Raw genomic sequence first — 72,089 nt, 5'->3', positions numbered from 1 at the left:
TAACACAGCATCATTACCAACTTTTGAGTCATTTCAATTACAAAAGTGTTATGCCTTTAGCTACCAGAAATGATTTCAGGGAGAAGTTCAAAAATAAAAATCTGGAATTGACTCTCTATCCTGATTATATTTGAAGTTAGTAATGGCCTATTTGACATCGGAATGAGAGTTATGGACCCTCAATTTAATTCCCATACCTGAGCCAATTCAAAACCAGATCTCCCTGAAAGGGAGGCAAGAGCACCTTAAGCAATGCCCTTAAAATTCCGACACAATTAGCAAGTATAACACTTCCACCTAGTCTTCCCCAAGAGAATCTGAGACAATATACCAGAGCAAATTTGCTTTGGGAAAAGGAAAAAGCAAAAACTTTGTAGAGACTACTTGGCACTGCCTCTGAACTGATATTAATTCCTTGAGACCAGAAACACTACTCTGGCTCCTCAGTAAGAGTAAGAGCTATTGATAGTGAGGTGATGAATGGAGATTTTGTCTCAGTACATTTCATAGTGTGCTTGGTATGTCCCATCACTTACTTGAAACCCACTTCTTAGATACAGGATATGAACAGCTAAATTCCACAACTGTCAAAATCCCCACATTAGTTTATGATAAACGGAGTGAGGACTTATCAGGATGAAAAAGGCCAAACACAAATCCCTGGAACTCCCTTTCCCGATCAAAAGAATAAATCAAAAGTAATAACACATTGTGGAATACCTGAAGAGATTAGTGTCACTATCAAAGACATGAAAGGTACAAGGGTGGAGATTACATTCACCTTCTCATTCAAATTTATATTTGGCCTGTGCAGAAGAAATATTGATCTTGAAGAATTACAACTAGATTTTCAGATTTCAGCCTTAAAAGAAAACAAGAGCAAGTTAATATCTGTAATGGTACCTGGTATGCTTTTATTAATCTTGAGAATGCTGTTTATTTTTTAATCTTAGCATACAGCAGTATCAGCTCCCCACTTCTGTTATGATATACACATCCTAATTGTCTTTCCATTACTCAAAAAGTTCTCACTCTGCCTCACTGTATTGCTGACTTCATGCTGATTGGAGTTAGTGAGAAAGAAAAATAAAATATCTTAGAAACCTTAATAATATTTATCTATGCCAGAGGGTGGGCAACATAGTCTCCCAAGGTTAAAGGGCCTGTCACATCCGTGGAGTTTATAACAATCTAGTGGTTTGGGACATTTTAAGATATACATGACAGTGAAAGATAATATGTTAAAACTTGTGTCCTCTAACAATAAAAAGGAGGAGCCATACTTAATGGATCTCTTTGAGTTCTGGAAGTTACTTGTACTATGTATTTGAGTGAGTTACTTTAATTCAATAATATTTACTGAACCAACCATAAGGAGAAATAAAAGGCATTAATGAAAGTCTACCCTGCTAAGAAAGGCATTCTATCACTTGGTAATACGATCCCGCAGAGCCAATGGTCCTTGAAATTTCTACAACTGCTAGAGATGATGTATGGGAATTCAGGCATTCCCCAATGGGAAATTAATGTGCATCCCCTTAGGGTTTGGGGGAAAAGCAATGCCTTCTTCATCAGAGAACTCTTTTCTTTTCGTTAATACCCCAGACATAAACAAACATAAAGGTACCATGCATCCTCAGATACTGTTTATATCATTTGACCCATCAAATCATAAATTTGAGCATGCAAAAAAAGTATACAGCTATCACATTGAAGTGACTGAGATAGCTTTAGAATAGGTTCTAAAGTCACAAATAACTTACATGAAATAGAGCTCAGATTTCATTGACACCACTCCTGCTATATTGATAAAACATTCGCATCTCCCGCCTGTGGCCACATAGGCAATTACCTATGTCAAATGGATTAAAAAAAAAAAAAACTATCACATGATAGTTTGTCACCATTCAAGAGTTGGTGGCTGAAGCAGCATAGCTTGTCAGTAAAGAAAGGGTATAATCCCAGTGAAAACAACTTAAAGCAGTGCATTTGGTTGTTTGTTATGTCTGGAAGGAGAAATGATGAGATATATGGATCTACACTGATTTATAAGCAATTGATAGTGGTTTGGCTGATTAGTCAAAAACTTGAATAAACATACTTTAAAAGTTGGAAATCTGGGTTAAAAATATGTGTTTGGCCTCTCAAAAGACACAGAATATAATGATTTTGATGTCCCACGTGAACATTCTCCAGGGGAATTTCACTGCAGAGAAATCTCTCATTGATCAGGTGGAAACAATAACCTTTTCTATTGATGTCAGTCATTCTCCTTTACTATTCAGTTCTTGAATAACAAGCTTATGAATAAACTGTTATCGCACCAAAGGTGAATATGATTCATGATCACACCAGCATGCTTTAATTTTCACCAAGGATATCCTAGCAGCAACTACTACTGGGTTTTAACTACTGGGTTGTTAAAATACAACAAAGCAAAACAAAACAAAACCTGCCAACAGTAGAGATCAGTGCTGCACTTCTTGTATGACAAAATTATCCACAAAATTGTAGCTAGCTGGTTACTTTGAAGAACTGAGCCATACAAAGAGTTCAACTAGTAATAGCATGGATAGACTATTGGGTCTGCAGTTTTCTGCTAATTTTAATTTGATAAGAAAATAGTAAAAGGCACTTCAGAGGATACTCACCCAAATACCATTCAGAACCAACATTTGTATAGACACTTCCGGACCCAATAGAGACAGAAACTGTTGATTCAGATCCTCCTGATTATCCCACAAGTAAAGAATAATAGTAAGTGCAGACGCTCAAAGCAACAAAAACATGGAATTGATGGTGAAAAGGGGAAAATATAAATCCAAAAACAACTACATACTGCAGAATGTAGTATAACAGCCATGAATATTGTCTTCCTTACGTGACATGTATACATTTGTATATACACAAACAAATTTTTCCTTCCCCATTGCCCTTCTACCTAATATAAGGTAGTTTAAATCATGAATTGCAGTGTCTACACTATAATTCAGAACATGCTAAAATATGAAGAGAAACTGATATAAACCAGAAAATAAATGGCTTAGAAGTCAGAGATGCATAAAGATGCATTTTGAGGCAAAAGAAGGTAGGTCTTTGGCTGTACTAAGAATGGTTATATTGTATTAGGAATAAAGTTGCCTTTCCTGAATGCTTAAATATGATTTTAAGGGGCATGCATATGTATGCTAAATTGACAATTGGTGGACTATGCAGGCTTGAGTGATTTAAGTAACATACTCTATCACAGAGAAGGAGGCAGGATATTCAGAAATCCCTTCTGTCTATTATTTCCAGGTTGGACTTGGCAATGAGAAGCACTCCCACAGGTGACTACACTAATACAAGTGTTTTAATAATTTGTGCATATTATAAAATAAACACCGTTTAGTTTATAATGCTTTAAATTTACATAAACGCTATTTTTGCAAGGTATCTCATGTAGTTGTTTCTTTCAACGGTGCTTTTTGTATTTACCTTTCTTGACTTATTTATATACTATACATGTGTAGTGTGCTGCTTCTTTCTGCTACATAGTAGACTCTAGTATGTATCCACCATATGCTGCATTTCCTTTCCTCTACTGATGAGACCTAGATATGTTCCAACTCACTATCACAAATAATTCCATGGTAAACATCTCCACACATCTTACTCTGAGAAAATATAAGAACATTTCTCTGGAACGTTTACAAAAATTTCTGGGACATATGGCATAGCTCAAACTCCATTACACCCTCCTATTATGCTTCCTCCACTTCAGAGCCTGGAAGATACAGACTATGTTTCCTAGAATCCCATGCAGTAGAATTTTAGATACGTGTTAACTTTTGCCAGTTACAAGCACTGAAGTGAGATTTGGCAGGTGCAAATAAGTCAGAAGCCAACATCCTGCGTCTTCTGTTTTCTACTAACACACAATGCAAGGTCATTTTTTTAGTCCCAACTTTATTAATAAAATCATAAGCCAGACATTTTCTAATATTTTTCTGCTTCTAATTTTTCCTGCTTATAGTGAATGTGAAAGTGGACTTTTTTGCAGTGTGAAGGGAATTTTTACAGTGACCTTCAAATCTATCTGAGCATTTCTACGGGTCCCATAGTGTAGCACTGCCTTGACAAAATGAGGGCCTGGTTCTTAAATCTTGGATTTAGAAATTTCATTTATCATCATTTGTGCAGTGGATGGATAATTTGGAGAAAAATTACTTTAAACAAGCCCTGAGAGACTGATGTATTAAAATCAGAATACCAATGCATTAATTTAAAGTAGAACCTATAATGCCATACTTGAGTTCATAGTCACTCCCTGTAGGCAAAGTTATATGGGAAGTCAAATTAAAATCAGAATATTGCTTCATACTAGGTAATCATAAGAAGAAGCAAGTCGTATAGTCTTTATGATTAATTTCCTCAAGCCGTGAACATTGATGTATCCATCTTTATACTGGTGGGTCTGCTACATAGCCTAGAGACCCATTTCCATGAGGCTGGTCACTTTCTATCCTGAACAGTAATGGACACACACTGCCAAATGTAGTTTTATTAAATTACTAGCCTTTTATAATTCATGTGTAAATCACTTTCCTTTCATAACACTTTCTATCTTTTGACAGAATAGCTTTCATATACATTCCAAGATATAAGATGTTTTTAGTTAAAAACATGATTCAAACAGAAACCTCATGACTGAAAATATCTTGAAGAGTAGTCAGTTTACTCATAATGGATATTTAATGTTATTTCTGCTCTATGTTTGGAAATATGCCAGGAAAAGTGTAGGTATTTAGAAACCATTTGTTCAATTGCTGAACTTACTTGTAATTTTTTTGCCATTGTTAACCAGATAACCACCCATATCATAAATATATTAATATAAGCTAGTTACATTCTTTAAGAGTAGTTTTAACTTCAGCTGTCTAGATATTTTCTATTAGCTCTATGTACCACATTAAAATATTTTACTTTGTTGATATATAAGGTAATAGAATTAAATGGTGTGCAGCATTATTAAAATTAGCATTTATTAGGACTTTATAGTTTTAAGACTAATTATGCATACATAAGATGATTTGAAGTCACTTATATTTACATAATCAAATTAGCCCTGGTAATATAATTTTTAATAATTTTAATATGTCTCTTTTAATATTTAATATGATTAATATAAATGATTCTCCTGAAATTCTGGAATGGATATTTAAGCCATAATTTGAATAAAACACAATTGTAAATAAAATTAGAACTTTGAAGTCCTTAAAAACTAAATCGGTAATGATGCCCCATTTTTCTCTCACCATCTGTATATTACAAAATGGAAACCTTTGTTATATGTAGGCTTAAATTAAAATCACTTGCTTATAGATATTGTAATTGGAACAATGTGGATAATTTCTAAAAGCTGAATTTCTCTCAAATTTGGGTTCCCATGCTTTATTGATGTCATCAGCATGATTTTAATACTTCTGTGTTGGGGGAAATCTAGTAAAGAACATGGTTACAATTTAGTGATTCTTAATTTATGAAAAAGGTTGACTATATTAAATGTTGCTACGTGTTCTGATTCTGTGACACATCTAAGAGAAACTATTACATCTTTTCCTTATTTCCATGTCCCTTTTTGGTTTCAGGTTGTGTGTTTGTACATGTGTACCTGGGTGTGTGTGTGTATGTGTGTGTGTGTGTGTGTGTGTTAGTTTCCTCCTCTTTTATTTTAATTAAGAAATTTGAATTTGCCTATTTTTTGTAATCTCATTATCGACCAATCTTTATGGCAAAAATATCTATCAAAGACTCTTAAATGCCTGGTTTTCCTGAGATGAGGTCTATTAGGATTTCTAGAGGCAACATTTTTGGTAATTTTGTTTAAAAATATTTGGTCTTTTATAGTTTATAGATACCATCTACTGGATGTTGTAAACCAACTGATGAATTTGGATAACGTGATAGGACACTTGGATAGATAGGCATAGATTCCATCTTTAAAATTTGTATGCCACCAGTGTCAATTAGTGAACACTTTTGTGTGTATTATTTGACACTATAATATTACCTACATTCATATAAGAGAACAAGTTACTTATTTTTGTATTCCTTACTTACATAAATTTATTTTAAGAAGAAGTGTAACAATTCCTAAGAAGTTGTTGTTGGATCCTATTTGCCTTGTAAAAATTTACTTGCCAGGAAACAAGATAAAAAATCATCCTACTATTGAAAATTCAAAAAAGCAAAAATAGCAGATGAAACAGATGAAGTGATAAGATTATACTTCTGATTTCAGTACCTGTCATTCACCTTTAACCACATAAATTAGATCCTTAGAATGTATTTTTTAGGCTTAGAAACAATAGTCCTAGTGGTTATATTGAATTACAATGAAATTATATGACCTCTAGGAAAATAATAGCTTTAAATATGTATTATTTAATTCTATAATATCATTGAACATTTTTTCTTCAGTCAGTAATCATGTTTTTGTTCAATTGCCAATCATGCAAAACACCCTTTTAATTAAATAAATTTTAAATGTGATTTTTAGAGCCTCTTATCTTTTTCATTCTGTCTTCCATCTAAGCATTTATTGAAAAGAGGTAAGTTACATATAATGCAAATTAATCTCATACCTCACTAGAGCTCTTAAGCCATTTATTCAAATTCTTTTCCAATTCAAATGCAGCCTAAAGCTTAAAGTTATTAGTGGTAAGAGTAATTTATTTTTTTAATTTAATTAAACTGTATTTAATTCAGTTACACGAAGCCATTCTAGAAGTCTTTTAAAGTACATTCTAGAAGTCTTTGAAATAATAAAATTCTCTAAAAATGATGGCTAAAAACAAATCATACAAGGAACAATGAAGAGTAAAATTAACATAAAGTATGATTTTAGATTGAACAAGTAAACCTAGATGACCCTTAAAGCTCACTGCAAAACAAGATCAATAGAGCACAAAGAAGCATTTCTACTATCCAGTTCCAATGAATAAATTAAAAGTTTGAAAAAAAATTACAACAAAAACATAAGGAAGTCAATGTCTGCCTGCTTTCTTCTAGTTTCTTCTGTATGAGTTATGTATGGTGTAAACAATACCATGTGAAACTTCCTATTGGGTTCCACTATGTAATATGTGTGTGTGTGTGTGTATGTGTGTGTGTATAAACACACATTATTACGAAAGCTTATCCATATTCATGAAGAGAAAAACTTATAATGGCCTTTTTTCCCTAACTAAAGCTTACACGTTGTTCTCAGAGGCAAGGAACACTGGAGCCAGTTATGAATGGAGTTTGTGCAGTGGCTATGGGGGCCAAAAACATAGAGCACAGGCAACCCCTTCTCCAGACATTGAAATGTTTTATTTATAAACAAACATATATCTCTGGATATTTTGCCATAAGTTGCAGACTATAAAGTCTATTCCACTATGATACATTCTAGGATCACTATTTAGTAATAAAAATGGCTTCATATTATATAAATCTTTGTACATCATAAGCAGAGAGAAAATGGAGATTGTCTATACCTGTCTTAGTCTGTTTTGTGTTGTTATAACAGAATAACTGAGACTGCATAATTTATTTTTTTTTTCAGGGGTTTAGATAGCTCATGGTTCTGCTGGTTAGGAAGTTCAAGCGCAGGGCCCTGACTTCTGGTAAGAGCTTTCATGCTGCATCAACACGACTAAGAAGGTCAAAGAGGAAGTGGACATGTGAGTAAAGGCAAAACTGGAGGGGTATTCGTAAAGCCCTAGGGCGTGAACTCAATGCAACCACATTCTTTGCTGTGGTGTAACAGGAGGGAACTTTGTTCCAGTTTTCAAATCAATACTCCTTATTTCCATCACATATTTCATCAGAATGGCCTTTCCTATCAGCATATTGGTCACAATTATATAACAAATCTCTAAGAAGCTCCAAAGTTTTCTTCACCTTTGTACTTTCTTCTGAGTTCTTGCCAGAACCACCCTTAATTCTTCATTCATGGTAAGATAGTCTTTTTCTAGCCTGCTCCTCCTAACTCTTCTAATCTCTTTCTACTATCCAGTTCCAAAGCCACCCCCACATTTTTATATATCTGTATAACAATGATCAATTGTTAGTACCAATTTTCTATCTTAGTTTTCTGTTGCTATAACTGAATACTTGAGCCTGGGTAATTTATAAAGAAAGGAGATGTATTTAGCTCATGGTTCTGCAAGCTGGGAAATTCAAGGGCATGGATCTGGCTTCTGGGAAGGGCTTTCATGATGTGTTATAACATAACAAATAAGGTCAAAGAGGATGTGGACAAGTGTGAAAAGGCAAAATCTGAAGGGCATTCCAGCTTTTTTAGTCACTAACTCTCACAAGAACTAATCTATTTCCATGATAAGTAATCAAGTCTCACAAGAGCAAGAAATCACTCACTATGGTGAGAACAACACCAAGCTATTCATGAGGGATTTGCCATCGTGACACAAACAGCTTCTACTAGGCCCTACCTCTCAACACTCCCACATTGAGAATCAAATTTCTTTTTTAGTTGTGGCTTGTTATATTGCCCAGGCTGTGCTCTGACTCCTGGGTTCAAGGGATCCTCCTGCTTCAGCCTCCCAAGTGGCTGGGACTAGAGGCACATGCCACCATGCTTGGTGCAGATCAAATTTTAGCATGAGTTTTGGTGGGGATGAACAAACTATATCCAAACCACAGCAAGACGCTAAAAGACACTGAGATCCTCTGACGCTTAGAGAAAACAGAAAGATGATTGTTGGTACCAACATGTATCATAGGTAATTGAAACTTCTATGTAGGAAACAGAGTAACCACTCAAAATTGCATTTTATTTCTATTACTGACACCATTTCATTCATTGAAGAACTAATATAAACATATCAAGTTCTACACATAAAAGCCTACGTGTGGAAAATATGACAGTCACCACAGGAAACTAAAAATTTTGTTGGAGACCTATGATGTATCCTTCTCTGTTGTCCTATTGCTTTTTTGTTAAATTAGATTAAATAACACACTTGAATCCATATCTCTAAAGTTTTTGTCATATAATGCACAATTTATTCACTTAAGCTGATTATTTTTACATTTCTTCAGTTTTTTTTTTTTAAAAAAACTGCCTGCCATCTTTTTGGAAACAAATGACATGTTCCAGGACAGTCTCACACACACATAAAGATTAAATGTAGTAATCTAGAATTCTGAGTATCATGTGGCTTTGTGGTTGGTTTATTAAGGCTGCCAAAGCATTTTTGCCAGAATAAAAATTCATGGAGAAAATTGTGAGGAAAAACATTAGCTTTTCAAGAAATATCGAGGAATATAGTCCTTTATTCTTATGTATTAAAGGTACAATGCTTGAGATAAAAGTGCAGAGAAGAAAACATGAAAAGCCCTGATTTTTATAACCTTACAGTCTAGAGAAGGAGAAAGTTACATAAATAGATAATTTAGATTCAGTAGAAAAATTACTAGAATAGCAACATAGACAACATGCTGTAACAACAGAGAGTGGGGCTAGCTAACTCTAGTGATTTAAGTAATCTTTATAAAGAAAAGTATGTTACTATAAGTTTTTTATTTAAACAGCTTTATTGATGTATAATTAACATATCAAAAGTTAATCTATTTAAATATACGATTCAGTAGTTTTGGTATATTCACAGCTGTACAGCAATCAATGAAATCTAATTTTAGAAAGTTTCCATCAATCCAAAATGAAGCCCCACACATATTACAGGTCACTCTCCACCTACCCCACTCCCTTACCCTAGGCAAACACAAATCTGTTTTCTCCCTCTATAGATCTGCCTATTTGGGCTATTTTATGTGAATAGAAACATAAACAAGTGGCCTTTTGTGACTTACTTCTATCACTTCCCATAATATTTCTGAGATTTATCCATTTTGCACCATGTGTCAGTGGCCATTTTTGCCATGTGTCAGTGGATTGCTTTTTATGGCCAAATAATATTCCATTGTGTAAATATATTACATTTGTTGATTTAATTTGGTAGCTTCCACTATTTGGCTGTTGGGAATAGTGATGCTGTAAATATTTGTGTACAGGTTTTGTTTGAGCACTTATTTTCATTTCGTTTGGAGTTAAATTGCTGAGTCAAATAGTTCTGTGAGAAACAACAAAAATTGTTTCTCAAAACAGCCACACCATTTTACATTCTCATAATCAATGTATGAGTGCTCCAATTTCTCTTTATTACTTGTTAACTCTCGTTACTGTCTGCCTTTTTTATTATAGCCATCCTAGTGGGGATGAAGTGGTATCTGATAGTTTTAGTTTGTATTCACCCAATAATGTTGCATACCTCTTTATGTGTTTGTTAGTTATCTGTATATCTAATCTGAAAAAAAAGTTTATTCAAATTGAGATATTTACCTTTTAATTATGGACTTGTAAGAGTTTCTTATTTATTCTGGATACAAATGCTTTATCAGCTAAAGGATTCACAAATCTTTTCTCTCATTTTGTGGACTGGCTTTTCACTTTTTTGATGGTATGACTAGCAACAGGAAAGTTTTTTATATTAGTAAAGTTCAATGTATCTATGTTTTTCTTTCATCACTTGTATTTTGGTGTCATATCTAAGAAATCATTGCTTAATGAAAAGTCACAAAGTTATTCATATGTTTTCTTCCAAAAATGTTACAGATTTCACTTTTACATTTGGGACTACAATCTATTTTGGGTTAATTTTTTGTGTATGGTTTAAGGAAGAAGTCCAATTTCATTTATTCTCTTATATGAATATTCAATTATGTAGCCCGATTTGTTGAAAAGATTATTATGCCTCTATAATAATCTTGAAGACCTTGTCAAATCTCAATAATCCTATCGAGTTGACCTATATGTCTATTCTTATGCCAGTGCTATACAGTCTTTATTATTTTCTTTGAAATTAGTTTTAAAATTGAGAAATGTTAGTTCACCAGAAGTGTTCTTTTTCAAGATTGTTGTAAGTATCCTGGGACCTTGAATTTTGTAGAAATTTTAGGATCAACTTGTCAATTACTGTAAAAAAAAATGGCAGCTAAATTTTTATTATTATTATTATACTTTAAGTTTTCAGGTACATGTGCACAACGTTCAGGTTTGTTACATATGTATGCATGCGCCATGTTGGTGTGCTGCACCCATTAACTCGTCATTTAGCATTAGGTATATCTCCTAATGCTATCCCTCCCCCCTCCCCCCACCCCACAACAGTCCCCGGTGTGTGATGTTCCCCTTCCTTTGTCCATGTGTTCTCATTGTTCAATTCTCACCTATGAGTGAGAACATGCGGTGTTTGGTTTTTTGTCCTTGCGATAGTTTGCTGAGAATGATGGTTTCCAGTTTCCTCCATGTCCCTACAAAGGACATGAACTCATTATTTTTTATGGCTGCATAGTATTCCATGGTGTATATGTGCCACATTTTCTTAATCCAGTCTATCATTGTTGGACATTTGGGTTGGATCCAAGTCTTTGCTATTGTGAATAGTGCCGCAATAAACATATGTGTGCATGTGTCTTTATAGCAGCATGATTTATAATCCTTTAGGTATATACCCAGTAATGGGATGGCTGGGTCAAATGGTATTTCTAGTTCTAGATCCCTGAGGAATCGCCACACCGACTTCCACAATGGTTGAACTAGTTTACAGTCCCACCAACAGTGTAAAAGTGTTCCTATTTCTCCACATCCTCTCCAGCACCTGTTGTTTCCTGACTTTTTAATGATTGCCATTCTAACTGGTGTGAGATGGTATCTCATTGTGGTTTTGATTCACATTTCTCTGATGGCCAGTGATGATGAGCATTTTTTCATGTGTTTTTTGCTGCATAAATGTCTTCTTTTGAGAAGTGTCTGTTCATATCCTTTGCCCACTTTTTGATGGGGTTGTTTGTTTTTTTCTTGTAAATTTGAGTTCATTGTAGATTCTAGATATTAGCCCTTTGTCAGATGAGTAGGTTGCAAAAACTTTCGCCCATTCTGTAGGTTGCCTGTTCACTCTGATGGTAGTTTCCTTTGCTGTGCAGAAGCTCTTTAGTTTAAATAGATCCCATTTGTCAATTTTGGCTTTTGTTGCCATTGCTCAATGAAATAAGAGAGGATACAAACAAATGGAAGAACATTCCATGCTCATGGGTAGGAAGAATCAATATCGTGAAAATGGCCATAGTGCCCAAGGTAATTTATAGATTCACTGCCATCTCCATCAAGCTACCAATGACTTTCTTCACAGAATTGGAAAAAACTACTTTGAAGTTCATATGGAACCAAAAAAGAGCCCATATTTCCAAGTCAATCCTAAGCCAAAAGAACAAAGCTGGAGGCATCATGCTACCTGACTTCAAACTATACTACAAGGCTACAGTAACCAAAACAGCATGGTACTGGTACCAAAACAGAGATAAAGACCAATGGAACAGAACAGAGCCCTCAGAAATAATGCCGCATACCTACAACTATCTGATCTTTGACAAACCTGACAAAAACAAGCAATGGGGAAAGGATTCCCTATTGAATAAATGGTGCTGGGAAAACTGGCTAGCCATATGTAGAAAGCTGAAACTGGATCCCTTCCTTACACTTTATACAAAAATTAATTCTAGATGGATTAAAGACTTACATGTTAGACCTAAAACCATAAAAACCCTAGAAGAAAACCTAGGCAATACCATTCAGGACATAGGCATGGGCAAGGCAGCTAAATTTTTGATGGGGACTGCACTGAATCTGTAGATGAATTTGGAGAGTGTTGCCATCTTAACAATATTGTTTTCTGGTCCATAAATGTAGGATATCTGTATATTTACTTAGATCCTCTTTAATGTCTTTTAATAATTTTATGTAGTTCTCAATGGATAAGTCTTGCACTTATATTGTTAAATTTCTTCCTAAATACTTCATTTTTGTTTTTGCTGTTTTGAATAGAATTGTTTTCTAATCTCAATTTTTTTCATTGATAGTTTTTGGAAATTCAATTAATTTTAAATACTAATTATATATTTTGCCTTGTTGAATTCATGCATAAGGTCTAACAGATTTTAGTGTCCTGCATGGGAATTTCTATGTACAATATTAGGCTTTTCACAAATAGAAATGCATTTATTTTTTATTTTTTCCAATCTGGATAGCTTCTCTATGTTTTTGTTGAACTTAATTATCCTGATTAGAACCTCAAGAGATGTTGGACAGAAGTGGCAAGAGTGGTCATCTTTGTTTTCTTTTGACTCATAAAGAAAAAAAATTTTTTTTTTTGAGATGGAGTCTCACTCTGTTGCTCAGGCTGGAGTGCAGTGGTATGATCTCAGCTCACTGCAACCTCCGCCTCCTGGGGTCAAACAATTCTGCCTCAGCCTCCCAAGTAGCTGGAATTACAGGTGCCTACCACCACGCCTGGCTAATTTTTGTAAAGACAGGGTTTCAGCATGTTGGCCAGGCTGGTCTCGAACTCCTGACCTCAGGTGATCTGCCTGCCTCTGCCTCCTAAAGTGCTGGGATTACAGGCGTGAGCCACCACACCAGGCCAAGAGAAGTTTTTATACTTTTCCAGTTTAGCATGATGTTCACTGTAGGTTTTCAAGTACATGATGTTTTTTCAGTTTGAGGCATTTCCCTTATATTCCAAATGTGTTGAGTATTTTTTTGTCATGAATGATGTTGGCATTGTCCAATTTTTTTCACATCTATAGACATAATTGTGTAATTTTTGTCCTTTATTTTTAAAATATAGTTTACTATACGGGTGGATTTACAGACGTTAAACCAAGTTTGCATGCCTGGGATAAATTCCCCCTTTCATGGTGTATTTTTTTAATGTGTGTTACTGGCCTTGGTTTGATAATTTTTTCTGCAACTATATTCGTAAGGGATATTGCTTTGTCATTTTCTTGTGATGTTCTGATTTGGTTTTTGAATTAGGGTAATAATTGCCTTAAAGAGTAACTTGTAGGTATTCTCTAATCTTCTATTTTTAAATAAGTTTCTGAAAGATTGAAAATTATTATTTAAATATTTTGTATAAATTCAACAATGAAGCCATTTGAGTCTGGACTCCTGTGGAATGTTTCCTTATTACTAGATCAATCTTTTCACTTGTATAAATATATTTAGATTTTCCTTGTCTTGTTGAGTCACTATTGTAGTTTGCATTTGTTCTTAGAAATGTATCTATTTCATCTAAATTATCTAATTTTCGTTTATGCTATTCATGTATAATATTTTTATGTAAGTTTAGAAGTTATATTACCTCTTGAGTTCTTGATTTTGGCAATTGTAAGTATTCTCTTATTTTTTTCATGGTTAATGAAGCTAAAGTTTAAAAAAATTTTGTTTTTGTGATTTTCTCTGTTTTGTTACTTCCTATTTCATTAATTTCTGCTCTATTATTTACTATTTCTTTCCTTTTGCTAGCTTTGATTTAGTTTATTGTACTTTTCCTAGTGTCTTGTGGAGGTTAGTTTAGTGAGTTGTTAGACTGCTTTCTTCTTTTAAATATTAGTATTTATAGTTATAAATCTTCTTACACTGTTTTTTGTGTGTGTGTGTCTCACAAATGTTGATTTGTAGTGTTTTTATTTTCATTCATCTGAAAGCATTTTTAAATTTTTCTTGTACATTTTTACATTTGTTGGTTTTAAATGTGCTGTTTAATTTTCACATATTTATGAATTTCCCAAAGTTTCTTCTGTTTTTCATTTATTTTACTCCATTGTGATTAGAAAAATATACATTGAACAATTTTAATTACTTTTAATTTATTGATTTTTGTATTATGACCTAGCATATAGTATACCTTAGAGAATTTTTCATTTACACTTGAGAATAATTTGCATTTTGAAATTGTTGGGTAGCATATTATATGGATATCTATAAGAACTACTTTGGTTTGCAGTTTTGTTTACATCTTCTATTTGTTTTTCATCATCTGCCTAGTTGTTTTATCCATTATTGAAATTTAGCTATTGAAGTTTCCAATTATTATTGTTAAATTGTTTCTTTCTTCAATTTTCTCAATGACTCTGCGTGTACTTGAGTGCTCTGTTATTAGGTGCATACATCTTTATAGTTGTTATACTTTTCTGATACTTCAATGCTTTTGCTATAAAAACGTTACATTTTATCTCGATAACAATTTTTACACTAAAATGTACTTCATCTTATGTTAATATAGCCACTATAGTCTCATTTGATTACTGTTTGCATAACATATTTTTACTACCTTTTTACTTTTAAGCTCTTTGTGTCTAAAATGTTTCTGTTACAGATAGCATATAGATTATGGAGACTATTAATATTGCAAATGTCTGACTTTTTATTCACTAATTTAATCCATTTACATTTAATTAAATACTGATACTTGAGTTTACATCTGTTACTTTGCTATTTGTTTTCTATATTTATTATATTGTTTTTGTTCATGTTTCTCTGTTTTAGCCTGCTTTTATGTTAAATTGGGAGTTTTTTTGTACCCTTTTAACTACCTGCTTATTTTGCTTTATTTGGGATAATTTTTTTTCAGTTGTTGGCCTTGGATTCCAATTTGCATTCTAAAGTTAAGCAAGCTAGTTTATATTTATACTAAATTAATTCTGATAGTATACAAAAATTTCTTCCACTATAACTCACCCCTCTTCTTGTTTTTGCTGTTATACATATTGACTACATCTTTATACATCATAACCATATCAGTATAGATTTGTACTTACTGATTAACGTAGCCATCTTTTAAGTCAGAAAAAAATGCTGTTGAACCAAATATATTCATATTATCTTTTATAATTACCTATGTAGTTACCTTTACCAGTGCTCTTTATTTCTTTGTGCTGATTTAATTGCCTTTCGTTGTCCTTTCATTTCAGCTGGAATAGCTCTCTTTAGAATTTATTCTACACAATAAATTCTCTCATTTTTATTTTTATATGGGGATGGCTTTACTCTTATTTTTGACAGAGAGTTTTTTTAAATGTAGAATATTTAATTGATATTTTTTCCCTTTTAGCACTTTGAATATGTCATGCCACTACCTTGTCTATGTAGTTTTAATGCCAAATCAGTAGTTGGTGTTTGTGACAATACCAATGTAATAAGTTATTTTTCTTGTGTTGCTCTTCAGCGTCTCTTTGCATTGGCTTTTTGACAGTTTAGCCATGGTGGATATATTGTAGATTTCTTCTAATTAAAGTTTGGTGAGCTTCTTATATGTGGATCAATATTTCCATCAAGTTGAAAAGTTTCAGCTATTATTTCTGCAAATATTTTTTTCCTTTTCCTTTCACCTTATTTTCTGAAATTCCTGTTAGACATATGCTGGTGTATTTAATGGTACCCACAGCTCTCTAAATTTTTGTAAAATTTCCTTATTTTTTTTCATTCTGTTTCTCAAACTCGGTAGTCTGAATTGACCTATTTCTATGTACAAGGTTGCAGATTATCTTCTTCTGACACTCAGATCTACTGTTGAGCCACTCTAGTGACTTTTTTAAATTTTGGTTATTGTATTCTTCATCTACAAAATTTAAATTTAAATTAATTCATATCTCTTTCCTCATGTTCTTTTGTGAGATATTACCATACTTTAATTATTTGAATATATTTTCTTTTTGTTATTTGAAAATATTCTTATTAGCTGAGTTAAAGTTTCTGGGCCCTGAATAGATAGTTTCTATTTATTGGTTTTATTTATGTGTATGGGTCATAGTTTACTATTCCTTTCTGTTTTATAATTTCTTCTTAAAAACTAAACATTTTAGATGACAGAATATGACAATTTTAAAATAAGATATCCTTTTCTCTTCTGGTTAGATTTTGTTGATGTTTTTATTATTTCTTTAAATTATGGTTTTGGCTTTTTTTATTTAATAAATTTTCTGGACTAATTCTGTAAAATTTATTTCCTATAGTACATGGTCATTAAATGTTCTCCCCAAATGTCTTAGTAGTCAGCTAGTAATTAGTCAGAGATTTCCTGAAATGCCTTGAACTAATAAACCTTCAATCATTTGCTAAGGAACTTCATGTATATATGAAGGGATTCCTTCAATGCTTAAGATTACAACTCTACTTCAAGGTCTGTCAGAAGTGAGTGATTGAGGCTCTCTTATGTCATGTCTTTATTTTGGTAGGTACCTAATCATGTGCATGTGCATACTTTTCTAAATTTTTATGCATATTTCAGAGCAATTCCAAACTCATGATCAACACCTGATTATCCAGATATTTATTTTAAATTTTTGTCAAGGCACTTACGTGCCCCCACTGTATTGAAGCTTTAAGCAGCTGCAAGGTTAAACAATTCCTTCTAATTGTTGCAAACATAGCGAAGATAGGGAATTTTCTTGCAGAACAGAGCCTGTCTTTTCAAATAAAGACACTATTCTGAAAATGGGGCTTTGCCAGGGAGCTATGGCAGAGACAGAATAATAATAATGCTCTAAGGATGGAGATTTTCAAGGAACTCCAAACTCCTCCAGTTGTTGCATGGCTGCTGGTTTTAAAAGCTACCATGAAGCTGTGGAAAGAAGTTATAAGAAGCACAGAAGAGCATGGCAAGTTGAGCAAAGCTTCCTGTTTTAACAAATTTTAGCAGTCATTCCTGAATATACATGACTGAAATTATTACAAGACTTTAGTTATTTTTTGGAATTTTTTTAAAAGTCGGTTTGATAATTTTTGTTATTGTTTTTTATTACTTTTAATGAGCTTCCAATGTACAGGGGTCTACACTACACTATTGTTGAAGATCTATGCACTATAATTCTTTAAAGAGCAGATATTTCACAGGTTTACAAAGTATGCAAGTAATTTTTCAAAAAAAGTAGGTTTTACAAGGAAAAGTGATTCTATGAAGAATATAACCATGAATTAAAGCACCAAAAATATGAGATCGAAAGCATAAAATATTTGAGGACTTCATAATAGTTTGTTGAAGCTAGAAATTAGTATACATGTAAAGGACCAATAAATTCTAAAGCTAAAAAACATATACACCTCGCCCACGAATGTAGGCTATAATAGGTAGGTGATGAATTTTAACCATGGAAGTGTGAGAGTTTGGGGTGGAGTGTTTTTGTTGTTGTTGTTGTTGTTGTTGTTGTTTTTAGATGGAGTCTCACTCTGTCATCCAGGCTAGAGTGCAGTGGTGCAATCTCGGCTCACTGCAACCTCCGCCTTCTGGTTTCAAGTGATTCTCCTTAGACTCTTGAGTAGATGGGATTACAGGCATCTGCCACCATGCCTGGCTAATTTTTGTATTTTTAGTAGAGATGGGGTTTCACCATGTTGGCCAGGCTGGGCTCTAACTCCTGACCTCGTGATCCGCCCTCCTCAGTCTCCCAAAGTGCTGAGATTACAGGCGTGAGCCACCAGGCCTGGCCAGGTTGGAGTTTTATGGAATGGCTAGACATCATATTTCTATTCCTATCTGCTCCCCAAATGGAAATTCTTGTATTAATGATCAATTTTCTTCTTTCCAAGAAGAACCAACCTGTTAATATATTTGTAGTTTATTCCATAACAAAACATTTGATAAATGCAGCTTGGATCCTCATAATGATTTACACCTCAGCTATCTCAGGCAGTACTTAAATACTAGAGTCATTGGGAGATTATATTAGAAATTGCAAGGTTTAGAGGTCTGGTGTCTATTATCATGAAAAGCACAAATATTTATCCAACCTAACCTGGTAAATAATCTTCATGGGGCCAATTTCAATAACTTTTATGACATCTCCTCAGAGACTTTCCCAACCACTGTTTTTTAAATTTTACCTCTACCATTGTCTCGCATCTTCCCCTGCTGTATTTTTCTGCATAACATTTACTATTGCCCAATATTATGTTTATTACTTTATTGTTTGTATTTTAACCTAAGATGTGAACTCTAGAAGGGCAGTAATTGTGTCCCATTAATTGATTGGCACTTAGAAATGCTCAGGCATTTACATAGTAAGTGCTCATTAATATCTGCTTAATAAATAAAGTATTTCCCCAGTTAACATTACACAATATAGAAAACTGCTCACCCAGGGTATGTAAATATTTATGTAGGAATACACGATCATCTTTTAATTGTTCATTTTCTGCAAATTGTGAATGTATGATTAGTGGTTCTTCATTTTTACTCTAAAATTGTGGTAGGATATGTCCCATTCTGCAGAAAATTGACTACATAGCAAAACCTGAAATTTTGCTAATCCCTGTGTTTATGCTAATAATGAAAAATAGATACCTCTTGAAAGATTACCCGGACCCATCACTGTGCTCTAAATTTTTCCTGCATCCTTACTAAAAAAGTATGAAGGAGGTTCTAGAAGTGTGGCTTAGAGAGGCCAAATCACGCACTTAATTAGTAGCAAAAACATGACTCAAATTAGGTTGAATTTGAATCTCATTTGACCTTTGAAAAGTCTTGCTTGTATTAGTTTTCTATATCTGCTGTAACCAATTACCACAAACTTAGTAGCTTAAAACAACACATGTGCATTATCTTCCATTTCTGAAGGCCAGAATTCTAAAACGTCATTAAATCTAGAAGACCTGAGTGGAGTCTTTCTTAATGATATCACTTTGATCTCTGCCAGTGCCTTACCACTTCCACCTATTTTTCTTTTTTTTTTCAGACAGAGTTTCACTCTTGTTGTCCAGGCTGGTGTGCAGTGGCACGGTCTCAGCTCACTGCAGCCTCTGCCTCCCAGGTTCAAGCGATTCTCCTGCCTCAGCCTCCCAAGTAGCTGGGATTACAGATGCCCACCACCATGCCCAGCTAATTTTTGTATTTTTAGTAGAAACAGGGTTTCACCATGTTGGCTGGGCTGGTCTCAAACTCCTGACCTTGCTGCCACTGTCACTTTTAAGGGCCTTAGTGATAACATTGGTCCCACTTGGATAATTCATAAAAATATTCCCATCTCAAAATTCTTAATTTAAACACATTTACAAAGCCTTTTTCATCATGTAAGGTATTTATAGGTCGTAGAGATAAGTTCATGAATATCACTGAGGGAACATTACTCTATCTACCACAATGTTTTCATTCACTGTAAAGTGCTGGCTGAAAACAATATTCATCCCAATTACTTTATATCACTGTATAGTTTACAAAATATATAAATAGCATAAAATATTTTTCTTCTGGTTACCCTTTACACCCTGAATCCCTTTACACTGTCTCATTAAAACATGATATTCATAAATCTCATAATTGGTTAATGACAACAGCATTCATACTCCAAAAACTCTAGTTCAGAAAGTTTGTTCTGGGCCAGAATATTATTATTTTCCAAAATTCATCTGGAAATTCTGACCACTTATTAGAACCACTGATACTCAAAAACAAATCCAAACTCCTTAGACTGATACAAGGATCTTTTATTTCTCAATCTTATACCTCCTCAGTATTTTTCAGTTCGTGGAATGGATGTAAGCCTAATACACTTCAATTACACATATTATCTAGATAGCAAAATATGCCATCTTAATATTGCTATGCTTTTATCTCAGAAAGATAGCAGAGTTACTAACATCTGACCAGGAAACATCTCTTCATCCTTCAATTTTCTATCAATTTTCTCTGTGACTCATTCTTTGAAGACCTCCTTTTTCCATCTTCTTATTTCAGTGTGCTTCACCATATTTTGTTTTCACCCTTCTTATATGTTAGTTTATTACTAAAATTATGTTAACGGAATTGTAATTACTTACTTCTGCATATTTTCTTCACCAACTATGAACTCCTTATAGCCAGAAGTCCTGCCACTTTTTTATACATACGTATACAGTCAGGCACTGCCTAACAATGGGGATACTTTCTGAAAAAGGCATCTTCAAGTGATTTTATCATTGTATAAACATCATAAAGTGCACTTACACAAACCTAGATGGTATAGCCTACCACACACCTAAGCTATATGGTATAGTCTATTGCTCCTAGTCTACAAACTTATACAGCATGTTGCTGTACTGAGTACTGAGGGCAATTTTGACACAGTGGGAAGCAGCATATGTATATCTAAACATTTAAAAAGCACAGTAAAAATCTGGTATAAAAGATAAAAAGTCATACACAGGTATAGGGCACTTACCATGATGGAACTTGCAGGACTGGCAGATGCTCTGGGTTATGAGTATTGGGTGAATGTGAAGGCCTAGGACATTATTGTACACTACTGTAGTCTCTATAAACACTATACACAGGCTACATTAAATTTATGATTAAAATATATTTTTAATAATAAATTAACCCTAGCCTACTATAATTTCTTCACTTTATAAACTTTCTTAACTTTTTGACTCATAAAGCCCTGAGCCTTAAATACAAACACACTGTACAGCTATACAAATATATTTTCTTTCTTTATGTTCTTATTCTATAATTTATTTCTATTTTTAATTTTTTAAATTTTTTGTTTTACTTTTTAACCTTTTTGGTTAAAAACTGAGATATAAACATACATACTTGCCGAGGCCTACACAGGATCAAGATGATCAATATCACTTTCTCCCACCTCCACATTTTTTTGCACTGGAAGGCCTTCAGGGGCAATACCAAGTATAGGGTTGTCATCTCCTATAATAACAATTCCTTCTTCTGGAATACCTCCTGAAGGACTTGCCTGAGGCTGTTTTATGGTTACCTATTTTTTAATAAGTAAAAGGAGTTTGCCCTAAAATAATGATAAAATGGATATTACAGCAAATACATAAACTAGTAATATAGTAATGTGTCATCATCAAGTATCACATACTGTACATAATTGTACTGCTATACTTTTACATGACTGGCCGGACGGTAGGTTTGTTTGCACCAGCATCACCACAAACACACAAGTGATGTATTATGCTACAATATCACTAGGCAATAGGAATTTTTGTCCTCCATTATAATTGAATGGGACCATCATCAGATATGCAGTCCTTCATTGACCAAAATGTTGTTATATGCAGCACGTAAGTGTATTTGAAAAAATATATGAGATATTTATATATTTTTTAACATTTATCATAGTGTTTCAATTCTTAAACTTATTTCATAAACCTTATGGAAGTTATAAATGAAATAATAACTGACATATCCTAAGATTTTTTGGTAAGGCCTATCTGGGACTTAATCTAAATGAATCTATGCATTCCCTGAGACACTTTTTTGTACCAAACTGAATTCCTAGAAAGGAAAACCAGATCTGAGAGATGCAAAGGCAACGAGCACAGTGTAAATGGAAAGGACTAAATTTTGCAGATTAAGCCCCCACTTTATGGAAGGAGGCCATGTTCCATGGCATAGATAAGGCACAGGGAAAACAAAAGTTGCCAACAGTAGGGGACTTGGAGTTGTAGGTGAGTGCAGATAATTTCTGTTCCCTAGGAACTCTCTTCTTCACAGATACTGGCCGCAATGGCACCCAAGGATGGCATCCATCTAAGATAGTCCAGACTCGGGCATAAAAAGATGAATGAAAAAAGGTAGATGCCCATTTTCTCTCTCCCTCAACCCCCATATTTTTGCTGAAAGAGGGAAGGGGAATGAGGGACACCTATTACTTTCCATTTCAGAATGAGCAACCACCTATCTTCACAACCCTCAGTCTGTACTCCTCTGGAGTGCATCCTGAATCACTGGGACTGCTTTGACCCTTAAACTCTGATGGAAAAATGCCTCACAGCCCTTTATACAAAGCTTTGGCCAAATTATGATCTGAAGGAAGGAGTGTCTTGGCCTCAGGAAAGAACCATTTTTTTGATACCATTCTGCAGTTGGACCTTTTCTGTAAACACGAGGGCAAATGATCTGAGGCCCCATATGTGAAGGCTTTCTTTACCTTGCAAGGTGTATTAGTGTATTAGTCAGGATTCTCTGGAGGGACAGAACTAATAGGATATATATAAATGTGTATGTGTGTATATATACATATATAAAGGGGAGTTTATTAAGTATTAACTTACATGATCACAAGGTCCCACAATAGTTTGTCTGCAAGCTGAGGAGCAAGGAGAGCCAGTCTGAGTACCAAAGATGAAGAACTTGGGGTCTGATGTTCGAACACAGGAAGCATCCAGCACAGGAGAAAGATATAGACTGAGAGGCTAAGCCAAGTAGCCCTTTCGCATTTTTCTGCCTGCTTTATATTCTAGCTGTGCTAGCAGCTGATTAGATGGTGCCTACCGAGTTTAAGAGTGGGTCTGCCTTTCCCAGTCCACTGACTCAAATGTTAATCTCTTAAGGCAACACCCTCACAGACACACCCAGGATCAATACTTGCATCTTTCAATCCGATGAAGTTGACACTCAGTATTAACCACCATAAGTCCACCTCTTGTCAACTTGAACCCATACACATCTACTTAGATCATACGTAATCTTCAAATAAAGAAAATAATGAGGTCATAATTATACCTAACATAATACAACTATCTTTGGTACTACTGGAAACACACCAATCCCCAACCCAAATGCTATTACATAAAGTTAACAATACTTAAATGCTGATATGAAGTCAGTAAATCCTATGTCACATGATAAAGGAAATAAAATAAAGATATTTTCTTAGAACAAGTGTATACATACACAAACATGTTTCTAATAAAAAAAGGAGAAAATACTCATGACAATTACAGTCCTCTTTTCTGCAACTGGTCATGTGGTCATAGTTGGTATTAATGACTACCTTCTTCTACTACCCATTCTGTATTTCCTTTGCCTTCAGCAAGCACCTCAACAAGCTATGTTTTTGTTTTTGTTTTTGTTTTTCCTGGTGGAGCAACACAAAACTCCAAACCTGAAGGGCCTGGGCCATTTGTAACCCTGCCTGGGTTGGGCTGTTGTAATTTCTCATTGACCTTAATCACAGGGCATGGTAACACTAAGAGATGTCCTAATGGATTTCCTGTATTCCATGCATACTCTTCCTTACCACCATTGTGGATTTGTACACTGATTTCATCTTGATAGTCCACATCAATCACCCCAGCCAACACTGTAACTCTCTTCTTAGCCTGTTGACTTAAAGGTATGAGGAGCCCAAAGTGTCCAGGTGGTAATCTTAACTTCCAGATTAATTGAATCATTGTGTCACCTGGTGGCAGCATTCGTCCCTCAGGAACTAAGACTTCTTGGCTAGCAGAATGTAATGTCGTGGAAGCAGGAAGCAAAAATCTTGCTAGTGGATCAGTAGGGGTGATGACGATTACTGCCACTTCAACTTCCACCCCTTGATTCCTGGACCCATGATTCCTGGCTATGGGGGAAACAGTACCATATATTGGATACTGATTCAGAGCATATATAGGCTTCTGGGGAACTTTGCCCTAGCCCTGGAAAGTATTGTCAGCTAGTTGGCATTGTAATTGTGACTTCAAAAGATCGTTCCACCATTCTATCAATCAAGCTGCTACAGGATGATGGGGATCATGCTAAGACCAGTGAATTCCATAAGCATGAGCACACTGCCACACCTCCTTAGCTGTAAAGTGAGTGCCTTGGTCAGAGGCAATGCTTTGTGGAATACCATGACAGTGGAAAAGGCATTCCACAGATGAAGCTGTGGACACTGAGCTTGTAAACTCTGATGAACCTGGTCCACGGATGTTAGTCCATGGATGGTAGTCTTGGCAGAAGTATTGCATGAAGGATAGGCAAACCCATATCCAGAGTAAGTGTCTATTCCAGTGAGGACAAACCTCTGCCCTTTCCATGATGGAAGAAGTTAATATAATTAACCTGCAACCAGGTAGCTGGCTGACCATCCCAAGGAATGGTGCCATATTGAGGGCTTAGTGTTGGTATCTGCTGGTGAACTGGCCACTCAGCAGTGGCTGCAGCCAGGTCAGCCTTGGTGGGTGGAAGTACATGTTGCTGAGTCCCTGCATAAACTCCATCCCTGCCACCATGGCCACTTTGTTCAATAAATCAATAAATTCAGCCTGTTCCAACTCTATGTTTCTTCCACCATTGTCCTACACCCTTAATATCCATTCCCATGCTTGTTCTCCAGATTCCTGTCTATATAAATTAGAGAACTCAAGCAGTCCTTTTTGAGTGTAGCACACCTCCTCATGGATCACACTCTCAACCTCACCTCTAGGGGCCCACCAAGACTTTAGTCTAGTTATAGGTCTAGAAGCAAACTGTGGTGTTTGGGATGGCTCCTGAGGAGTATCAACATTATCTTGTCTGGCAACTGCCTCAGGAAGGGCCATCATGGTTGCTTCAGGCCGCATATGGTTTATCTCTACAGACAAAGGTGGAAAGGCTGATGGCAGCATGGGTTGGAGAGGGGATGTTGCCACTACTTGGGATAGAAAAGTTGTTTCTTATGGCAAAAAGGTTCATCAGCGTTTACAAGCTCAGTGTCCCCAGCTTCATCAGGGTCCTCCCACACATCCCCATTCCAAGTTGCAAGGTCTCATTCTTTTCCAATCAATGCCCTCACTTTAACAGTACACACCTGCTGAGGCTGTGCATGCACCTTTCATTGCAGTTCAGCCACTCATGTGATAAGATCTTGTGTCTGTTTTTGCACAATTTCAGCTGTTTCTCTACAGGAGATAAGACTCTTACTCAGGGCAATCTTAGCAGATTTGAGGCTCAATATCTGCTTCTGAAGCTAGGAGACAGAATCCCTGAGTTCATCATTTTCTTTCACCACTTTATTCAGTGAACTTAGGAGCCACCAACCAGCTTCATTATGTTCCTTGGTTCTCCACATATGGTCAAAGGTATTATGTATAAAGTCACTGAACTCCTTGTCTCTCATGAACAATGAATCAGGAGTGTCAAATGCATTTATTTTGCATAACTCTCTAAACAATTCATGCCAAGGACTATCAGTGTTCTCCTTTCTATTAAAAGTAGAGTCCTTAGCATTTTTGGGTCTAATCATAATAAGCAGCCAACTCCAGGAACCCCAAAACCAATGAAAGAACTCCATTCTTAATATTCCATTCCTCTAGAACCACTCCTAGTACCAAAATCTGTATTAGTCAGGGTTCTCTTAGAGGGATAGAACTAATAGAATATATGTGTGTGTGTTTATATATATGTGTGTGTGTATATATATGTATGTACATATATACACAGATCTGTATATGTATACACATACACAGATCTGTATATGTATACACACAAATATACACAGATCTGTATATGTATACACACAAATATACACAGATCTGTATATGTATACACACATATACACATATATGTACATACACACATATACACATATGTGTACATGCACACATATATACACATATATGTACATGCACACATATATACACATATATGTACATACACATATATACACATATATGTACATACACACATATATACACATATATGTACATACACATATATACACATATATGTACACATATATACACATATATATACATACACACATATATACACATATATGTACATACACACATATATACACATATATGTACATACACATATATACACATATATGTACATACATATATACACATATATCTGTACATACATGCATACACATATATGTACATACATACACATATACATGTGCATACATACACATACATATATGTACCTACATATATACACATATATGTACATACTTACACATACATATACATACATGTATACATATATGTACATACATATATACACATACATGTACATACATGCATATGCACATACATGTACATACATACATATACACATACATGTACATACATACACATATATGTACATGCATACATACACATATATGTGCATACATATATACACATATATGTGCATACATATATACATATATGTGCATACATATATACATATATGTGCATACATACATATATACACATATGTGCATACATATATACATATGTATATATATGTAAAGGGGAGTTTATTCAGTGGTATTAACTCATATGATCACAAGTTCCCACAATATGCCATCTGCAAGCTGTGGAGCAAGGAAGCCAGCCTAAGTCCCAAGCTGAAGAACTTGGAGTCTGATGTTCAAGGGCAGGGAGCATCCAGCATTAGAGAAAGATGTAGGCTGAGAGGCTAAGCCAGTCTAACCCTTTCATATTTTTCTGCCTGCTTTATATTCTAGCCATGCTGGCAGCTGATTAAATAGTGCCCACCCAGATTAAGGGTGTGTCTGCTTTTAGCAGCTCACTGACTCAAATGTTACTCTCCTTTGGCAACACCCTCACAGACACACCCAGGATTAATACTTTGCATCTGTCAATCCAGTCAAGTTGACACTCAGTATTAACCATCACACAGGGTAATCCAGACCTTTGTCAACAGTGTAAGATTGATTCAGCCCTCCTGTTTGCCAACTCAGGAGAGGCTGCATGGGGCAATTCCAGGGAACGAAAATAAAATAACCCCAGAAGCACCTCCAGTAGGGAATCCAGCTCCCTCCGGCCCTGCTCCTCTGGGTCCACCCCAACCTCCCTATCCAATTTCTCTCTCTTGCTTACCCACTCCTAGAAATCCTCACCCTAGACAAACCCCAGTCTCGCTTTTACCCTTCCAACAGATGCCTGGTGAATTTTGCCCCAGTAAGATTCAGATCAGCTTCTCTCTACAGGACATAAGATAAATTAAGGGGGATCTTGGCAAGTTTTCAGATGAGCCTGAGAAATATACAGAGGCTTTCCAGAATTTAACCCAAGTATTTGAACTCTCCTGGAAAGATGTTATGTTACTTTTGAGTCAAACCCTGGCTAACACTGAGAAACAGGCTGCTCTGCAATCAGCAGACATTTGGGGATGAGATCTGTGCCAAATATAGTGTCAGGGAAAGGGCTGAACCTTATCCAACTGGAAGAGAAGCAGCACCATTGGATGACCCTGAATGGGATCTCAAAATGACGAGATGGGAAAATTCAAGAGGAGACACTTTCAGGTGTGCATAATTGGAGGGCCTACACTGGACTAGAACTAATCCTCTCAATTATACCAAGCTAACCATAATAGGCCCGGGATTTGATGAGAATCCCACTGCCTTCCTGGAAAGGCTAAGAGAGGTGTTGGTAAAGCACACCTCTCTATCTCCTGATTCAGCTGAGGGACAACTAATTTTAAAGGAAAAATGTATTACTAAGGTAGCCCCTGATGTAAGGAGTAAGCTGCAGAAACAGGCTCTGGGACCAGATAGTACTTTAGAAAACCTCCGTCTTTTATAATAGAGATAGGGAGGTCCAGGAGAGAGAGGAGACACAAGAAAGAGGCAGAGGCTTTAATGGCCATCATGCAAACCCACAAACTCCAGAATCCCTGAGGTGCACCTGTTAATGCTACAGATGTGGCAAGCAAGGGCATTTTAGGAAGGATTTCCCAGGCAGCATAAGGAAGCCATGTAGACCCTGTCCAATCTGCAATGGGGCCCATGGGGGGGTGAACTGTCCCCATGGATGCTTGTCACCAGATTCAGAACAATCTTGCAATGGTCCAGTAGGACTGATGGGTCCCAGGGCTACTCTCTGGCTCTGGTAGTCCAGACCACCATTACCATCCAGGAGTCCCAGGTAATACTGGAAGTCAAAGGGAGGAAAGTAGATCACCTTCTGGACACCGGGGCTGGTCTCTCAGTTTTCCTCTCCAATCTGGGCCCCCCTCTTCTATCTTAGCATGACTGTGAGGGCTGTCTCAGGAAGGCCTTTAACCCAATATTTTCCCAAACCCCTTAGTTGTAGTGGGGGAGAACTTGTGTTCACCCACACCTTTCTAAATATGCCTGAAAGCCCAACTCCTCTGCTGGGCAGGGATATTCTGGCCTGTAAGGGGACCATTATCCTGATGGCCCCAGGATGAAGTCTTTGTCTCCCCCTAGTGGAGACCAATATAAACCCACAAGTTTGAGCAATTCAAGGAAAAATTGGCTGAGCCACAACAATCATACTGGTCTGGATCCACCTTAAGGATCCTACCTTTCTTCCTAACCGGAAACAATATCCCCTGAAACCAGAAGTTAGAAAAGGACTAGAAGCCGTCAGTGATAACTTAAGATTGCAAAGCCTCCTCAAACCCAGCAACAGCCCTTGTAATACTCCAATACTATGGGTACAGAATACCCAATGGGGAATGGTAATTAGTTCAGGACATCTGCCTCATTAATGAGGCTGTGGTTCCAATTCACCTGGTGGTTTCCATCCATATACCCTGCTAGCTCAAATACCAGAGGGAACTAAATGGTTCACAGTTTTGGACTTAAAGGATGCCTTCTTCTGCATACCATTATACCCCAACTTTCAGTATTTGTTTGCATTTGAGGATCCCTCTAACCAAACCACCCAGTTAACCTGGATGGTGTTACTTCAGGGATTCCAAGACAGCCCCCACTTGTTTGGGCAGGCATTGTCAAGAGACCTCTTCAAGTTTCTTTTTCCTCAGTTTAAAGTCCTATAATACATAGATGGCATTCTCCTCTGTGCTCCAACTGAAGAAATCTCTCAGGAAGGCAGTAAGGCTCTTCTTATTTTCTGGCTAACAGAGGATATAAGGTTTCAAAATCTAAAGCACAGCTCTGTCAGACTTCAGTGAAGTACCTAGGCCTTGTCAGAGGGGACCAGGACATTGGGTAAAGAAAGTATTAAGCCCATCTCTTCCTTTCACCTTCCTAAAATCCTCAAGCAATTGAGGAGAATCTTGGGCACTGCAGGATTCTACAGACTGTGGATACCTAGGTATAATGAAATAGTTCTTCCCTTCTATTACCTAGTAAAGGAGATTCAGGCAGCTAAAACTCACTGTCTAATTTGGGAACCAAAGCCTAGAAAGGCCTTTAACCCCCTAAAACAAGCCTTGATTAAGGCACCAGCCCTTAGTCTCCCCATAGGAAAGATGTTTACTCGTTATGCTTCACAAAAAAAGGGAATGGCCCTGGGGGATCTAACCCAGGCCTGGAATTTAGCCCAGCAGCCTGTAGACTATCTAAGTAAGGAGCTTCATTTGGTAACCAAAGGATGGCCAGCCTACCTCCAAGCAGTTTCAGCAGCAGCCTTACTGATGCCAGAGGCTACTAAGTTTACCATGGGGAATAACTTAACTGTTTACAATCTGCATAATGTGGAAGGACGGCTGTCTTCTAAGAGGAGTCTCTGCCTAATGGACAAGCACCTCCTCAGGTATCAAATTCTGCTATTAGAGGGATCTACAGTCCAATTAAGAATCTATCGCTCCCTAAATCCAGCCACCTTCCTCCCAGAGGAAGCTGGGGAGCTTGAACGTGACTGTGAACAGATAGTAGTACAAACCTATGAGGCCAAAGAGGACCAGAGGAAACTCCTTTAGGGAACCCAGACTGGATTCTCTTTACAGATGGAATTCTTTTGTAGAACAAGGGATCCATAAAACAAGGAATACAATAGTTACTTTCAGTTATATTGTTGAGAGAGCATCTCTCTCCTCCAGCACAAGTGCTCAATTAGCTGAACTAATTGCCCCCACAGGGTGCTCAAATTAAGCAAAGGGAAAGCAGTTAACATTTATACTGATTCAAAGTATGCTTTCCTAGTCCTCCATGCCCATGTCACTATCTGGGAAAAGGGAAACTTTCTCACAGCTAATGGGTCTCCCATTAAATACCACTAGAAAATTACTAGAGTATTATCCTTGGTTTTCCTACCACAGAAAGTGGCAGTAATACATTGTAAAGGCCACCAAAAAGGGATGGATGAATTAGCCAAGGGAAATTGGTTGGCCAACCAAGCAGCCAAATCAACAATGAGAGGGCCACAGAGTTCTGATCCGCTTGAAGTACCACTGATCTGGGAGGGCGCCATGAGGGAAATAAAACCTCAATATTCTCCTGCAGCAATATAATAGGCCACCTCTGAAGGATATATCTTTCAGTTCTCAGGATGGCTACAATCAGAGGATGGCAAGCTCCATCTACTGGCTGCCAACCAATTGAAAGTTCTTAAAAGCCTTCACCAGGACTTTCACCTAGGTAAGGATAAAACCTATCAATTGGCTCAGAGACCGTTCTCAGGTAAAAACCTGTACAAATGGGTAAACAGGTCATTAACGCTTGCGAGACCTGCCTTAAACATAATCCTCTCAACTGAAGACCTCTTCTCCCAGGAACCTAAAGGACAGGAGGCTACCTGGGGGAAGACTGGCAAATGGATTTCATCTACATTCCAAATGAATGGGGCATCCAGTACCTCCTAGTATGGACAGATACCTTCTCTAACTGGGTAGAAGCATTTCTGTGTTGGACAGAAAAAGCCTCTGAGGTGATAAAAAGTACTAATTATGCCATAATTTCTCACTTTGGACTTCTTAAGTACTTTTAGAGCAATAATGGCCCCTTGTTCAAGGCAGCTGTCACCTAGTGGATCTCAAAGGCACTAGGCATACAGTACCATCCTCATTGTGCTTGGAGACCGCAATCCTCAGGAGAAGCAGAAAAGACAAATGATATTATCAGAAGGCACCTCAGAAACTGTTTCAGGAGACTTATCTCCCTTGGACTACCCTTCTCCCCATAGCCTTACTATGTATTAGAAACACCCCTTCAAAGCTAGGTTTGAGTCCCTTTGAAATGGTGTATGGATGGCCTTTTCTTACTAATGATTTCTTGCTAGACCAGGAAACCTCTGATTTGATTAAATATATAATTTCTTTGGCCCATTTCCAACATGAGCTGAAACAACTGTTGGAGGCCCAATCCCAGGAACTAGGGCCACCTTTATTCAACCCAGGAGACCTGGTGCTGGTAAAAGTACTTCCTTCGCTTTCTCCCTCTACAAGCCCAGTTTGAGAGGGACCTTACACTATACTTCTTTCTACTCTTATAGCAGTGAAGGTCACTGGAATAGATTCTTGGATTCATTATACCTGAGTAAAGGCCTGGGAAGCTGACGAAGTTACCTTCATCAACACAGAAAAGCACCCAAAGTACCCATGTGAAGAGAACCTCAAGCTAAAAATCACAAAAGATAAATTAATAATTTACCTTCCGTGGATATTCTGTCTATAGTTTTGCTTATGCTTGTTGTTCTTACCTTCATTGTGTTATACACCAAAGACCCATTAATCCTGAATGACCATGGGAATATCTAATCTACTCCCCTGAACAGTTATCTCTCTCCTGAAGTATAACTGCCCCCATATAAAGTTTAATTTCTTTCGCCAGGGTGAAACAGTTCAGGGAACAATATTGTTTTCAGAAGGATTCGTATATTTCACTTCTTATTTCTGTAATCTTTGGCAGTAGATTGTCTCCTTTTAACCTCTTTTTGTGTAATACACATATTTTATCCATGCATACTTACCTTGTAAAACTTGTTTCTTCTCACCTAGAGGCCATCAAACTCCAAATTCACTCCAAACTCCAAGGGCCCCAGATGATGCTCCCTATTGCTGGGGACCCTTATCTGATTGCTGTTCTCCCCAAAACAATGCCCTCTGTCAGCAGGTAGTAGCTAAGATCTGTAATCACCTGTATTCTAACAGCAGTTAGATGTGCCTCTTCAGGGGAGGGAAAAGATACAATGATAGAGGCAGGAGGCAGAGAAATTCTAGGCAGATAGGGCTGGGTCCCTGGTGAAAGCCCCACGCTCAAGCCGAAAAGTCTGAGACCACAACTCAAAGTGAGAACTTACATCCTTGTTTTCCTGTTCAAATGTTGCCTTTTCCTAAGCCACGCATCCTGCGCTTTAAAAAAAACAGTCTTATCTGGCAGAGAGAAGAAGTATCTGGACATCAGGACTATGGTGAGGGACAGCCTGATGGTATAACTTGGGAGAAGAATCCAGTCAGAGATGGCTGTGCTTCAGGGGAAGATTACCTTCCCACCCCATTCCCTTTTCAGCTCCCCTTCATGCTGAGAGCCACTTTCTTCAGCAATAAAATCCCCCACATTTACCATCCTTCAATTTGTTTGTGCAACCTCATTTCTCCTGGATGCCAGACAAGAGCTTGGGAGCCACAAGTGCAGATACAAAAGGCCCACTGAGCTGTTAAACACTTAAGCCATTGCAGAGTGTAGAGCTAAAAGAGCACTGTAACGTGCCCTCTGGGGCTTCAGGGGTCACTGGCACAACCCTCCCCAATGCTGCTGCAGGGCCCACAAGGAGTTTTCTCTAGCTGGTGCCCAAAAGTGCTCACCTCAGCTCTGCACCCACTCACCTGCATGCTCCCTCCCATGAAGGGTGAAATGCATCAGGTCTGAGTGAGTGGTGTTTGCTCCTGCCAGCGATGAAATGGCCAGCTAGTTCCAATGCTCATGCACTCCAGTTCCCACCTTGTTCACTGACACACTCACTCCTGCAAGGAGAGAAAGGGTCAGGGAAATACCTTGCTTCACTTGCAAATATTAATTAAATTAAAGCAGGAGTAATTATATCAATATCAGATAAAGTAACTTCCAGAGCAAACAAAATGATCAGATGCAGAGATCAATATTACATAATGATGTATCTATCCACCAATGAGACATAGCGATTCTAAATATGTACACACCAATCAACAGAAATGAAATTAGGCAAAAACTGATAGAATTGAAATGAGAAATAGAAAAATCCACAATTGTTGGACACTTCAACACCCATCTCAACAATTGACAGAGCAAGTAAACTATCAATCAGTAAGAATATAGAACTCAACAATTTCATCAACCAACAGGATCTATTCAATGTATATAGAACAGAACCCATCAAGCATATTAAAAGATTCAAAATTACTCATCATTAGGGAATTGCAAGTTAAAACACAATGAGAAATCGCTGTACACCATTGGAATAGCAAAAGTAAAAGAGAGAGAAAATGAAGAAATATTATAATAACACACCAAATGCTAAAGAGAATATGGAGAAGCTGGATGTCTCATATATCCTTGGTAAGAATGTAAATGGTAGAGTCATTTTGAAAAACAGCTTGACAGTTTTGTAAGAGAAGAAATACCATACAATTCAGCAATTTTTTGCTTAGCCATTTAATTTAGAGATATAAACACAATGTCTACACAAAAGCTTGTACACAATTGTTTGTAGTAGTTTTATTTGTGTATTAGTCTGTTCTCGTGCTGCTAATAAAGACATACCTGAGACTGGGTAATTTATAAAGGAAAGAGGCTTAATGGACTCACAGTTCCACATGGCTAGGGAGAACTGACAATCATGGCTGAAAAAGAATAAGGAGCAAAGTCATGGTAGCAGGTAAGAGAGTTTGTGTAAGGGAACTCCCCTTTACAAAACCATCAGATCTTGTGAGACTTATTCACTATCATGAGACCAGCATGGAAATGACCTACCCCCATGATACAATTACCTCCTACTGGGTCCCTCTTATGACATGTGGGAATTATGGGAGCTACAATTCAATATGAGATTTAGATGGGGACACAGCCAAACCATATCATTCTCCCCCTGGCACCCCCCCCAAGTATCAAGTCATCACATTTCAAAACCAATCATGCCTTCCCAAGAGTCCCCCAAAATCTTAACTCATTTCAGCATTAACTCAAAAGTTCCCAGTCCAAAGTCCCATCTGAGAGAAGGCAAATCCCTTCTATGAGCCTGTAAAACCAAAACAAGTTAGTTACTTCCTAGATACAATGGGGGTACAGGCGTTGAGTAAATACAGCCGTTCCAAACAGAAGAAATTGGCCAACCCGAAGAGACTACAGGCCCCATGCATGTCCAAAATCCAGTGGGGCAGTCAAATCTTAAGGCTCCAAAATGAACTCATTTGACGCCATGTCTCATATCCAGGTCACACTGATGCAAGAGGTGGGCTCCTATGGTTTGGGGCAGCTCTGCCTCTGTGGCTTAGCAGCTTACAACCTCCCTCCTGGCTGCTTTTTCAGGCTAGTGTTGAGTGTCTATGGCTTTCCCAGGCACATGGTGCAAGCTGCCAGGGGATCTAGCATTCTGGTGTCTGGAGGACTGTGGCCCTCTTCTCACAGCTCCATGAGACAGTGCCTCAGTGGGAACTCTTTATGGGGGCTTCAACCCCACATTTCCCTTCTGCACTGCTCTAGCAGAGGTTCTCCTTGAGGGCTTCGTCCCTGCAGCACCCCTCTGCCTGCACATCCAGACATTTTCCATACATCCTCTGAAATCCTGATGGTGGTTCCCAAACCTCAATTCTTGACTTCTGTGCACCCGCAGACCCAACACCACATGTAAGCTGCCAAGGCTTAAGGCTTTCACCCTCTGAAGCAGTGACCTGTGCTCTACATTGGCCCATTTCAGCCACATCTGGGACGCAGGTCATCAAGTCTCAAGACAGCACAAACCAGCAAGGCTCAGGGCCTGGCCTACAAAACTATTTTTTCTCCTAGGCTTAGCCATTTAGCTTAGAGATAACCGTGATGACCTCTCACATGCCCTAAAGACATTTTCCTCATTCCTTCTGCTAACCTTCCTCTTACAAATTTGAGTTTCGAAAATTGTGGTGGAGTTAGTGAGATACACAGAGACTGGACAATACTCAAGACTATGATGTGCCATCCACATCCATTTTCAGGACCAAAGTTGAGAATGTTGTCAGCAGAGAGCCCTCAACTGTCCACATTCTCTGTAATTATCTTGGCTGAAGAGAGATGCTGCTCCCAAAGTGATGGTCTCATCTCAAGGAAGCTAACATCCAATGACTTCCATAGGATAATTCTAAAAGGCTATTCTAACATTGTATTTTCTTTTGATGTCATATGAGACCTTCATTGAGACTGTGTCATTACCTAACTTCTCCCTCTGGCCAATTCTGCTTCCATTCTTTCTCTTCAATAGGGGTTGATCCCAAGTTCTTCCCTTATAAACCTTCTCCATGCAGGTCTTTAATGAAAGAATATGCATCCTGGAAAGCCTTATGAGGATGCTTATTAAAGTGCAATTGAATGTAATAGGAAACTCAATTTCTGATAAACCCTAATCATCTTTCCTTTCTGTGGTTCCATTAAATAAGGGTTTCAAATTAAGAATGTATTTTAATTTCAATGACCATTTCAAAATTGGTCGAAAATTATATTTCCAGAATATAAAATTATTTTATAAGTCATAAAGTGAAAATAAAATATTACATATGAAGCCAAGTCTTTTTTTTCTTGTAAAGTACAAATGATAAATTGAGTTGTATTATTCACATAAAGAACTCTGAAAAGTTGATAATGTATTTAAGAATTGAAAGATCATAAAAAGCAATAAGGCATTGGGGTCCAGAACAAGGGATAGTAATAAATTATTTGTGTATGTCCCTGTCTCTCTTTGTCTGTGTGTGTGCGCACGCGTGTGTGTGCATGTCCAAATAAAGAGGATAGAAAAATTTGCTTTCTCATAGGTTGAGGTAGGTTGTGATTCTGGGAATTTGTCTACTGCTTAGTGGACTTCGTCATATTCTGAATGAGGGTACCATATTCAAGTGAAAGTGAATTCTAATTTGAATTCAAATATTCTTTTTACCAGATGTATATGAAATTATTATTATAAGTAGGTAACCAAGAGAAAAATGAATATCTAAACCCATGAATGACCTACCATAATTATATAAAGCCACAGACTTTCTTTTAAATACACTGACTAGAATGAGAATATTAAACTTGAAGAAAAGTATTTTTCTGTATTTTTCCATCTCTGTTTATTTATTCTATAGGCAGAGCCTCCACTTGAATTAGCGGGGATAAAGGGAAAATGTGTAGAGCATACATTTGAGTCTCTTGCCCTGTATTTATGGAGATAGCAAAGCACAATTTTATTCTTTCACTGGAGACCGTATCTGAAGATCCTCTCTAATCAGCACCAGAAAAAAGCAGGTATTCTACCACAGCGCAAAACTGTATCTGGAAATCTCCCCTTTAAACATACCCGCATGTATGCATTTTATACTAGTATCTGTTACTTCACTTTTAGGATTTTGTTTTGGTGATGTTGTTTTTACTTAAAAAGAAGGCAATATTTTCTCAGAAATATTGCACTTTTTAATTTTTAAATTGAAAGGTATAAACATAGACATTGTAGACATTTCATCTTTCTGCCCATTTCTCGTATGTTATTTTCACTTTCTCCAATTTCTTCCTTGTGAACAAGTCTTCAAGAACTTGGTTAAATATTTCTTTTTTTCCTCTCTTCCATTAACAACATATGTTTTAAGAATAATATAGTTGCTTATATTCAATAACTTATTATCTTTTATGTATTTGTATTTATTTGGCCTTTATTTTGAGAAATCATAATAATAAGAATACAATATACACCAATTATTCAAATATTATGAATTTCAGGGACATTGGTTTTCTACTTAATTAAAGATGCTTTTAAAAAATGCACACAATATAGCTTTCTTTATCATAACAGTTTCATCTGTAATATTGTTTTTATTTTAAAAAATTCTGTAGCAATTTATCGCCATTAGCTTCGTGATCTATGCTCCAAATTTCCACCTCATGGTTCCTACAGTTTTTCAGAACCAGAAATATTCCTGTAAAAATGATTATTATTTATTTTTCTCTTTGTAATTCATTATTAATTTCATCATTTAATATCAAACATGTATATAAAACCTTTGTCTATAACCAGGTAGTGTTTATTTTCTTTTTATTTTGTGTGTGTGTGAGTTGATATTGTACTTCTTCAACTTAGCAAGTGTCAATATTAATAGGAAAAGCATTTTAAATTTCAGTAATAAGTAAATTGTTTAAATGGTTTAATATATCTAAAGCAAGAGAATATATGGCTTGTTAGGTGATAGTGAGAAGTATAACTATCACAATTGTAATATATTGATTACATGATGGTCTAGAGTTTACCTTTCCTAGAAGTTTTCAAGTTTGATGAAGATAGACAGTGTATTTCTCTTGCTAATTGATAATTGATGCTTTTCTGTGGCCTAGCGCGCACACACACACACATATATATGTGGGTATATATATATATGTGTGTGTGTGTATGTGTGTGTGTGTGTGTGTTTATATATATATATATGTGCAGAGAGAGAGAGAGAGAGTATTCGCCAGGGTTCTCTTAGAGGCTCAGAACTAATAGGATATATATATATATATCATATATGATATATATATATATATATAAAGGGGAGTTTATTAAGTATTAACTTACATGATCAGAAGGTCCCACAATAGGCTGTCTGCAAGCTGAGGAGCAAGGAGACTCAGTTCAAGTCCCAAATCTGAAGAACTTGAAGTCTGATGTTTGAGGGCATGAAGCATCCAGCACTGGAGAAAGATGTGGGCTGGGAGACTAGGCCTGTCTTGCCTCTTCATGTTTTTCTGCATGCTTTATAGTCACTGGTGGCTGATTAGATGGTGTTCACCCTATTAAGGGGTGGCTGCCTTCCCCAGCCCACTGACTCAAATGTTAATCTCTTTTGGCAACACCCTCACAGACACACCCAGGATCAATACTTTGTATCCTTCAATCCAATCAACTTGACACCTAGTATTAACCATCACAAGTCCACCCTTTGTCAACTTGAATCCATACACATCTCCTGAGATCATACAGAATGTTCAAATAAAGACAATGATAAGGTCATAATTATGCCTAACATAATACAACTATTTTTCATACGACCTGAAATACACCAATCCCCAATGCAAATACTATTACATAAAGTTGACAATACTTAAATGCTAATATGAAGTCCATAAATCTTATGTCACATGATAAAGGAAAAGGAAATAAAATAAAGATATTTTTATAGTACAAGTGTATACATGCACAAAAGTGTTTTTAGCAAAAGAAGGGGAAAATACTCATGACAATTACAGTCCCCGTTTCTGCAGCTGGTCATGTGGTCATAGCTGGTATTTATGACTACCTTCTTCTAGTGCCCATTCTGTATTCCCTTTGCCTTCAGCAAGCACCTCAGCAGATCGTGGGTTTTTTTGTTTGTTTGTTTTTTGTTTTTTGTTTTTTCCTGGTGGAGGAATTCATATTAGTCTTTTGTCCCTTTGACCTAGAAGTTTTCTGTTTGCATAATCTAAGTAGGAATGCAGTAGGCTTCCTATAAATTTCACTTCTAGGAATACCATGATTAATTAGCCAATGCCAGAGCTCTATGCGAATCAGGCTATTCTGATTGCTGCTTTGCCTCTACTGTTCATTACAGTAGCTATGCCCACCTTGCCTTTGACAGTTGAGTGCTACCACTTGGCCCTTGCCATCTCGGGATCCAATTATTCCCATTTTATTTAAATTTTGTAGTTGAGCGACTAAAGTTCCCACCATTAGATCTGACATACAGAGAAGAGCAATTGTAGCACTCGTCAAAGATTCAGGTGCTGCCCTCACAAACCTATTTCACAAGACATTTGTCAAGGGTATATCTTCCAGACCCTCCCAGCTGGGATGAGTAGGTGTAAAATGACTATTCCTCTCCACCATCCCAGTTTCCCTAAGCCTTTGGATTACTTCCTCTACATTAAACCAAGGGAGATCAGGCATTTCCACCTCACTCACAGTGGGCCATCTTTTAATCCATATTTTAGCTAACTGAGCAAATAAACTATTAAAATCTTTTTAACTCCCTGAGTTGAAACATTAAATGAAGAGTCCCTACTTAGTGGGCCCAAATCAATAAATTCGGCCTGATCCAACTGTATGTTCCTTCCACCATTATCCTATACCTTTAATATCCATTCCCTTGCCTGTTCTCCTGATTTCTGTTTATGTAAATTAGATAATTGAAACAGTTCTTTTCAGGTGTAGTTCATCTCCTCATTGGTCACACACTCAACCTCCCCTCTAGGGGCCTGCCAGGTCTTTAGTCCAGTTATAGGTCTAGAAGCAAACAGAGGTGTTAGGGGTGGCTCATGAGGAGAATCAACATTATCTTGACTGTCAACTGCCTCAGGGGAGGCTATCACTGTTGCCTCAGGTAGCCCAGGGTTTATCTCCTCAGAGAAGGGTGGAAAGGCTGATGGCAGCATAGGTTGGGGAGGGGATGTTGCCGCTACTGGGTATGTGGAAGCTGTTCCTTCTGGCAAAAAAGGTTCATCAGAGTTTACAAACTCAGTGTCCTCATCCTCATCAGGGTCCTCCCACACATCCCCATTCCAAGTTGCAAAGTCCCATTCTTTTGCAATCAATGCCCTCAATTTAACAGTAGACACCTGGCAAAGCTGTGCATGCATCTTTCATTACAGGTTAGCCACTCGCATGGTAAGATCTTGTGTCTGTTTTTCCACAATTTCAGCTGTTTCTCTACAGGAGATAAGACTCTTACTCAGGGCAGTCTTAGCAGATTTGAGGCTCAGTATCTGCTTCTGAAGCCAGGAGACAGAATCCTTGAGTTCATCATTTTCTTTCATTACTTTGTCCACTGTACTTAGGAGCAACCAACCAGCTTCACTATGTTCCTTGGTTCTCCACATATGGTCAAAGGTATTATGTGTAGGGTCACTAAACGCCTTGCCTCTCATGAGCGGTGAATCAGGAGTGTCAAATGCATTTATTCTGTTCCTCTAGAGCAGAATATTATATAAAACTCCTGGGACCAAATCTATAGAACTCCCGGTACCAAAATCTTTATTAGTCGTATTAGTCATATTAGTCAGAGTTATCTTAGAGGGACAGAACTAATAGGAGATATATATATATAAAGTATTAACTTAAGTGATCATAAGGTCCCACAATACGCTTTCTGAAAACTGGGGAGCAAGGAGAGCCAGTCTGAGTCCCATAACTGAAGAACTTGGAGTCTGTTGTTCAACAGCAGGAAGCATCCAGCACAAGAGAAAGACGTAGGCTGGGAGGCTAGGCTCATCTCTCTTCTTCACGTTTTTCTTTCTGCTTTATATTCACTGGCAGCTGATTAGATGGTGCCCACTCAGTTAAGGGTGGATCTGCCTTCCCCAGCCCACTGACCCAAATGTTAATCTCCTTTGGCAACACCCTCACGGACATAGCCAGGATCAATACTTTGTATCCTTCAATCCAATCAAATTGACACTCTGTATTCATCATATATATATATATATATATATATATATACACACACACACACACACACAACATATATATTTATTATTTATGTTTGTTTCAATGAAGGAAAGATAGTTGTATCTTGAGGCCTGATGCAACCAAGATACATAATCATCCTTCTTCTCATCAGCTACATGAGGGTTTATGACTTCAAAGATAATGTAAATGAAGGAAAGAGTTCTAGCAAATAGGAGAAAAGAACTGAATAATAAAATATTTAAAGTATGTATATTTGTGAATGAGATAGTATATAATTTATCATCACATTCATTGAGTTGAAAATAAAAATTTTAATAATTTCCCCTCTAAAGTGATCTAATCATTACAAGTAGAGCTTTCATAATCTAAAAATCCAAAATCTGAAATGCTCTAAAATCTGAAGCTTTTTGAGCACTGACAGAACACCACAAGTCTAACATTTCACACCTGACTTCATGTGACTGGTCACAGTCAAAATTCAGGTGCACAAAACAGTTTTTTCAGCATCCCTAAGGGATGACAGACTCTCCTGGCCCCCTTCAGCTGTGATATATACGCATATCTTTTTCATGCAAGTCCAGATTTCCCCACACAAGCCACCCACAAAGGGTAATGAAATGACACATGTGCAGTCCAGATGGACCAAACACAGGTTCCCCACAATGTCCCACATGGAGCCAACACCTGTGTGCATTATTCACTGTTTTTATTATTTTCTTTGTTTTTGCTTATTTTCTGTCTGTTCTGTAAAGATATTGTTCAAAATGTCAAAACAGTCTTCAGATGCTCAAACAGGTAATAATGATAAGAAAAAGAGGAGGTATTTTTGTTTATTTATAGCACAGAAAGTAAAGCTGTTAGAGAAACTGAATAGCAGTATAGGTGTGAAACATCTTACACGAGAGTATATTGTTGGAATGGCCACCATATATATGAAATAAAGAATCAGAAGGATAAACTGTTAAAGTTCTATGCTGAAAGTGATAAACAGAAATTAATGAATAGTATTCATTTCTGCATAAAGCTAGAAATCAAGATTTTGATTGTGTATTGAATGAGTGGATTTGTCAGCATTGCAATGAACACATGACACTTAATGGTGGACTCACCGGGAAACAAGCAAAGATCTATCACAATGAACTGAAAATTGAAGGAAACTGAATATTCAACAGGCTTATTGCAGAAATTTAGGAAAGATGTGACATTAATTATTTTAAAAATTTGTGGTGGTAAAGCATCTGCTGATTACAAAGCAGTGTAGAAATTCATTGATAAATTTCCCAAACTCATTACTGATGAAAATCTGACACCAGAACAAGTCTGTAAGGCTGATGAAACATTGCTGTTTTGGCATTATTGCCCAGAAACACACTGACTACAACTGATGAGACAGCCCCTATAAGAATTAAGGATTCCAAGGACAGAATAACCGTGCTAGGATGTACTATTGCAGGTGGCTTGCATATGTGTAAACTTTCTGTGACAGACAAAGGCTTGTACTTTTTCTGTTTTCAACTACTGAATTTCTTACGAGTCCATTATGATAATAACAAAAAGGTATGAATTACCAGGAACATGTTTTCTAACTGGGTTCACAAATATTTTGTACCAGTGTCTTGTGCTCACAGCAGGCAAGTTGAAATGACTGAGAAGTGAAAGATTTTGCTATTCCCTGACAACTGTTTTATTCATTTTCCAGTGAAATTTTCATCAAAAATAATGTTTATGCTGGTACTTCCCCAGACAATGTGACTTCGGTCATTCAACCATGTGACCAGGGTATCCTTAGATCCATGAAGAGAAATACAACATGCTACCAGCTGTGAACAGAAGCAAGGGTGTGGAAGATTTTCAAAAGGAGTTTAGCATGAAGGATACTATTGTCAACACTTGGAACACAGTTGACTAAAGATATATTTACTCGTGCCTATCACAACCTCTGGCCTATATCTATGTCCAGTGATGATGATGAACAAGGTGGTGATTTGAAGGATTCTGCTTGTCAAGTGAGAAAAAAAGTGAGGTCTGACCTTTTTTCATATACGAATGTATACCTTCATAATCTGCCAGTAAGCTGGAAGAAATGTATATTGAATAATTTTTTAACATTGATAATGGATTTTCAGTTGTTCATTTATTGACCAATGGTGAAATAGCCAAAATGGTTCTGAATCAAAGTGACCATGATGAGAGTGACAATGAAGATAAAAACTGCCTATGGACTACATGGTGAAAATGTGTAATGGGCTTATTGCAGGACTAAAGCAGCATCCAGTCATAATAGACCAAGGCATACAGCAACTTATAAAATCAAAGAGAGACTTCTAAGACAGAAACTGCTGTTAATGAGGCAGATGACTCTGGAAGAAACATTTTTAAAAGCCACCCAGCAGAATGCCTCCTCATCCCTAGAGATTTCACTTCCTGGTCCCTCAACTACTCCTGATGTTGCTTCTCACCAGAAAACACACACACAAACAAACAAAAACAAAACAGTATACAGTAATCTTTTAATCAAGTAACAGTGTTGCAGCTGGAGACTGAAAGCTACCATTGTTTGTTTGTTGCTGTTGTTTAACAGCTGATACGCTATTCTGGTGATTTTACTGTGTGCTAAATTATCCTGAACACGTTTTCACTGTATTAATACATCATCTTTTTCATTGTTAAGTATATATGTATGAATGAGTTTAAGAAAATTATTGCTAATTGGTAGTATATAAATTCATAGACAGGAATAATGGTGATGCCAAACAACTGCAGATTGTCCACATGGACAGCTGAGATAGTGACACTTTTTCTTTCTAATGATTCAATGCACACAGACTTAATTTTATGCAAAAAATAATTTATTTTTTATTTTTATTTTATTTCTTTCCATCCAATTGAGTTAAAAATTATTTAAAATATTTTATAAAATATATGCATTTATATTTAAGTATATACATTGATATTTATATATACAATTGTATAAAATATATGCATTTATTATTTAATTGGGTCTATGATGTGATGGGTAGATTAAAAAAAAACAAATATCAACTACTTCAGGCTATGTGTATAAGGTATATGTGAAATATAAACAAATTTTGTGTTTAGACTTGAGTCCCATCCCCAAGTTATCTCATTATGTAACATAAACATTCCAAAATCCAAAATCATCCAAAAACAGAAACATTTCTGATCCCAAGAATGTAAGATTAAGAGGACCTAACCTGTACTGATTTGGATGATAGGCTTGTGTATTCAAATTACATATTTTTTTCTCCTTCGTGTTCTGCAGTTCACCATCTAATTGTGCATGTGTATGTACGTATAACGTAAGCATCCGTAGCATTTTACATCATTATGAAATTAATATTTCATATTTACGATGGAATATAACATTTCATGAAGTGTAGCATTGGGTCCTATATGGAAGCACTCAAGATAGTTTTTGTAGTTATTGTTGTTGTTGATGATGATGATATTCATGTGGGCTGATTAAAAGCAAATCTCATTCCTCATGCATTCACTGTTCTCATCAGGATGCAAAAGCCTTAAAATAGTTACACAGGGTCATGTTGCAAACTGTTTGGATGGTTATATCAACTGTGAACTTTATGCCAGTCTTGGCAGTTGAATCTATTTCTACAGTGGTTGCTATGGTAAGTAATTGTGAATATTTTTCATATTAAATGAAAAGGGAGTTAAATAATATGAAGGATTGCATAAAAATGGTCACAGATATGAAAGCTAATGTTAAAGTTCTGGGGCATAAAAATGCAGTTTGAACAGGCATTGATTCACAAGACTATTTTAACCTAAAGACTTTCCTACAACTTACAAAGGAATCAGCACAATACTCAGACCCAGAGTTTAAATGAAATATAGTGACAGTCAGAGGTGAAAAAAGTTACCTAAGATACAGATACTGTTCTAAAGCCTCAGAGTCTATCTCACTAACACATCACTGGATATAAGAGAATGAACCACAAAGTACTGAAGTGCTGAGGCCTAAATATGTGACTGTGTTTTCAAGAATCATTTCTAGATATAACTCAGATTCTGAAACTTTCTTCATATAATAAGTATCACTTTCGATGATGTTATCAAGGTGGATTGCAATCCTCATTTACCAGCCGCTATCAATCCAAGACCATTGTGGAGCTTCCAGATTACAACTGTCAAGATCTGTCTCAGTTGGTTGCATAGCACCTATTATTTAGATATGGGGAAAGGCCATCTTCTAGAATAGAAATGACTTTCTGTTATTAGGGGCCAATAAAAATAAATATAGAGAAATGAATGACAGAAAGAACATTTAGCTGACAATATAGGGCATGTGAAATTAATAATTTAATAATGCAGACAGGAAATAAAACCTTCAAAACTCTTTCCTTTTAAATCAGAATTTCATTAATAGCTTTTTTCTTCGTATACTTGTAATATTTCATTTCATATGAAAAACTCAAGCCTTATTTAAATAGTAGTTATTTGCCTAATATCTCAATGTAAAAAAAGACAGTGCTTATGGGCGACAAAGTAAATATATAATCTATTTGCCTAATATCTTAATGTAAAAAAAGTCAGTGCTTATGGGTGACAAAGTAAATATACTATCTCACGCAAGCGTCGGAAAGCTGGGAATAGAGTTGTAGTGCCTGTAGCAAACTGGAAATGTATACCCAACCTAAAGTCATTCAAATTCAATGTATTTTGCAGAAGTTTTCTGGCAAAGGAAGCACATTCAAAAATCTAGATTTCTATCAAAACGTGGGCCACATATTTTGATGGTTCTGGTAAATCGTGTGGTTAAGTGGGTCATAGCCCCTTTTTCTCTTTTCTTCCCTTTGAGGTGGTCAGCCATGCCTAACTAACTCTTCAGATTACTCCCCATTGGATAGCTCTTACCCAACTCTATTTTTTATCATGTCACTTATGAGAATCTAACATTATGCTATGTTTGTGTTTCCTTTTTTAGTTATTTTTAATCTCTCCTATTGAAAACAAGCTTTGTGAGCATAAGGACTTTGTTTCATCTCTGCTTTGTCCTAAACAATTAGAACAATTTGGGGGGCATGTCAGGAGCTTCAGAAATCTTTGTTAATTTAATAAGTAACATTTTAACAGGAAATAATTACTAGACATTATTAAAAATGCAAATTACAAACTAGAGAGCACTCATGTGTTCAATGTTAAGTGGTAGATATTTTATCAAGCTTCTGAAAATAGCCGTTCCTCAAATGAAAAGATACCTAGAACAAAAGGACTGAAGTTTATTCTTTAAGTTAAGAATGTTTTCTCACTATACTCCCCATACTGTATTCCTTAACGCTAGTTCAAGTTAGTAGAAAATACTAATTGGCACTAATACAAAATAAAAATAAATGAAAGACACAGACCTTCTGTTAAATTACTTCATAGCATAAATTATGAGATCAATCCTAGCAATCAGAACAACTGCCTAAAATAATATAAATATATTTTTGAGCAGAAATTATATAATAAGCTATGCTGTTTGTGTATAGTTGATATTAAACATATGATTATTGAAAAGATTAAGAAAAAATGAGGTATTCATGGTAGATTAAAACAGACGTAAGATAGATTCCAAATGTACTGTGATTCGCAGATTGCAAGATTAATAATATGCCACTTTCATATCTAAGTAACAATGCTCTTTCCAGTTAGAGTCATACTGAAATTTATTTCTCTTTGTCTCTGCTTCTCCTTTCTCACTTTCTCTTTCCCTGCCACCGTCCCTGCCTTCCTTTTCTCCTTCCTGCATCTCTTCTTTCTCTCTCAGAAATCTTGTCTCCCTCAAAAATCTTTCTCTCTGAAGACATACTCCTTACTCATCTTCTGTTGGCTATACAGTCACTGTAGGGGGGAAGGCCCTGCCCTTGTAGTGGGATATATGGCTGACTAGTGGTGACAGTTACTAAGTAAGCACACACATTTAATTTAGGGTTAAACATTCAGAAGCCCATTGTTGTCACTAACCTAATTTATATTCTCCTAGTAGTCTAACTTTACACATGACAAAAGAACTATTTTGATCTATTTCCTAGATATATGCATTTATTATTTAATTAGATCCATGGTATGATTGGTAGATGAAAAAGAATCAGTCATCAACTCTTTCAAACCTCAAGAATTATTCTCAAATTTTTAACACATGAACTTCTGTTCAAATGTTTGAATAATCTTCAATTTTTTTAGGAAATAAGGCAAATATTTTAGTCTTTTTATTTCAAAATTTTCCTTTTAATATTCCATTTAATTGCTATATAGAATCATAATTTCTCTAATTTTTATTTCTTATTGGTTGATGAATATCTTCAATACAGTTAATTTTACAGTTTAATAAATTTTGACAAGCATATTCCCCTATCTAACCCATAGTGTAATCCAGGTATAAAACATTTCTATCATCTAAGAAAATGTCTTTGTTCCTGCTTCCAGTCTATCTTCTCTCTTTGACCCCAGATACAACTTGCTGAATTTCTACCATGATAAAATTTGCCCAACTGTGAATTTCATAGAATTAAATCATATTGAATGCACATTTTTATTGTCTGCCTTATTTTACTCAACATGTTTTGAGATTCATTCATGTTGTTGAGAGCAAAAGTAATTTTTCTAATCAATTAATTTTTAATTAATATATTATTAAATTCTATGAATATACCCCATTTGTTTATCCATTCTGCTAATACTAGACATTGGGTTGCTTTAAGTTCTGTGACTATTATCAACAAAATTATTACACAAATATTGTGAAGGTCTTTCTGTATATATAAATTTTAATTTCACCTGGAAAAATGACCAGGAGTGGTCTTGTTGGTTAGTAGATGTTAGTTTTTTTTTTAAGTGTATTAAAATAGAGTTGTCTAATGTAGCTGTGAAATTTTACACTGCCACTGAAATATATAAGATTTCCAGCTGCTCCACATCTTTGCCAACATGTCTTTTTGTCAACATTGTAAGTTTTATAATATCAGCTTTTCTGTGAACGTGAAGTGGTATCTAATTGTGATTTGAGTTTACATTTTGCCAATGACTTCTTTTGAATACTTTTTTCATGAGTTCATCAGTCAGTACTGTATTTTCATTTCTAAAGTGTTTACATGAGTCTTTTGTTCTTTTTTTTTTTGAGACAGAGTCTCACTCTATCACCCAGTGGGGAGTGCAGTGGTGCAATCTCGGCTCACCCATAACCACTGCCTCCCAGGTTCAAGCGATTCTTCTGCCTCAGCTTCCCCAGTAGCTGGGACTACAGGGGTGCACCACCACACTCAGCTAATTTTTGTATTTTTAGTAGAGATGGGGTTTTGCCATGTTGGCCAGGCTGGTCTCAAACTCCTGATCTCAGGTGATCCACCCACCTCAGCCTCCCAAAGTGCTGAGATTACAGGCATGAGCCACCACGCCTGGCCCTTTTGCTCATTTTTTAACTTTTGACTATTTGTTTTTTCCTCATATTATTTTGTTATAGTTTATTGTGTAACCTGGACACATTTTATTTGTCAAATATACATATTCCGTATATATTCTTAATACAATTCAATTTCTGATGCTGGTTTTTGATGAGCAGAAGGTTTTACTTCGTGTGACTACTTTTTGAATGTATGTCTTATAAAAAAAGAAATTTGCCCATATCACGACCATGAGGATATTCTCACAAAACTCCCATGAGAAAATTTGCATATTAACTCATAGTTTTAGGTCTAGTGTCCAACTTGAATAAATGTTTATGTTTGATGTGAGATAGAAGTTGAAGTGTTTTTTTTTTTTTTTTTTGCTTACCACATAGGTATTTAAATGTTTTAGCAGTGTTTCTTGAGAAGACTATTGTAACCCAGTGAATAGTTTTGGCTTGTTTGTAGAAAATCAACCATATGTCTACTTCTTACCTTCTATTATGCCAATTAATTGATTTGTCTATCCTTACACAGATACCATATTAATTGCTCCATAAAAAAACCCTTCTAATAAAGCCATGTAATCATCCAATTTTGTTCTTTTTCAAGATTTTTTTTAGCTACTCTTGGCCCTTTGCATATTTCATAGTAATAATTTTAAATTAACCTTATTTATATGGGAAATAAGATATCATTATTGACTGGAATTGTAGTGAACCTATAGCTCAACTTGAAGAGCACTGATTCTTCACATTGAGTTTTTAAATCCAAGATTACATTATAGATCTCCATTTATTTAGATATTTTTAAATTGCTCTCAGCAATGTTTAGTAGTTTTCATTTTACACTTCTCACACTTTTCATTTAATATATCCCTAAAGACTTTGTGTTTGTTTTTAACTCTGTTTTAACTAGTTTACATTGCATTTTATAATTTTACATATACTTTACATATGAAAGATTATTTATTTTTATTTTGGACTTGTATTTTGCAACCTCGTTAAGTTCAAGTATTGGTTTTAATGTGTGTGTTTGTGTGTGTATTAGATGCTTTTGAATTTTCTATGTACACAGTTATGTTGTCTGCATGACATTGAAGTCAAATTTTTAATTTGGTTTCTCAAATAATTTTGATACCATTCTGTAAATACAGAATACAACAAACCAGAGTGGTGAAAGATCTCTACAATGAGAGTTATAAAACACTGCTCAAAGAAATTACAGAAGACACAAACAAATGAAAAAACAACCCATGTTCATGAATAGGAAGAATCAATATCATTAAAATGCCATACTGCCCAAGGCAACTTACAGATTCCAGGCTTTTTCTACCCAACTACCAATGACATACTTTCTGCACAGAACTAGAAAAAAAATTTAAAAATGTATATGGAACCATAAAAGAGCCTGAGTAGCCAATACAATCTTAAGTGAAAAGAATAAAGCTGGAGGCATCACCTTACCTGACTTCAAACTATACAACGTGGCTACGGTAACCAACACAACAACGTACTGGTACAAAGACAGACATATAGACCAACGAAAGAGAATATAGAGCCCAGAAATAAGGCAACACACCAATGACCATCTGATCTTTGACAAAGCTGACAAAAACAAGCAATGGAGAAAAGACTTCCTATTCAATAAATGGTGCCGAGATAACTGGCTAGCCATATACAGAAGATTGAAACTGAATTCTCTCCTTATACCATATACAAAGATCACCTCAAGGTGGATTAAAGACTTAAATGTAAAACCCCCCAAGAATAAAAAAACTCTGGAAGACAACCTAGGCAATACCATCCTGGACATCGCAATGGGCAATGATTTAATGATGAAAACGTCAAAAGCAATAGCAAAAAAAAAAAGAAAAATTGACAAATAGAATATAATTAAACTTAAAAGCCTCTACACAGCAAAAGAAACTATCAATCAACAGAATAAACAGACAATCTACAGAATGGGAGAAAATATTTGCAAACTATGCACCAGGCAAAGGTCTAATATCCAGCATCTATAAAAGAAACTTAAATTTACAGAAGAAAAACAAACAACTCCATTAAAAAGTGGGCAAAAAACATGAATAGATACTTTTCAAAAGAAGACATACCTGTGGCCAACAAGCATATGAAAAAAAGCTCAGTATCACTGATCATTAGAGAAATGCAAATCAAAACCAAAATGAGATTCCATGTCACACCAGTCAGAATGGCTATTATTAAACAGTCAAAAAATAATAGATGCTGGCAAGGTTGTGGAGAAAAGGGAACTCTTATACGCTGTTGGTGGGAATGTAAATTAGTTCAACCATTGTGAAAAGCAGTATGGTGATTCCTCAAAGAGCTAAAAACAGAGCTACCATTCAACACAGCAGTCCCATTACTGGGTATATACCCAAAGGAATATAAATCACTCTACCATAAAGACACATGCACATGAATGTTCATTGCAACACTATTCACAATAACAAAGACATGGAATCAACCTAAATGCCCATCAATAAAAGAATGAATAAAGAAAATGTGGCACATATACACCATGGAATACTATACAGCCATAAAAAAGAATAAGATCATGTCTTTCACAGGAACGTGGATGAAGCTGGAGGCTATTATTCTTAGCAAACTGGTGCAGGAAAAGAAAACCAAATACCACATGTTCTCACTTGTTAGTGGGAGCTAAATGATGAGAACTCATGAACACAAAGAAGGAAACATCAGACACTGGAGCTTATTTGAGGGTGAAGGGTGAAAGGAGGGAGAGCAGCAGAAAAAATAACTCTTGGATATTAGGTGTAGTACCTGGATGATGAAATAATCTGTACAACAAACCCCATAACACAAGTTTACCTGTATAAGAAACCTGCACATGTACTGCCATCCCTAAAAGTTTTTTAAAAAATTAAAAAGAAATAATTTTAAAAAATTAAATTAAATTAGGATTTGTTTTCAAGTGGATGGATCTCCATTAAAATTAGAAAAATATTTGGGAAAAGTGTGAATGTGTGCATTTTTAATGTGACTACTAAATAAAATATAATGAGTAGATAAGTACATCTCCCTTTTTATCATGGAGGCTCCATGTTTAAAGCAATTGCTTTTATAATCTCAGCTGTCTAAAACTCTTTCCTTCTGTTTTGAGTATTTATAAGTTTTTTAAAAGTTAGTGTCAGCAAATTAATTAGTTATACTTCTATACGGAGACATATTTAAATTACTGAGTATAGTACTGCTGCTGCTGCTTTTTCAGTTTAAAATGTATGACTTGGCGTTTTAAAGTAAAAATTATGAAGTTATTTGTGGAGAAACTAAAAAAGTTTCACAACTGACTGAAATAAAACACTTGAGACAAGTTTAGTGGGGGAATTGTATCTCCAAAAGACTAACATTTTTCTTCTAATTTTAATAATCAAAATGCCCTGTTCTAGTCCCTAAGAATTCTCATTGCATACTATGCCAGATTACAAAATACTTTTAAAATGAAATCTGTTTATATATATATATATATTAACTTTCTTATCAATCATCTTGTTATGCAATTAAAATTAGAGTTGCTTGGTTTGAAAACAATACTGAGAGCCTCCAGATAACTTTTAAGACTTATTTAGCTTTGTGGGTGGTTTCATGCAAATAAGTAAGAGTGAGTTTTATATTTTGTAGAAGTTTTTGGTCCTATTTTAATGTTCTTTGTGTGGCCGTATGTATATAATCTGTTAAATTTCTCAAGAATGTCTCCTTAAAAACTTTGAGATTAATGCTTTATTGCAACTGTGTTTTGACTAAAGCAATGACAGTATTAAAAACAAACAAGGCCAGGCGCTGTGGCTCATGCCTGTAATCCCAGAACTTTGGGAGGCCAAGGCGGGTGGATCTCCTGAGGGCAGGGGTTCGAGACCAGCCTGGCCAACATAGTGAAACCCAACCTGCTAAAAATACAAAAAATTAGCAGGAAATGGTGGCAGGTGCCTGTAATACCAGCTACTCGGGAGGCCAAGGCAGGAGAATCTCTTGAACCCAGGAGGCGGATGTTGCAGTGAGTCAAGATCATGCCGGTGCACTCTAGCCAGTCAACAGTGTGAGACTCCATCTCTAAATAAATAAATAAAACAAAAATGTACTACTGTTGATTATTCTTCTATTGTTTCTTTTCCTTGTTTTTTAGGGTGTGTTACTGCTGTAACTTCAGGTTTTGAAACTGAATTGCTTCAAATAAATTGAAGATTTATTATTTTAAAAAACTATTATTAAACAAATGAGTGGTGTTCCATGTAGAAGGTAGAATTACGGCACATATGATCAGAAAAGAATGAAGAATATTTACCTGTTCTCTAGGATATTAAGTCAGCATACTCATTTTATGGGTAGACCGTAAGCCACCTCAGCTGTTTATTAAGAGAAAAACATACCAAATTGTAAAGACCATCCACACTATGAAGAAACTGCATGAACTAACGGCAAAATAACCATCTAGCATCAAAATGACCAGCTAGCATCACAATAACAGGATCAAATTCACACATAACAATATTAATCTTGAATGTAAATGGGCTAAATGCCCCAATTAAAAGACACAGACTGGCAAATTGGATAAAGAGTCAAGACCAATCAGTGTACTGTATTAAGGAGATCCATCTCATGTGCAAAGACACACATAGGCTCAAAATAAAGGGATGGAGGAATATTTACCAAGCAAATAGAAAGCAAAATAAAAGCAGGAGTTGCAATCCTAATCTCTGATAAAACAGACTTTAAACCAACAAAGATCAAAAGAGACAAAGAAGGACATGGTATAATGGTAAAGGGATCAATGCAACAAGAAGAGCTAACTATCCTAAATATATATGCACCCAATACAGGAGCACCCAGATTTATAAAACAAGTTCTTAGAGACCTACAAAGAGATTTAGACTCCCAAACAATAATAGTGGAAGACTTTAACAACCCACTGTCAATATTAGACAGACAGATCAATGAGACGGAAAATTCACAAGGATATTCAGGACTTGGACTCAGCTCTGGACCCAGTGGACCTAATAGACATCTACTGAACTCTCCACCCCAAATCAACAGAATATACATTTTTCTCAGCACCTCATCACACTTCTAAAATTGACCACAGAATTGGAAGTAAAACACTCCTCAGCAAAGGCAAATAATGGAAATCATAACAAACAGTCTCTTAGACCACAGTGCAATCAAATTAGAACTCAGGATTAAGAAACTCACTCAAAACTGCACAACTACATGGAAACTGGACAACCTGCTCCTGAATGACTACTGAGTAAATAACGAAATGAAGGCAGAAATAAAGATGTTCATTGAAACCAATGAGAACAAAGAAACAACGTACCAGAATATCTGGGACACAGTTAAAGCAGTGTGTAGTGGGAAATTTGTAGCACTAAATGCCCACAAGAGAAAGCAAGAAAGATCTAAAATCGACAGCATAACATCAAAATTAAAAGAACTAGAGAAGCAAGAGCAAACTAATTCAAAGGCTAGCAGAAGACAAGATATAACTAAGATCAGAGCAGAACTGAAGGAGATAGAGACACGAAAAACCCTTCAAAAAAAATTAATGAATCCAGCAGCTGGTTTTTTGAAAAGATCAACAAAATAGATAGACCACTAGCCAGACTAATAAAGAAAAAAGGAAAGAAGAATCAAATAGACACAATAAAAAAAGATATAGGGGATATCACCACTGATCTGACAAAAATACAAACTACCATCAGAGAATAGTATAAACACCACTATGCAAATAAACTAGAAAATCTAGAAGAAATGGATAAATTCCTGGACACATACACCCTCCCAAGTCTAAACCAGGAAGAAGTTGAATTCCTGAATAGAACAATAACAAGTTCTGAATTAGAGGCAGTAATTAATAGCCTACCAACCAAAAAAAGTCCAGGACCAGAAGGATTCACAACCAAATTCTACCAGAGATACAAAGAGGAGCTGGTACCATTCCTTCTGAAACTATTCCAAACAACAGAAAAGAGGGACTCCTCCCTAACTCACTTTATGAAGCAAGCATCATCCTGATACCAAAACCTGGCAGAGACACAACAAAAAAAAGAAAATTTCAGGCCAATATCCCTGATGAGCATTGATGCAAAAATCCTCAATAAAATACTGGCAAACCAAATCCAGCAGCACATCAAAAAGCTTACCCACCACGATTAAGTCGGCTTCATCCCTGGGATGCAAGGCTGGTTCAACATACACAAATCAATAAACATAATACATAGGCTCAAAATAAAGGGATGGAGGAATATTTACCAAGCAAATAGAAAGCAAAAAAAAAAAAAAAAAGCAGGAGTTGCAATACTAATCTCTGATAAAACAGGCTTTAAACCAACAAAGATCAAAAGAGACAAAAAAGGACATGACATAATGGTAAAGGGATCAATAAAGAGAACCAATGATAAAAACCATATGATTATCTCAATAGATGCAGGAAAGGGCTTCAACAAAATTCAACACCCCTTCATGCTAAAAACTCTCAATAAACTAGGTATTAATGGAACGTATCTCAAAATAATAAGAGCTATTTATGAATAAGAGCTATTTTCTTTGAAAACCAGCACAAGAAAAGGATGCCCTCTCTCACCACTCCCATTCAACATAATATTAGAAGTTCTGGCCAGGGCAATCAGGCAAGAGAAAGAAATAAAGAGTGTTCAGTTAGGAAAAGAGGAAGTAAAATTGTCCCTGTTTTCAGATGACATGATTGTATATTTAGAAAACCCCGTCGTCTCAGCCCCAAATCTCCTTAAGCTGATAACCAACTTCAGCAAAGTCTCAGGATACAAAATCAATGTGCAAAAATCACAAACATTCCTATATGCCAATAACAGACAAACAGAGAGCCAAATCATGAGTGAACTCCCATTCACAATTGCTACAAAGGGAATAAAATACCTAGGAATCCAACTTATAAGGGATGTGAAGGACCTCTTTAAGGAGGACTACAAACCACTGCTCAACGAAATAAAAGAGGACACAAACAAATGGAAGAACATTCCATGCTCATGGACAGGAGGAATCAATATTGTGAAAATGGCCATATTGCCCAAGGTAATTTATAGACTCAATGCCATCCCCATCAAGCTACCACTGACTTTCTTCACAGAATTGAAAAAAACTACTTTAAAGTTCATATGGAACCAAAAAAGAGCCCATACAGCCAAGAGAATTCTAAGCAAAAAGAAGAAAGCTGGAGGCATCATGCTACCTGACTTCAAACTATACTACAAGACTGCAGTAACCAAAACAGCATGGTACTGGTACCAAAACAGATACATAGACCAATGGAACAGAACAGATGCCTCAGAAATAACACCACACTTCTACAACCATCTGATCTTTGACAAACCTGACAAAAACAAGAAATGGAGAAAAGATTCCCAATTTAATAAATGGTGCTGGGAAAACTGGCTAATCATATGTAGAAAGCTGAAACTGGATCCCTTCCTTATACCTTATACAAACATTAATTCAAGATGGATTAAAGACTGAAATGTTAGACCCCAAACCATAAAAACCCTAGAAGAAAACCTAGGCAATACCATTCAGGCCATAGGCATGGGCAAGGACTTCATGACTAAAACACCAAAAGCAATGGCAACAGAAGCCAAAATAGACAAATGGGATCTAATTAAACTAAAGAGCTTCTGCTCAGCAAAAGAAACCACCATCAGAGTAAACAGGCAACCTACAGAATGGGAGAAAATTTTTGCAATCTACCCATCTGACAAAGGGCTAATATCCAGAATCTACAAAGAACTTAAACAAATTTACAAGAAAAAAACAAACAACCCCATCAAAAAGTGGGCAAAAGATATAAACAAACACTTCTCAAAAGAAGACATTTATGCAGCCGACAAATGTGTGAAAAAATACTCATCATCACTCATCATTAGAGAAGTGCAAATCAAAACCACAATGAGATACCATCTCACACCAGTTAGAATGGCAATCATTAAAAAGTCAGGAAACAACAGGTGCTGGAGAGGATGTGGAGAAATAGGAACACTTTTCCACTGTTGGTGGGAGTGTAAATTAGTTCAACCATTGTGGAAGACAGTGTGGCAATTCTTCAAGGATCTAGAACTAGAAATACCATTTGACCCGGCAATCCCATTACTGGGTATAAACCCAAAGGATTATAAATCATTCTACTATAAAGACATATGCACCCATATGTTTATTGCAGCACTATTCACAATAGCAAAGACTTGGAACCAACCCAAATGTCCACCAATGATAGAATGGATAAAGAAAATGCAGCACATATATACCACGGAATACTATGCAGCCATAAAAAGGATGAGTTCATGTCCTTTGCAGGGACATGGATGAAGCTGGAAACCATCATTTTCAGGAAACTAACACAAGAATAGAAAACCAAACACTGCATGTTCTCACTCGTAAGTGGGAACTGAATAATGAGAACACATGGGCACAGGGAGGGGAACCTCACACACGGGAGCCTCTCGAGCAGTGGGGGCCTAGGGGAGGAATAGCATTAGGAGAAATACCTAATGCAGACGGGTGATGGGTGCAGCAAACCACCATGGCACGTGTATATCTATGTAACAAAACTGCAAGTTCTGCGCATGTACCCCAGAGCTTAAAGTATAATAATAAAAACAAACAAACAAAACAGGAAGCTGGCTGGATTTCACCTGCAGGCCCTCCTTTGCAGACTTCTGCTCTATTATTATCAATCCTGACTTTCCCAGCCACGCGATAATTACAGTAGCAGTTTCAGGGTGGCCCTGTTTGTCAAATGTGAGCAAGCTGACCCTTCTGGGAGCCAGTAGAAGTGAGAGAAGCCAGTCCAAGGAAAAAGCCAACAAACGTTGGAGAGTAGGGGTGAGAGAACTGCGGAAAAAATTTGAATTGTATTGTAAACATTTGAATCAACTTTGTTGATGCATTGTAAACATTTGAATCAACTTTGCGGAAGCCTACCCTACCTTGATGTTTCATGGTTATGTAAGCCAGTAAATTCCCATTCTCATTAAAAAAAAAAGAGAGAGAGAGAGAGAAAAAAACACTTAACACATTGCTTAGGCATATTCCAAGAACCGCCTAACTTCATCCCATAAGTTATTGACATTATACTCATTCTGAAATTTAAGTTATTTATTTAATGGAATTTGGTCACGTAATTTGATTTGAAAGTCTGTATTTAACCCAGTTTTTATCTTATGAAGATCATAAATAAACAGGCTGTCTTAAGAAAAACCAATGCTTAAGCAAAAATTAACAGAAGACGAAGATGATAAAGACCAAAGCAACAAAGCATAGCAACCTGGAATCCAGTCAGTGATAAGATAAACAGCCTCATGTGTTAAATAGTGTCTGCAGGGGTTCAATATTATTTGTAAACAGTTTGCCAAAGATTAAGGCCACACACGTACAAGGAAAACAATATTATATTTTTCTTATTATGTTAAAGTAGGAGACAAGGCATTTTGAAATCAACCAACCAAATGCTGATAGTGTTGAAGCAATGGTAAATATCTTTAAACATCTGAAGATCTCCAATATATATGACATTACATTTTTCTAAGTTATGACAAGATTTTTTAAAAATTGATAAATTAATGGCAATTAAGGTCAGATTTGGGGTCAATATTAGAAAGAAGTTGATATAATCTAGAACTGCCTGACAATGGATTGTAAACTGCCTGGTATGAAGAAATTTCCATTATTATGGAGAGGCCAAAGATAACTCTTTAATTTGCAATACACAGTCCTAGAAGGGATTTTTATTTGAAATGTAAACTCTTAAGTCCTATGAAGTCTTTTTCAACCTTTCATTCTATGTTCAAAAGTGTCTAATTTTTAAAAGAATATGTAAATTTCTCCCCAAGATAGTAAATCACATTGATGTAAAACTATACCAAAGTTGAACACTACATTTTAAAAACTCCACATAAGTGAGGTTTTTACAGTACTCCATTTATAACCATTTTTTTTAAATCAAGCCAGATTGGCTGTCTTATACAACTATACGCACACTAACAAACTCTTCATACATATCCTCTTTGTGTCTTCAAATCACTTGAAGTGGCAAAAGTGTCTTCACTTCTCAAATTAGAATAGAAAACAAAAGATAATGGCCATAACTGTCATTCTTTGTAGCTAAATCTCATTTTCAAGCTGTAAAATTAAGAATGTGAGTTTAGCATCAGTGTCAATGAACAAATTGCTGTCTGCTTTGGACTGTAAATCATTTTAGTGTTTTTAAAGTCAATGTAACTACAGTATAAAATGCAGGAACTTGAAGGTATTAAAATATTTAGTTATTATAAAATACTCCAGAAATAGATTCAATAGAATGTTTACAAAAAAAAGCAAAAACAAAAACAAAACAAGATTAAATATTTGCATATTCGCAGCAGCAATCTTGTTTCTTCCAGTAAAATTTTAACATTCTAAGAATGTAGGTATATAAAAATAAGAATTAAATAAAAATGGAAAGATTTTGTATTTTCTTTAACTAAAATATCTCTGAATATTAATTATTTTTATATTCTCCAGAAAATTATCAAAGGATTTAATTTGATGTTCCATCCTTCCCAAAGGTTTATCATCAAATTTCATTCCAGAAAAAAGAAAAAAAGAAAAAAATGTATCACTGACTTAGCAATAATTCGAAGGTCATAATTTCTGAAGGTTAATTTGTTGAACCATAGTTCAGTGTTTTTGCTGTATGCTGGGGTGAACTGGGTGTTTTGCTGCAGCCTATTTCAATTAGGAGTTAACTTGTGAATAATCAAGAAACTTCACAAATACTTCTAAGTTCCACTTTCCTAATCCAAAGGTGTGATAGGGTGCAGTCAACCATGGTGATTCAACTTGGAAGAAGTTATTATCAGATAGAAAACGTGATGGTTGGCTGAAAGGTGCTGGAACTTTAAAAGCATCAAATGTTCTACTAAATACTGTATGCCCTTTTCCATTTGTGTGTTGGCTCAAAACGGACAACTTGTGCCCTACAGTTGAGCCTCTCCTGTCAGAGGCACCTTTTATTTTCTTAGTGTTAAGAAAATAAAACAGTAACTATTTCCCAAATTTCATATCATTCCCATATAATTAGCCATGTATTATATTTCTGCCTTTTTTCTCCCTATGGAAACTGTCTACAGACCTCTCTGACAGAGAAGCTTAAGGCTAATACAGCTTAAGGGCGTATTAAGCTGACTGCCTGGCCTTTCTGCATCAGGGAATCCAGGACTGATTTATAAACAATGAAACTAACGCAGTTTGGCAGAGAAATGGGATCACAAAATTAAAAATTTCCAAAAAAAGATTATGAGTTAACACACTGTTAATGTTGAGTTCTTATATTTGCATATTAAAAGAACATCTGTTCTTTTGCTAGAGACATTGCACTTTTTTATTATCGTTTACATTTATAGAAAAGAACTCAGTGGGCTCATAGGTCCACCGAAGTCTTTTTAATTTGTTCTTAAAGTTCAGATGGCATTTCTGCTATAAAACAGCCACCCTGAATAAACTCAAAAAGTATTCTGGGTATTAACATGCGAATGAGAAAAACAAGCATAACTCTCTGCTATGAATTCTTCCCAGAGGATTTTTTTTTTTTTTTTTTTTTTATAAAGGCTGCTGCTGAGGTGCTACAGCATCCACAACTGGGATTGGCCATGAGGACTGGGAGATTATAAAACTCTGTGAATGTATAGAACTAAACTTCAAAAGATTCCAGTTTATCTTGTTCTATATACAGGCTATTGAAAAGATTCTGATGTTTAGATCACATTAATGATATATAGACCAAGGCAAGGCATACCCTGAAGCAAGAAGAAATTAAACCTTTTTTTACAAAATAGGCTATAAATGATCTTTAGGTGACTAGTATTGTATACTTGAGGGAAAAAGTTGATAGTGAACTATCAACAAGACTTTCTGGCATGTCCTATTCTAAAGCAGAAGAACGAATCTCATAGCAAGGACTATTCCTTCCAATCATTAGTGAATTCATCATCTTTTAGCATGTCCAGGACTTTATTTGCCAAGGAGCTTTAAACAGTATACTATGACCATTTGTCAAAATGTGAAAACTATTTTAAATGAGGTCCACTTAGAAGCCATTTGCTCTATTAGATAATTGAATTTACTATAAATTTTAAAGACATGTTGTATATTCTTCTCCCATGATACCAATTCTTAGTCTTTTCAGTTAATTATTATTTTTATGATTCAGAAAGTGATAAGAAATTTCTTCTAGCTCCTACTTACTTAGCTTAGAGTTTAGAGAATAGAGAAAGAAAATAATTATTCTCATTTACTTCTCAACCAGTTTTTGCCCTTAAGGCTCCAACATCATTATTACCTAAGAATAACAGAGAGCAGAAAAAAAAAAAGAAAAAAGAGAAAGAAAAGGAAGATAGAGAAGGAAGAAAAGGAAGAGGAAAAGAAGAAGTAGAATCAGGATTGCAAAAAAGAGGAAGTGTTAAATAAGAAACTTGGAACACTTTATATTTCTATTTTTTATGTCTTTTTTATTATTGTTGTGATACTATTCATGAAGCAGCTCTATATTATGCCTCTAGCCATATTTCAATGCACTCAGTACACTGGTCCTAACCTACATATTCACACACTTACCATGATAATCCTGTATTAATACTCTACTATAGTCCAGTTGTTACTGAACCGTCCACTCACCTGGTGCAGTAAAGCAAACACTGACACTGAGGTTTGCAGCGAGAGAAAGAAGGGTGGCAAACAAGGAGAATGGGCAGTTAATGCCTAAGACACGAACTTCCTTGATGGGTAACAAGCAAGGATTTTTAAAGGCAGGGGTACATTTTAGGAAAGCAGAAGTTATGGACAAAATTGTAAATCAATACATGAAGGTTATACCTTGGTTTGGCCCCAAAAGGTGGGATATCTTAAAGCAGGGGCTTACAAGTCATAGGTAAATTCACGGATTCTTTGATTTGCAGTTGGTTAAGGGAGTAAGCCTTTGTCTAAAAACTTGGGGTTAGCAGAAAGGAGTGTTAAGGTTTGGCTTTAACATGTGTTAGTTAAGATAAGGAAACCTGTTAATCACCATGTGTTGCTATCACAGAGTCAGGTCAAGAGACCAAGCCACAATATATACTGAGCCATTGTGACCAATTTAGCAAGATTGATGGCCTGCAGGCATGACTCTCTCCAGGCCCCTTTGCTCAATTTAGAACAAAGAGCAATGGTCAGAGCTCAGTCCTCAGTTCCCCCTTGTCCCAGGTCTGCTTGACAGTGGTTCGTATTTTCCACCTGGCAGGCTTCTGTTTTCTGAAAAACAGTTTAAAAACGTACATTAAGATGTTGGGCCAGGCATGGTAGCTCACACCGGTAATCCCAGTGCTTTGGGAAGCTAATGTAGGAGAATTGCTTGGGGCCAGGCTTTCCAGACCACCCTGGGTAACATTGTGAGACCCTATCTCTACTAACAGTAAAAAAGCCTGGCATGGTGGCATATGCCTGTAGTCCTTGCTACTCAGGAGGCTGAGGCAAGAGACTTTCTTGAGCTCAGGAGTTTGAGGTAACAGTGAGCTATAATTTTACCATTGCACTCCAGCCTGGGTGACAGAGTGAGACCGTGTCTCTAATAAAAAATGTTATCTTTTAATTTCTGTGGAGAACCAAACACCTGTGACTCTGACTTGCTTGGGTTACTATTGTTTAAATTATTATTATCTTCTTAATTTATTTACTTCTCAGGCCTAGCTAAGGGCCTAGAATTTCCCTTGAAGGGACTCAATATATTTTTTTTATTGCTATCCTTGAGGGGGTAGGGAGAGTGCAGGTCCCTAAGAGAGGACCCTGCTCCATCTCAAAGTCAGTCTTCATAGAAGACTCTTTTCTGGTTTTTTCCTCTATCCATTTGTTCTAAGAGAAAAAGTGATTGTCTTCTTATAAGTTAGAAGAAAAGAGAAAAAGCAGAAAAATGAAGTAAGAGTGACTCAAAGATTAATAAGATTATCTCTTTTCTCAAAACATATAGATTTGTTGAAACTAAATTGTAAATATAGGTTGTCACCTTTACAGAGAGGTAGATGGTAATTGAGTTATTATAGAGATACAAAATGCTTAAGGGATCAAATGAAAACCATTGTATGTACTTTCCTCAATTAACTTATATAAATTATAGGAGGGAAACCCAGGATGGTTATGTTTAACATAAATGCAGGGACTTACTCATGCTAGATATTGTTAACAGTTCTTCCCCAGCTCTAGTCGGTGATGATTAATGTCATACTTCTTTAAAAAAATGACTTACAACTTTTATCGAAATTGGCAGTTTTTCAGGTGTAGAGGAACAATATAACTTACATGTTATATTCATGTTATAACTTATATGTTATATTCATATAATTCATACAAAAGTATGATCAATTGAGGGTAAAGTTGAATATTATTGACACTGGAACAAAAGCCACACGGTTTCCCTTGTTAGATAGCTGGAATTTATCAATAGCATGTTTGTGTCTCCATTTATGTCAACTAATGTGAAAACAAAACCATAGACATATGTATGCTGAGGGTCAGTTGTTTAAACACGAAATATTAATTGAGTATAACCTAAGAAGATGACAAAAGAGAATTCGTCAAAATGGGCTTATCTTATCGTTATCAAAGCAGAACCATACACACACACATGCATAAACAAAGTGTCTGGCATGAAGAAAATACGTTTTTTTTCTGAGAAAATGTTTGTAGTATAAGAGAAAACTTACAAAATTATGATTTACCATGAGTAGGCTATTTATTCTAATTAGGATGGGGATGTATTCCCAAAGTACATTAGACTTTAGATCCAAGCAAAGAGTCAGTTATTTTATTATGATGAAAGTATACATAAGAATACAATAAGAATAAACTACGAGGAAAGTATACAATAAGTACACAATAAGAATAAACCCTACATTTTCATCATAGTACTCTAATTCTCCCTCCCTCTCTCTCTTTCTATACATATATTTAATTTAGCTGAATATTCAAATACCATGTTTTGGAACACATATCAGCATTTGAATTTTTCTGCTGAGTTACTTTCTCTTTTCATACCTAACCTGGGGATACTGAGACATCTGATATTAGGTTTGGCTTTTAACAATTTTTGCCTTTTTGTCTTACATATTTTTTTCTTCATTTTTCAATCTTGTTCTTACCTTGTTTATAGTAATCTTGTTTATAGTAATATCAAACCATTGTAATGGATATTTAGATTTCTAATCTCTAATGTCTGACATTCAGCTTGACATGTCAAATAATACCTACCAGCATGGATGCTTTGATTAAGCAACCAGTTTGCCTGTCATTGCTTTATGTATATATCATAATTGTAATTCTCAATTCCTTGCACTTTCCACTTCATAAAATTTTCATTAAAATTGTGGCTTTTAATCTGTCTGGAAACATGTACATGCTTTCGACAACATTTGTAAAACCTTCATGTCTTTTGTTATTCCCAAACTTAATGATTCCATGTGAAAACAGAGAAATACCCTCATGCACATAGTATTTCTATTGACAAATTTCCTCAGATCTTGCTAATTATACATAGAGTATTAATCAAGTGATCAAGCTTTCCAATAATCAAGATATTTTTCTTGTTACCAATGAATTTTTGCTTTGGCACATCTCTGCTGCATTCAACTATAAACCCGAAACTTTTATATTTGCTACTAGTGCTTCCTTCTCCACTCAAGTAAGTAGAGCAGAGTACCAATACAAAATCAATGGAAGCCAGTACTTAAGAGGCAGGTTCAATAGTTTTTTTCTTCCACAAGCAGATGCTCTTGAGGGAGAAAGTGGCTATATGCAACGTCTGTGTAAATGAAAGAAATGGAGAAAATTTATTATTTCTAATTGATTGACTTGATTTTAGAGATATTCATCTAGGTCACCATATTTTACATTTTTTAAAAAGAGAGATAAGGTGTTGCCCACACTAACACTAGTAAAAAAAAGTTTTTTTCCTAGCCATATACTTAAATTAAATAGAATTAAATATAGCTCCTGAATAGCAATGGGTATGCATTAAATTATGAGTAGGCTTGTGCATTTTTAAAATATTAGGTTACAAGCAAAATTATGAACTTAATTTACTCACTTTCTCATTCATATATATTATGGAGCCAATGCATGAAAGTAGAAAATAAAGCAAAAGAGAATTTGCTACGTATTTAGAGGGGAAAAATTAAAGTGCAAGGCACCCACATAAATTTAATTTTTCTTAATTTATGAAGTATTTTATCATATTATATTCACACTGACAATATAGCAATTGCCTCAAAACTTCACCCAATGCTGTTATGATTCCCTGAAATGCATTTTAGTTTATCTTCAAAAGGTATTTTATCCTCTGAGTTTTAAAAGAACATGAAATAGATTCCATTCCTGTCTGGCTTTCCTAAATTTAAGCTTCTCTTCTATTAAATGATTAAAAATAATTTTAAATAACAAAGCTGCATCAAGTAATTCATCTTTTGAACATGTCAAGGTTCTTTAAAGCTAAATTGCTTTTAGTAATAGTTGGTTTCAATTACAAATTAACTTTAATTTGTTGCTGTTCTTTTCTGTGGCATTTGACTGGAATGAATAACTGTGGTCTATAAATTCTAGTCTCAAACTTACACTTGGCAAGTCATTAAGAATCATTTTGAGAGACACAAGGAAACATAAAAGAAACAAGAATAATTCTCCCACCTAAAGCTTTCTTCATCAGAAAGACCAAGTTCAAAAACAAATTATCTTTTTCATATTTTAATTTTAACTAAAAAGTGATTAAAATAAAAATGCACTTAAATGTTTTTCCTTTTAGGGCTAAAAGGAAAAGGTCTCTTTTCTATAGAATGTACTAAAGTTAAAGCACTTTTCATAATTAACAAATGTTTTAGTCACTTATACTTTAAATTCTTTTGCTATAAAAACTGTCACCATTTGACCTTTTCAGTTTCTTATAGAAAAAGGTGAAATGGGGCTTTGCTATCTGAGTTGGAATAAAAGTCTTTGCATGCTAGGTGACATCTTTAGCTTGACAATGAAAACTTTCCATACCAAAAGGAAACTTGTTCAGTGAAGCTCACAGAGTTATTTCTGTCTCTATCTATGTCATTATCCTCACAGCTTTAGAATCCTTTTAAGATCAACAAGCTAGTTTGTAAGAACAGTTCATGTGGATATATGCAATATTTAAAGTCTGTAGCATAGGTCAGGCATTTCTATATACTGGTGGTACAAAAGAGACTAAATTTAAGTTATCATCAACAAATTCCACCTACCTGTGTTTAACACATTGAACAAATGTACTTTTCCTGCCAGCTGGGCTTCAGATATATTTGTAGGAATTTCAGCTTGAACGATCATGTCCACTCAACTGCATATAATCTTCACTCTCTTACTCCCACGTTACAAGTTATAACCTATCAGAAATCATTGAATGTCTACTTCTTCCAATCCTCCCTTCTCTCATTACATTATCCTTGAATGGCTTTAGTTCTCTTTCTATAGGTCTTGTGTATCAAGATATCTTGGCTAGCCTAATAAGAATGATAAAAAGTGTTCCTCTTGCTACATCAACCCTGTAGAGCTTTAAATTTAAAACAGTAAAACTCTACTTTCTCTGTCTCTATATTTAAGATGCTAAGCTGTGATAAACCACTCAACATAAAGATTGTAGCCAATATATTTTATGGTCTTCATTCTTAACTGAGTGAGTCTTCTGCACCACTTGTTCATCTTTTCAAGAGCTGTCTGACTGACATCCCTTTCTCATTCTTCAAAGAAGTTACTAGACTAGAGTAACTGAAGGAGAATTACCCTGACTTGTTTCTTCTGTATCTCTAACATACAGGAATGTTTACCCTATGTTAGATGAAGGAACAAATATTCCAAACTTAATGTCTCTATTCAACATTTCAGTTCCTCCTCAAACACTATCATCAATCTCTGCAGAAAAACAAATGAGATTTTTTAAATATAATTCCTAAAATAATTGAATATACTTTGTTTCTTGCTATACACTATTTGGATATTTTCCTATTTAATTTGCATGGCATTTCTCATAAAACAGGTGCTATAATTCACATTTTACACTTGAGGAAGATAATGATTCAACCTTTTAAGTAATAATTCCAAGCTCATACACACAGAATGGGGCAGGGTGATATGCGTCTGACACCATATACAAGTCTGGTGACAAAGTTCTGAATCTTATTCATTAAAATTTCTCTATCTCCTACACTTGCACTTGCAATTTTTTATGATTTGCAAATTTCAAGTTTGAGATTTGTTTTGCAACCCTGATGCAATTAAAAATATAATTTTTATGTATGGATCTTAACTCAGTCTTGATTTTGTGTATTGTGAAGTGGAGATTTACTTCTTTTTCTGTATAGATAAATGTCTCAGCACCCTTTTCTGACAAGTTTAGGATTCCTCACTGATACACAATGCTAAATCTCACTGTCTTAATTAACTCTTTCATATATACATGTATCTGTAGGTTCTCCATTCTGTTCCATCTATTAATTTATGTAGTCTTACATTGACACCCTACTATTAAAACTATTAGGGCTGTATAATGTTTATAAATATTTAATATGGTAGTTTCCTAATATTGTTAGACTTCTTCAAAATTTCTTGGCAATTATATATTTCAAAGTAATTATTGCATTGAAACTTATTCAGGTCATATGGGACATCTTCTAGTGTTGGAGATAGAAAAGAATATTATTTTATTCTAAATTTAGAAACTACAAAAATCTCATGGATTTCAAGATTCAAATTAAACTTTAATCATCAAAGATTCAAGTTTAATTTATTCTTATTAAATCACAGAATTTTATGTATAGAAGGACTTTTAAAGATCATCTAGTTGAACTCATTTCTTTTATCTGAGAAAACTGAGACTTGGAGAAGTAATTTGCAAAATATCACACATTGAGTGTCACAGCATGTACTAAAATTACATCTATTAAGTGAGTAAAATAGGAAGATTCTACTTTTAATTCTCATAGTATTTAAGCTAGCTTTATTTTTTTCTGATTCCAGAATTCATTAACCAAAGAGTCAATGATAATTCAATGTATATCAAAAGATGAAACACTGACTGGTTAATAAAAATTTGGAAACACATTATTAATATAGTTTAATATGTATTTGAACATTTGTATTATATTTGAATAGTTTAGTGTGAATTGAATATTACAAAAGGGAAAATAGAAATTCCACTTTTAGTAAAGGAAGTGTAGCTATCTCTAGACCAATATTCTCAACCAATAAGAAAAGTCAAATTCAAATAAACAAACAAACATCATACAAATAAAATAAAGGATTAAGAATGGGTATGAATTTAAGAATACAACATATTAGGCAGAAGGAAAGGGAAGAGAGGTGAACTGAGATTCTGAGCCCCACTTCTCAGTGTTTATTGAGTCCCAAGGAGCAGTTGAAAGGCTCAAAAGCCAAGCAGTAAGTGGCTGTTTAGGAACATCAGTTGGAGCAGACTTTCTGAAATCCTTAAAAGGCTAGAATAAGAACTTTCCTATTTATGGCCCCACCTGGAAGAGGAAGGCTGAGAGTTTTACCTGTGGCCCCTGAAGTGCTATATCTTAGAGGAGTAAGGATGAGATGGGATTAGGCAAGTCTTTTCAAAGACAAGTCCAGCTTCAAATCAGAGAATCTGCTGATCAGCTTCTATTCTATCTGCCCAGGCAGAGCAAAACGTATTAAATTTTAATATATTAAATTTTTATAAATTTTTAAAAATTTAAATTGTAAACTTTCACCAAAGGAAAGTTACACTATCCAAACTCTAAAATTACTTCTTCAGGTTTTCATAGAAACTATAAAAACTTACATATAAAACAATAAGGTGTTAAAAAAGAAAAATATGAGTGATGGAACAAATAATAGATATAATAAAAATAGATCTGCAGGAGATTCAGAGGAGTTATTAGGTGTGGGTGTGATTAATGCTTAAAAAAGCTAGAGAGTAACATGTAGAATTTTACCATACAAGACAAAGCCACAAAAATAATAATCCTAAAACAGAAATCATAATAAATGAATATAAGTGATAAATATATCATTTTAACAGCAAAGTGGATTCAGTGTAAAATAAGTTGAGTGGACTGGAAAAATTAAATAAAATATCTAGGCTGACCCATGAAGAGCAAAAAAAGAGGAAATAACTCAGAAGTACCAGGGAGAAATATAAGATTCAGCAAAAATATCTAATTTTTCTTTAATCAGAGTCTCAGAATGAAAGGAGAGAATGTTTTAACAGAATTAATACATGAGGACATAAAAGCTAATAATTTTTTAAAACTAATAAAAACTCAAACAACAGATTTAACAATTTAAATTTAAGTTTAATTTTAAGTTTAAGTTAAATTTAATTTTAAGTTAAATTTGGAATCGTTAAATCTTTAACAATCATTAAATTTAAGATTTAATGATTCCAATCAGTATAAATTAAAAGAAAACATAATCATTTATGTTTAGTTTACTTAAAATAAAAGAAAAAATGTAAAAATAATAAAAGATTAAAAGATGTGGTTAACTTCAAAAATAAAACAATAAAGCTAAATTCACTATTCAAAGCAACTAATAGAAACCAGGAAGCAAGAATGAAATTTTAAAAGCATAGAAGAAACAGCTGCTAAACAAAAATTCTATATGTATGAACATTTCCTCAGTGAATAAACAACAAAGAAAAGAGAGTACTTATCAACAGATCCACATTAAATGGAGTTCTTCAAACAGAAGAAAAGTGGTCTCAAATGGAAGGAAGAAGATATAGGATGGGAAGAGTTGATAGGTGACTATTTCTAAATAAATGTGGGCTATGTAAAACAAAAATGACATCTTGTAGAGTATATAAATTTACAACAAATATAGCACAAATTGTAAAAACGGGGTAAAATGGAGCAAATGTATTTCATATTATTTTTGTTAATATCAACCAAGAATATAAAGCAAATCTCAATGTGTTTATATCTATCAATAATCTCATGCCGTCAATAGCTATAATTTTTTAAGTGACATACATATAGGAAATGGGATAATCTATCATTGTAATAGAAGATTTCAACATACCTCTGTTAGCAACTAAAAAAAATTTTCAAGAAAATTGCATATTTATTCAAAGTGATTGACGAAAGCGAAAGATAGACTCCTGATAAAAAGTGTCAACAAAAAATCATGACATCTGCCGAGGCAAAAGAAACTTCATTTTCTGAAAAGCAATCTGTAGATTGGGGAGACCTAGCCTTTGGATCAAAACGAAAGTGTGCTTTGATCTAGGCCAAAAGAGTCTAAGATTATAAAGAAAAAACCTGAGGGTAGGTGGAGATTAGGGGCAGAGTCCTGAATGGATGAATTTTAAGTCCAAAACCACAAGTTTCTTTTATTGGGTGGCTCCAGGTGGTCAGTTGTGGTGGCCTGGTGGTCTGTTGGGGAATCTTTTTTTGTTGTTGTTGTTGAGAGGGAGTCTCGCTCTGTCGCCCAGGCTCGCACAGTCTCCGCTCACTGCCAGCTCTGCCTCCCGGGTTCACGCCATTCTCCTGCCTCAGCCTCCCGAGTAGCTGGGACTACAGGCGACTGCCACCACGTCTGGCTAATTTTTTTTTTTTTTTTTTTTTTGTATTTTTAGTAGAAAGGGGGTTTCACTGTGTTAGCCAGGATGGTCTCGATCTCCTGACCTCGTGATCCACCCGCCTCGGCCTCCCAGAGTGCTGGGATTACAGGTGTGAGCCACCGCGCCCGGCCCTGTTGGGGAATTTGTAGCTGTAGTTTGTTTCAACATTGGTAGAAAGAACAGGTCTGGTTTGATAACAAAAAGGAGGTTTTGAAACATTTTCTGAAAATGCAGAGTCCATGATGGCGCCCTCATTCTGTCATGCCTGCCTGGTTCTATTTCAGCTTTTGAGCATCTCAGTGAGTCACAGGGAGTCCATTTTGTCTGCCAGCTGGAGCATTATTTTGACAAAGAATAAAAAGTGGAAGAGGAATTTTATTTGGAATATATATTTGTAGTATTTTTGAACTCTGGGTAGTTCTTGGAAATGAAGGTTTGAGGGTTAGAAATTAATCTCGTCCTTGTAATAGTGCAAGCTTTTTGGAGGTTGGGCTCTGAAGCAGTAAAGGGCAAGCCTATGAGATTTTGCCTATCACGAAGCATCCAGTCATAACAAGTTTTATTCCTTGAAAGTATACTCTTCCCCTAAAAGCAGCTTAATCAATACTTCCTTTACGGGACTTTTAGTGCTGCCATAAGTGAGTGAGAGAAAACTCACAGTATTCTCTCAACTATCTTCAAATAAAAATTTGAAGAGGTTTAAATTTCTCTTCCATATAAGCTACAATTAGGTGATAGGCTAAGTTTTGCAATTCTGGTTTTATACACTTCTTTTTCAATTCCAGCAGTGATTAATTTAAGAATTTCCCTTGGAAATTGGTGTATCTATTATGCTTAAGTTCTTCTAAGCTTCATAATACGAGAATGCAAAGTTTTATATAATTAGAAAAGTTTCATTAAAAAACCTTTTATATCCTCATATATGTATATAGGGAGGACAATTTGAGGCTTATGAGCAAATTTACTTTATCCTTAATAATGCCTAGTTTCAAATCATTTCAACAATTTTAGAACAGGACCCATTGTTACCTGATTCAGATCATAGCAATCGTTTTTATACTGTAAAGAATGTTAATTTTGATGGCTACTTCATGTGTTCAAAGGCAGATGTGAAATAGATAAATTAAAATACCACTAATATACTAAAAAATGGGAGAAAAGAATAAAAAGTTTAAGTAGTATATTCTGCTTAAAGTTTAGGATAGGAAATCAGTTAGGCCTGCAATTGCTCCTTGGTCTCCTGTAGCATCCTTCAGCTTCTCTGACTCTTCAACTACGTTGATAGGTGTTTGGCTCTGCAGTGCGGGGCCCTGGCTTCTGTAAGATAACTTTATTACCAAGGTTGGAAGCAAGAAGAACAGATACAGATTTCCTTCTGTCATCTTGAGGTTCCAGCTCATGCTTGTGGGTTCTAATCCACTTGGGATTTCTCTCCCTGACTACTGCCTGCCCTGTAGACTTCAAGCTGCATCACGGAAACACAGCCTTACAGAGCATGTTCAAGCAGTTCCCACAAATATGTAAGCCAATTCTCAAGGATAGTTTATAATCTTTCTATCTATTTATCATCTATTTAATCTCTCATTTATCTATACAGTTTTAGTTTTGCTTGTCTTGTTGAATGCTGATTCCACAAAATAAAAGAAAAAGAGAGAGAAAAAGGAGACGTAAAATACCTATTTGCCAAAAGAGAGTATTTAAATTATAAAATTGAACTGGAATGACCAGATTGGACCCAATTTGTCCCAACTTGCCCTATAAGGTATAATAATTTCAATTTATAGAAGCTGACTAAAAGCAAGTATGTGCGTGTGTCTGTGTATGCGTGTGTATTCCTTTCTCATCTTCAATTCTAAAACAACCCTTAAAGAGTTTATCTTAGGTACTCTGTCATGAGCTTTCCTCAAACTCTGTTTTTTCTTCTTTCTCTACCAGTCTTAAATTTATAACTTCTATGATATCTTCACATTTAACTATACCATATGGAATAAAAACAAGAAATAGTCATCAAATGCCCATTATATTAATGGCAAGGAGCCCATAAATCATACGTGTGTGAATACACACATATATACTACATATTATACATATGT

The sequence above is a fragment of the Pongo pygmaeus genome, chromosome 4, assembly GCF_028885625.2.
Source record: "Pongo pygmaeus isolate AG05252 chromosome 4, NHGRI_mPonPyg2-v2.0_pri, whole genome shotgun sequence".
Taxonomy (NCBI): domain Eukaryota; kingdom Metazoa; phylum Chordata; class Mammalia; order Primates; family Hominidae; genus Pongo; species Pongo pygmaeus.
This window is presented reverse-complemented; position numbering follows the sequence as displayed.